At 42.5% G+C, this 64,271-nt stretch overlaps 4 protein-coding genes across 10 annotated transcripts in view; 3 read left to right on the forward strand and 1 right to left on the reverse strand.

Annotated features, from left to right (window-relative positions):
- Positions 1-7,048, forward strand: part of LOC115365144 (gastrula zinc finger protein XlCGF57.1-like) — a 21,538-nt gene extending 14,490 nt beyond the window's left edge. For 2 of the 6 annotated variants that reach the window (XM_030059965.1, XM_030059966.1), the window contains 2 exons: positions 1,579-1,746; positions 5,654-7,048. In XM_030059965.1, coding sequence (XP_029915825.1) covers positions 1,579-1,746; positions 5,654-5,935 — 450 coding nt within the window. In that variant the 3' untranslated portion in view covers positions 5,936-7,048. Of the gene's footprint in view, positions 1-1,574; positions 2,241-3,236; positions 3,497-4,982 lie in introns of those variants that run through there. The other 4 variants (XM_030059967.1, XM_030059971.1, XM_030059969.1 and 1 more) reach the window with 4 other exon arrangements.
- Positions 7,049-9,630: 2,582 nt separating this feature from the next.
- On the reverse strand, positions 9,631-14,407 carry LOC115365143 (zinc finger protein 2 homolog). The gene is made up of 3 exons (XM_030059963.1): positions 14,109-14,407; positions 12,842-13,534; positions 9,631-11,015 (listed from the first exon to the last, which is right to left on the reverse strand). The coding sequence occupies exons 1-3, from the start codon at positions 14,296-14,298 to the stop codon at positions 9,955-9,957; spliced, it is 1,944 nt and encodes a 647-aa protein (XP_029915823.1). The 5' UTR covers positions 14,299-14,407; the 3' UTR covers positions 9,631-9,954.
- Positions 14,408-15,075: 668 nt separating this feature from the next.
- cenatac (centrosomal AT-AC splicing factor) lies at positions 15,076-22,920 on the forward strand. Of its 2 annotated transcripts, none has more exons than XM_030060932.1 (11): positions 15,076-15,481; positions 16,518-16,684; positions 17,482-17,580; positions 17,676-17,742; positions 18,463-18,574; positions 18,917-18,941; positions 19,523-19,631; positions 19,718-19,748; positions 21,227-21,328; positions 22,020-22,152; positions 22,490-22,920. In XM_030060932.1, exons 1-11 carry the CDS (start codon positions 15,365-15,367, stop codon positions 22,581-22,583), a joined length of 1,056 nt encoding a protein of 351 aa, XP_029916792.1. In that variant the 5' UTR covers positions 15,076-15,364; the 3' UTR covers positions 22,584-22,920. The 2 variants fall into 2 exon arrangements, with proteins under 2 accessions (XP_029916792.1, XP_029916791.1); XM_030060931.1 differs by lacking the exon at positions 18,917-18,941 and adding an exon at positions 19,345-19,412 and having other exon boundaries at positions 15,081-15,481; positions 18,463-18,525.
- A 19,919-nt stretch (positions 22,921-42,839) lies between these two features.
- On the forward strand, positions 42,840-60,695 carry atosb (atos homolog b). Its single transcript, XM_030059426.1, has 10 exons — positions 42,840-43,296; positions 51,837-52,022; positions 52,411-52,615; positions 53,089-54,460; positions 56,278-56,336; positions 57,132-57,231; positions 58,085-58,243; positions 58,568-58,636; positions 58,779-58,984; positions 59,333-60,695. Exons 4-10 carry the CDS (start codon positions 53,276-53,278, stop codon positions 59,484-59,486), a joined length of 1,932 nt encoding a protein of 643 aa, XP_029915286.1. The 5' UTR covers positions 42,840-43,296; positions 51,837-52,022; positions 52,411-52,615; positions 53,089-53,275; the 3' UTR covers positions 59,487-60,695.
- Positions 60,696-64,271: the final 3,576 nt, after the last annotated feature.

The following is a 64,271-nucleotide window of genomic DNA, read 5'->3' on the forward strand; positions in this document are numbered from 1 at the left end:
TTCTGTGAAAACAAAATAAATGGCGGACATTCCTTTTATTCTCAGTGGAAAATGCAAGATTTTAAGATAGTTTATGCATTCAAATGCGTTTTGATGTGCATTTTATTCCCAAAATCTTCGTTCAGTTAATGTATATGATGTTTACTTTGTTAGTTATTCCGAAGATTCTTTCAGGTTTCTATCGTTGCTATGGTTGTTGTTATGGACGCTGTTATCGCTGTCGCTCATGTAGCTCCTGCTCGGAAGTATTTTCCTCTCTGTCACCGTGGAAATCTGGGGAGGGAAGTGTGGGCTTTTGGATGAAGGGCAGCGGATCTTGCAACCTGATCTCACAGAAATCCGTGAAATGAGCACGACCTCTTAATATCGCATTGCGTGTTCCTCGCACGGAACCTGTTTTAGTTACGTGCGGTCACCACGCAAACAGTGTCCACTGAAAGTCGATTAGGATCCCTGTCCTGGTGGACTCCCGGATTCTCGGCTTCAAAGACGTCACGCTGTGGGTGGTGGTTCATAGATCCCGGAAGTGCAAATTTAATCGATTTTCTGAAAAAAAGATCTGATTATTAGCCATAACGTTGTAACCATCCAAGGCAGACTTACCACGAGCAATGAGGTTGTGAAACGATGGCATGTGTCCACAAGTCCCGTATAACATCAACTTTATTTTAAGAAAACGCGTTTTATTTGCGATATCATATCACGGAGAAGCACTACATTACCCATAATCCCAATGTTTATCAGTGACGTGTCTGATTTGACAACTTTCAACTATGTTTCATGAGACTACGTTGCCCCAGAAAGGATTTATAACACAGAAATGCCGACCTTTCTGAAGAAATCTGTTCCTTTATGCACTCAATACATGGTTGGGGTTCCTCATGTTCCTTCACCTTTTTCTCTCCACAGATCATCCACAGCCACCTGTGTGTAAGCTGGAGCTTCTCCTTGACGAGCAGCACTGCAAGCTGGAGGACAACTCCAGTCTGAGTCTAGAGGTCCCACAGATTAAAGAGGAACAGGACGAACTCTGCACCAGTAGAGAAAGAGAGCAGCCTTTAGTGCAGGAGGAGGAGGATGTCTTCAGGTTGACTCCTGATGGAAGTGACCACAGTGACCATCAGTCTCAGCATTCAGAGCTTTGCCAGACTTGGAGTGCAGAAGAAGAAGAGCCTGTAGGCAATATCTCATTTAAATTGACTCAATCTGAAGCTGATGGAGAGGGCTCTGGAGTTTCAAACAGTGAGAGACGGTTTCGCTCTCACAGCCATCGTGTTGCTGAGAGTGAAGGTTCCAAACCATCCAGCTGTGGGAGCGCAGGATCAGCTCAGAGCACTGAGCCACAACAACAAAGCAGAGCTCCCGAGATTGATAGCTGCAGTAAAGAGTATTTTCTCGACATGAAGAAGTTGCAAACCGGGAAACCACACTGGCAAAAAGCTCCTCAGATGCAGAGTTTGTGGGAAAGGATTCAAAGTTCTTTCAGTGTTTAAAGAGCATGTTAGAACCCACACAAAGCCTTTTTCCTGTAGCACTTGTGAGAAGGTTTTCTCTTTCAAAGGCAACTTGAAAAGACACATGATGACGCATACAGGGGAGAGACCATACAGCTGCACCACCTGTGATAAAACATTTATCCGCCACTCACACCTGAAAGCACACATGATGACGCATACAGGAGAGAAACCATACAGCTGCACCACCTGTGATAAAACATTTATCCTCCACTCACTCCTGAAAAGACACATGTTGACACATAAAGGAGAGAGACCATAAAGATTTCTCTACAGCTCAAAACTAAAGAATCACATCGCTGTTTATAGTGGTGCTGCTAGTACCAGTATTTAAAAAAGTGTTTCAGTACTTTATATACGACGTGCTACTAAATTAGAGCTTTTCCAGGATCTCTACATGTGTACTGCTGTATGATATCTGATTGATTCATATTTCTATCACAAACTTATTCCACTGAGGAGCTTGTTTATTTGCATGCAGACGATTTTTTGCCTTAGTCCCATATTTTTTGTTTTTTTCACGTTTGTCACTCCAAAGTCAGAAATGCTGTATTACTGCAAAGTAGACCAGTGTTATTGTCATTTATCAACTTCTTTTTTTTTTTCTTTTTTTTTTTTAAGTGAAAAAACCAAGGCTGCAGTCCTTGGGAGATCTGGCCTTCACATGTTGTCAGTTCTTAATGAATTGTTGTCATGTTTTAACTGATGACCATTAAAAACATCTAGAAAAAACAAACTTTTTCTGTCTCATTCTCTCATCAGTGTATTTCAACATCTAGTAATGGTTAAAGAAAAGACGATGACTTGGATACAGAGAGGTTCCTATTTAACAAGTATGATGTGAAGCAGCCAAACCTAACCCTGTCAAAAATTGTTCAAATGTTTTGACATATTGTGAAGAAAATTTGACTGAGCCCATCTCCCCTCAGGAATCAATAAAGTTTATCTGACTGTGATTCTAATTTGCATGATGAAATATAAGTTACAGGAAAGACAATGAAGGGAAGAAGTTCCCTCCTAGTTCCCAGGAAACTTGGAACTGCAAAATTTCCTTTGAAATCAGAGCAGGATCTGTGCACTCCTGATCGTCTTTTAGTTATTGCATTCCATGGTTGTCTCTCTTTTTCCAGTCTACGAAAATATGCTCTCACCCTCTTCTATCCACTTCGCTCTCCATCTAATATATCCACCATTGGCTTTGGAAATGTAAATGTTATCTAATGAGGACTGCAAAATTAAAAGCTTTTGATGGTCATTCTCATTTAGAGAGGGTTTATTACATATACAGTTTATTTCTTTAATGATTTCCAGGCCAGTTTGGGGAACTGACAAAGTTAATTCACCAGTCGGAAAAACAGTCGGAGCGTTTGTGGGGAGAGGGAGACAGTAGATCATGTCATGATTCAGTGTGGGAAATATGAGGAAGAAAGAAGGAAAATGATGAGAGGCCTTCAAAAGATGGGAAGGTTGGAAATAAACATGAAGGATTTGATTGAAAGTATGGAAGGAGAAGAGGGTAGAGGGATGGTATTTGAGTTTCTAAAAGAGACCGGATTAATATGAAGATTGTGATGACGAAGAAATATTGAATAAGTACAGTAGGAGGCAGTAATGCAACATAAGGATACCAACTGCCGTTAAACACCAAAGAAGACGAAGAAGAGGAAGAAGAAGAAGTAGTCGGAGCGTTTCCTGTGCCTTCACATTGTAGATATTCCGGCGGAAGTACACAAACATTCGTGTCGTTGCAGGAGTTGGCTCGTTCTTCGCTTTCTGAAAAATAGCCTACCGCATGTCTAACTCAGCAGAAATGTCTTCAGTCCAAACTTTGAGGACGTTTGTGAACCAGCGACTGACTGCGGCTGCTGAGGAGATATGTGGAGTGTTTGAACAGACTTTACTTGTGTACGAGGAGGAGATCGAGCGGCAGCGCAGACTGCTGGACGTCGTCCTGAAACCGGAGATCAGACTACACAGAATAGGTCTGTAAAATGTTCTATTGTAAGAAATCACAACGGTCCCCTTTTCCTACGACAATATTAAGAGTATAGGTGAATCTAAAAAAAAAAAAAAAAATAGAATATCATGGAATGTTTTTTTTTTTTTTTTTTTTTTTTTTTTTTTTTTTTTTTAACCCTTTCCATGATATTCTAATTTCACAATTTATACTCTTTGTTCGAAGGGGGAGGGCGGAACAGCAGGGTCCAGACTCAGTGCTGCGGGGGCACTGGCCCCTGTTGGCCCCTCCCCAGACAGGCTGCTCTCATTCAATATTCGTACAAATTCCTACGAAAAGTATTGCACTATAATTCGTCTATAATCCACGTTGTGATCACGTGACCTATGCGCTGCAGGCTGGTCTTTCTGTGAAAACAAAATAAATGGCGGACATTCCTTTTATTCTCAGTGGAAAATGCAAGATTTTAAGATAGTTTATGCATTCAAATGCGTTTTGATAACATTTCTAGCGTGACATGTGCATTTTATTCCCAAAATCTTTGTTCAGTTAATGTATATGATGTTTACTTTGTTAGTTATTCCGAAGATTCTTTCAGGTTTCTATCGTTGCTATGGTTGTTGTTATGGACGCTGCTATCGCTGTCGCTCATGTAGCTTCCGCTCGGAAGTATTTTCCTCTCTGTCACCATGGAAATCTGGGGAGGGAAGTGTGGGCTTTTGGATGAAGGGCAGCGGATCTTGCAACCGGATCTCACAGAAATCCGTGAAATGAGCACGACCTCTTAATATCGCATTGCGTGCTCCTCGCACGGAACCTGTTTTAGTTACGTGCGGTCACCACGCAAACAGTGTCCACTGAAAGTCGATTAGGATCCCTGTCCTGGTGGACTCCCGGATTCTTGGCTTCAAAGATGTCACGCTGTGGGTGGTGGTTCATAGATCCCGGAAGTGCAAATTTAATCGATATTCTGAAAAAAAGATCTGATTATTAGCTATAACGTTGTAACCATCCAAGGCAGACTTACCACGAGCAATGAGGTTGTGAAACGATGGCATGTGTCCACAAGTCCCGTATAACATCAACTTTATTTTAAGAAAACACATTTTACTTGCGATATCATATCACGGAGAAGCACTACATTACCCATAATCCCAATGTTTATCAGCGATGTGTCTGATTTGACAACTTTCAACGACGTTTCATGAGACTACGTTGCCCCAGAACCGCCAGTGGTTTTTTCAACATGTGAAAATTCAAAATGTGAAACTTTGGTTTTAGTTTCATTAAAGTGAAATATTTCAAGCCTTTTTGTATTTATTTTGATGATTATGACTCACAGTTCATGAAAATAAAAAAATACAGTATCTCAAAATATTAGAATATTACATAAAACCAATCAAAAAAGGATTTATAACAGAAATGCCGACCTTTTTGAAGAAATCTGTTCCTTTATCCACTCAATACATGGTCGGGGTTCCTCATGTTCCTTCACCTTTTTCTCTCCACAGATCATCCACAGCCACCTGTGTGTAAGCAGGAGCCTCTCCTTGACAAGCAGCACTGCAAGCTGGAGGACAACTCCAGTCTGGGTCTAGAGGTCCCACAGATTAAAGAGGAACAGAAGGAACTCTGCACCGGTAGAGAAAGAGAGCAGCCTTTAGTGCAGGAGGAGGAGGATGTCTTCAGGTTGACTCCTGATGGAAGTGACCACAGTGACCATCAGTCTCAGCATTCAGAGCTTTGCCAGACTTGGAGTGCAGAAGAAGAAGAGCCTGTAGGCAATATCTCATTTAAAATGACTCAATCTGAAGCTGATGGAGAGGGCTCTGGAGTTTCAAACAGTGAGAGACGGCTTCGCTTTCACAGCCATCGCGTTGCTGAGAGTGAAGGTTCCAAACCATCCAGCTGTGGGAGTGCAGGATCAGCTCAGAGCACTGAGCCACAACAACAAAGCAGAGCTCCCGAACATGATAGCTGCAGTAAAGAGTTTTCCGACATGAAGAAGTTGCAAACTTACCCGGGAAACCACACTGGCAAAGAGTTCCTCAGATGCAGAGTTTGTGGGAAAGGATTCAAAGTTCTTTCAGTGTTTAAAGAGCATGTTAGAATCCACACAAAGCTTTTTTCCTGTAGCACTTGTGGGAAGGTTTTCTCTTTCAAAGGCAACTTGAAAAGACACATGATGATACATACAGGGGAGAGACCATACAGCTGCACCACCTGTGATAAAACATATACCTGTACCTCACACCTGAAAGCACATATGATGACGCATACAGGGGAGAGACCATACAGCTGCACCACCTGTGATAAAACATTTATCCGCCACTCACACCTGAAAACACACATGATGATCCATACAGGAGAGAAACCATACAGCTGCACCACCTGTGATAAAACATTTATCCTCCGCTCACTCCTGAAAAGACACATGTTGACACATAAAGGAGAGAGACCATAAAGATTTCTCTACAGCTCAAAACTAAAGAATCACATCGTTGTTTATAGTGGTGCTGCTAGTACCAGTATTTAAAAAAGTGTTTCAGTACTTTATATACGACGTGCTACTAAATTAGAGCTTTTCCAGGATCTGTACATGTGTACTGCTGTATGATATCTGGTTGATTCATATTTCTATCACAAACTTCACCCACTGAAAAGCTTGTTTATTTGCATACAGACGATTTTTTTGCCTTAGTCTCATAAACTTTTTCTCCATATGTGCATAAAATTATCTTTTTTATTCTTTTTCTCTCAGGCCATTTGGTTTTGGTTGTAGCATGAGAAACATGTCAAATTGTGTGTCCGGAAAGGCATTTGGCAACTTTGATTTTGATTTTGATTTTTTTTTTTTTTTTTTAAGCCTCCTCTCTCTCCCCTTCCCCAGAAATACACTTCACAGCAGTATGGTGGGCAGGATAGAACAAACGTTGCTTAGCTTTTTGCATGCAGCTAAATAATTAACTTAGACCAATGTGGTGGATTTTATTATGTTTCTTATCAAATTCTGTTTTTGTTTCAGAGCAAGTTAATTTTGGGTTTGTGCCATCACTTTTTTCCACAAATGTTGTGTTCACTCGCTTTATGGATTCCTTCATTGTGAATTTTCAGGAATTCAGGGGCAGAGGTCCTCTTATAGAAAGTCTGATAAACAGCAGGAGGAGCTTGAATCTAGCATGAATTTTCCAAACACAGTTTGGAAAAGAGCTGAAAACAGCAACGTGGCTTTTCTATATTCCAGTTTACGTTGGTTTATATCATTAAACCTTAAAAAGTGACCACAAAGCCCACATTTGTTTCAAAATTGTTCCCAGGTTGTCAAGTTGCACAGCATGTATTTATAATTTTTGATGGTTTTTCATGTTTGTCACACCAAAGTCAGAAATGCTGTGTCACTGTAAAGTAGACCAGTGTTATTGTCATTTATTAACTTTTTGTATTTTTATTTATTATTATTTTTTTTTTAATGTGACAAACCCAGGGCTGTAGTCCTGGGGAGATCTGGCCTTCACAAGTTGTCAGTTCTTAATGAATTGTCGTCATGTTTTAACTGATGACCATTAAAAACATCTTGGAAAAAAAAAAACTTTGCTGTGTCATTCTCTAATCAATGTATTTCAACACTTGGATACAGAGAGGTTCCTATTTAACAAGTATGACGTGAAGCAACCAACCCTAACCCTGTCCAACATTGTTCAAATGTTTTGACTTATAGCGAAAACCAAAACAGGAAAATGCAAACAAAAATGTGGGTAAAGCTTAGTTAAAACGGTATCATTATGGCCCAGGATGCAGCCTAACACAACCTTCTGATTTCACCGCTGAGCACAACTTCAGCTGGTGGAATCATCTGGTAAAGTGTTTAGTTGGAAAGAAAATGTGCTACTCTTGTGTCAGAATGGCATAGGATTGAGTTAACTATCAATGACTTTCATTCATAGTTTTGTTCTAAAGACAATAAAAAAATCCTTAAGATATACTGTTGTAGGTCAAAGAGATCTTTTTGCCATTGTTTAATCTCAAATCCTGAAATGAGTGTGTCATTTGTGGTGACATGTAGAGATGTAATGATATAAACCAATATTAATCAGCAGTGTTCATGTTGCATGTGTTCAGGTCTTTTCCCTTTTCCAAACTTTGTTGCCAAAGCCCATATTGGACTTCAGCTCCTCCTGCTTCTTGTCCTCAGAAGCACTCCGCCCCTGAATTCCTCGAGATTCACACTGGAGGAATCCATGAAGCAAGTGAACACAACAACTGAGGAAAGTGGTGGCACTAAATAAAAAATGCCCCAGTTTGAGTCAAAAAAGAGAACATGATAAAAAAAAAAAAAAAACAACACAGCAGAGTTGGTCCACCTGAAGTATTAAGCTGCAGGCAAGACAGCTAAGCAAAGTTTGTGCTTCACAAAATCTGCATCTGAGAGTTTTTTTTTTTTTTTTTTGGTCGATGTGGGCTCTCAGGAGAGTTTTAAACTCTTCCTGCAGCCGTCACACTAACAAGCTGTTTTGTTCTGTTGGCTCGGTACTCTGAGTTAAACCTGCACTCCCACAGCCTTCTCTCTCAGCTTCAGGATGGTTCCTCTTTAGTTTGTGGGACCTTGACCCAGAGTTGCTCTATTGGTTGCAGGGTTGCTGTGCAAGGAGAAGCCCCTCCTACACACAGATGGGTATGGGGTTGGACAAAGGAAGCACTCAAAATTGGTCTCTTTAACTTGAAATCACATGCATGATGCATTGTGGCTGAGTCACCATACTTGAAGGATGCTTTCATTGGACAGTCTTGACAGAATTTGTGAAAATGTGGGTCTGAGGTGTACTTACTGGAACAGTGGGACCATGTCAGCATGGTGTCCGGCATGGTGCTCTAGAAAGTTGTCAGCAGATGGGAATACATTTTATTGTTCACCTGCCTGCTTGTTTTGAATGCTTTTGTGTTGCTGTTCAGTTGCAGCCTGCACCACACTCCCTTTTTTTAAAAAAAAAAACAAAAAAAAACAGTCACACTGAAAATGGTGATTGTGTGGACCAGCATGAACTTTGACTTTGTTGTTTCCAGATGTGTGCTGAAAACACAGCGCACAGGAATATCCCAGCGTCAAACTCAACACATCTCATATGTGCCACTGCCATCTACAGGATTGTTGGTGCATAGCACAGAACCTTTGTCAAACAAAATAGTTTGTTTTCCTGCACAAACCTGGATCTGATTTCACTCATCTGTGTGAAAAATAACTGTCACAAAACAGTCAGTGCTACCTATTCATATGAATTAAATAATTCCTTAAGATGAAGATGAGCTCCTGAGGGTGCACGTTGCTTCTCTCCTTACCGGCCTTTGGCGTCGACATGTACAGCTTCTCATGGCACACCCTCCTCTATCTCTCTTTCCTTAACTGCGGTAAGAAATATGTTTGATATTCAGACTTCCCAAGGAAATCCATTTGGATGAGGATGATGCAGTATGAAAACAGGCAGCATATTTGAAATCAGCAGTTTTCTTGCAGTGCCAGTAACAGCTGATGACATGAGAGCCTATCGGTGCAGCTGCAACCAAGGGGCAGCGGCAGAGTGCAGGAAGGGTTTGGGCCACAGTAAGAAAACATTCAGGTGTCTAGACTTTTTAGCTGCATTTAAAGTAGATTTTGTGCACATGTTTTGCAGCAATCAACATGGAGCAACAGTACTTGTATAAACCTACCGCACTAAACCGTATAGTTGGTTTTTGGTAGATTAAAGTAAACACATCTGGGTGTAAATGTTGTTTTTAGTGGATTAATTAACAGATCATATATATAGCATTAAACAGTACATAAGTAGATTTTGGAGCAGCTCAAGACCCAGTGTATGAATTTTCAGGTATTAAGTTTTGGAGAACCCTTCCCCACAGGAACTACATCATCGTCTCTCCTGTGTGTGTGTCCTCAAGTGCCCCTTTGTCATTATGCTTTGAGCAAAAGCTTTCTCACAAATGCTGCACCTAAAATATCTTTTCACCTGCACCGAAAAGGCTTTTCCAGATCTGCTGCTGCCGCTTCTCACATACACTATTTCCTATTGTTGTAACAAAGTCCATGGTGCCACAGATCGTGAATTGCCCTGGAGGAGCCTCTTGCTCCTGTGAAACATTTTACAAATCTCCCATTTATCCCTCAAATGTATTCACCATGTTTTATTGTCTTGCTCATACACAAAGTTCAGACAGCTTAAACTTTCGTCATACCACAGTTTAAATAATCATCTGTTAACTCTTCACTAGCCTATTAGAGACTGAAGGTGTAGCTCACCTCGCAGCTTCACACAGTTGTATGGCAGCTCATAACAAAACAGTATGTACATGAGAACAGAGCTTGATTCTATATTCAAGATGTCAGGGTTAAATATGACATCTGACAAACACCGTGCATATGTACCATTTCAAACACGATTCAAGTGTAACATTCCTGGAAAAACGCCCTGTTCATGACACCTTTTTAAAAACTTAACTCTGCACTTCTGCATGTGAAGTCATGTGTGTCTTCAGCTTTGAGCGCCTGATAAAGCCTTTGCCACAGGTGTTGCATCTATACGGTCTTTCTCCTGTGTGTACCATCATGTGTCTTTTCAAGCTTATGTGTTCAATGAAAGCCTTCCCACAAGTGCCACACTTAAAAGGCTTTTCACCCGTGTGGATTCTGGTGTGCCTCTTCAAAGTGGAGCTGACGGCAAATTCTTTTCCACAAAAAAGACATTCATATGGCTTCTCTCCTGTATGCACTCGTAGATGTGTGTTGTAGTAAGTCCCGTCAGAAAACTCCTTCCCACAGTGGACACAGCTGTACGGCTTCTGCCCCGTGTGGATCCTAACATGCTTGGTAAGGTTCGACTGACAGCTGAATTCTTTTCCACAAGTTTTGCAACTGAAAGGCTTTTCCCCCGTGTGAGCTCTCATGTGTGTTTTCAAGTAGCACATCCGGTTAAACGCTTTCCCGCAAGTGCCACATCTGAAAGTCTGTTTGCCGCTGTGGGTTCTCAGGTGAGTTTTCAGCTTCTTCATGTCCGAAAACTCTTTGCTGCACCTGTCACACCTGTTAGCTCTGTTTTGCTGCTTAGGATCGGTGCCGTGAGTCGATCCTGCGCTCACACTGCCGGACATTTTGTAATCTTCACTCTCATCTACATGATGGTTGTGAGAGCAAAGCTGACTGTCACTGTTTGGTTCTGAAACTCCAGAGCTTTCACTCTCAGCTTCAGATTGAGTCAGTTTAAATGAGATGTTGGCTACAGGCTCTTCCTCTGCTGCACTCTGAGTCTGGTAAAGATCTGAGTGCAGACACTGATGGTCACTTCCCTCACTAGTAGGAGTCAATTTGAAGGCATCCTCCTCCTCCTCCTCCTGCACTAACGGCAGTTCTCCGTCCTGACTGCTGCAGAGTTCCTCCTCTTCTTCTTTAATCTGTGGAGGCTCTGGGACCTCCTGACCCAGACTGGAGTCAGTCTCTTTGCTGCAGTGCTGCTGGTCAAGAAGAAGATCCTCCTTACACCCAGGTGGCTGTGGAGGGTCTGTGGAAGGACAAAGGACATACTCATAAGAAAAAGGGACACTTGATCAGCTAAATAATAATGTATATTTAACTATTAGCTTAGTGGCTGATTCCTGGGAGCATGCAGTCAGCTTCACCAATGAAATTACACCAATTACATAGGCTGTACAGGGGCCAGTCACAAGGCAAAGACAGATAGCTCTGTCCTTTTGTTTACATTATTATTATTGTTAGTAGTAGTAGCAGCAGTAGTAGTAGTATATTGCTTATTTTTTTTAATCACTCGCTATTGTTTAACTCCTGCTGATTAAATGGCATCATACACACCCTCAGTCTATGTATGAAGTTATGCATTCATGGATCACAGTTGTGCCTTGTTTTGTACGACAGTAAAATTCAATTAAAAAAACAAAACGTGCTGTGTGTTTACCTCAGCCGGACGCTATCCACTGTCACACTGCTTTATATGTTCCGTTCTTTATACAAACGGCTAGGACTGCAACGAATCTTAGACACTATTTTTTCTTTAGACACGACCAGCTTGAAAAAGGAAAAAAAAAAAAAAATACATACTAGTTGGAGTGCCAGTATTTGTGTTAAATTGGGGACAGTGGAGATCCTTTTGCCCCCAATTTGAATGTGCAATGTTTACCTTTCCAAGATCACAATTAATCAGGGTCTGATGAGGGCTCCACGCTGAAATGTGTTGTGTTTTTAATGTTGTTTCTGCACTCGAAATGATAGATTTTATTTTATAACCCACAGCTGAGCCTGGACCTTGATTTTTGTACACTTAGCATTGCAGGAAAAACTGATTTGTTTTTAACTAAAACAAGAAATGACCAGACTCCCAGAAATCAAAAAAATGAAATCTCTCTCTCCCTCTCACACTCAGACACTCTCCCTCACACACACTCAGTGGCCACTTTATTAGGTCCACCTGCACAATCTAATACAATCCAATACAGCAGTTCTGCCATAAAGTTTACTTTTCTGGTGCCTATAATGCTCAGGTTTTCTTTTTGTCACAGTAACAGAGGTGTTCATTCATTTCTATGTTTGCCATTGAGATCATAGTTAGTGATGCTGTTGTACTGCACTGCATTTCATTGAGAGGTGTTTCCACTATTCTGTCCCCCTGATTGTATATAAAAAGAGAGGACAAAAAATCAGAAACACCTCTACAGAGGACAACCTCAATAATAAACATTGAATTAATTTTACACATTCACCACAATGTCAACAAAAACTGAACATTATAAACTCATGAAAAGTAGAATCTATGTCAGAGCTGTTGATCTGAACTGCATTAGCATTCGACTGTACAGGTGTACTTAAAGTAGCCACTGAGTGTCTATACATATATATATATATATATATATATATATAATGAGAGATTGTCAGTATCCTCATGTGTGTTTTCAAGCTTGTTCCTTGATTGAAAACCTCCCCACGTGTGCTGCACTTGTGATTCTTTTCTCTTGTGTGGTTTCTGGTGTGCTTCATCAAAGTGCTACTGTAAAAACATATTTGTAAGGCTTCTCACCTGTGTGCACTCGGTGATGATTTTCGAGAGCCGAGCCATCAACAAACTCCTTCTCACAGTGGACGCAACTGTCTCACCTGTATGTGCTCTTCTCATGTGTCTTTTTAAACTTAACTCTTTGACTGAAAACCTTCCTACAAGTGCTGCACTTGTAAGTTTTTTTTTTTTTTTCCTCACCTATGTGGGTTCTGGTGTGTATTTTCAAAGAGCAGCCCCTGTATGCACTTGGGGATGATCTGTGAGCAATGACCCATCGACAACCTCCTTCCCACAGCGGACACTTCTGTAAGGTTTCTCACCTGTGTGGATTTTAACATGCTTGCTGCGGTTTGAGTGACAGCTGAATCCTTTGCCGCAAAAGTCGCATTTGAAAGGCTTTTCCCCCGTGTGAGTCCTCATGTGGTTTCTCAGGTAGCACATGTAGATGTAAGCTTTCCCGCAAGTGTCACATCTGAACAGCCTTTTGTCTGTGTGGGTTCTCAGGTGAGTTTTCAGCTTCTTCATGTCTGAAAACTCTTTACTGCAGCAGTCACACTTGTGAGCTCTGTCTTGTTGTTTTGGATCAGGACTCTGACTTGATCCTTCACTCCCACTGCTGGATGTTTTGTAAGCTTCACTCTCATCTGCATGATGGTTGTGAGAGCAAAGCTGACTGTCACCGTTTGCTTCTGAAACTCCACAGGCCTCTCCGTCAGCTTCAGATTGAGTCGGTTTAAATGAGACGTTGCCTACAGGCTCTTCTTCTGCTGCACTTGATGTCTGGTAAAGATCTGAATGCAGAGACTGATGGTCACTTCCCTCACTAGTAGGAGTCAACTTGAGGACATCCTCCTCCTGCACTAACGGCTGCTCTCCCTCCTGACTGATGCACAGTTCCTCCTGCTCCTCTTTAATCTGTGGAGGCTCTTGACCCAGACTGGAGTCGCTCTCTTTGCTGCAGTGCCGCTGGTCAAGGAGAAGCTCCTCCTTACACACAGATGGCTGTGGAGGATCTGCAGGAAGGACAGATGAAGTACTCACACCTGCCCTGGTAGGAAAACATATACACTACATGCAACTACTGGGCATGCATAGCCATGTTGCTACCAAATCTGGAGCCCCATGCACAGATTAAGATTAGAGTAAAGCAGTGGTTCCCAAACTGGATCCATTTCATGCTGACTGGTTGAAACAGATCCACCTGAGCAAGGTGTGCATGAAGGTGCACGGGCTTTAACTGGGTCAGGTTTGCAAGAGGAGAGCTGGGACAAAAACCTGCAGGACATGGGGGGGCTTGAAGACCGGTTTGGGAACCACTGGAGGAAGGGCTGCTCAAGGTAAACAAATTAGCTACACAGCCAGTGAATAATTTCTAGTATTTTTTCTAGGATCTCCTGCAGGAAAGCTTGATCAACTAAATGTGAATCTGCATATCTAGTTTAGTAACAGATTCAGGGATTGGTAACAGTCATGTAGGCTACACAGTGGCGAGTAACAAGGCAACGCTAGAGAATTACTGCTCTTTATTTTTTTAAGGTGTTTAGAAGCAGAGTGCCATGGCTGTTTCACTGACAACATTTCACACACCTGCTCTGTGTAGTTTGATCTCAGGTTTCAAGACGATGTCCAGCAGTCTGCGCTGCCGCTCGATCTCCTCCTCGTACACAACTATAGTCTTTTCAAACACTCCTAATATTTCCTCGACAGCCGCAGTCAGTCGCTGGTTGACGAACGTCCTCAAAGTTTGGACTGTCGACATTTCTGCTGGATTAGACATGAGAGGTTTTTTTTATTATTATTTTTTTTTTTTTTACCCCCAAACACGGAGGTTATAAAGCGACTTCCCCAACTAGCCGAGCCAGCTGTCGTCTGTATTTTTGTCTTTAGTTCCGTCGGAATGCAAATAATGTGACACCGTTAGATAGGTTCCTTTTCCGGTTGTTGTGGCCGTTTAATTTTTAAAGAATTATATATTTTTCCATTAAAGTTTAGTAGACTGGAAGAAAGAAAATACTTCCTCCAGTTGTCTTCACCCGAGAGCACATATTGGAGGTTTTTTTTCAAGATGGTATGATGCCTCGTTGAGTTTTTAATTACACAATATATTTTTTTCCGACCTTTTTGAATCCTACAAGGAAAAACACCCGATATTACAAAAATACTACAACTGAAACTAATGAAAGCTAAACGAAAACGGCGCATTTCCATGCATAAAAATAACACTAAACTAACAAACTTGCTTAAAAAAAAAAAAAAAAAAAAAAAAAAAAAAAACAATTAATTCTAACCGACGTTGGGAAAAAAGTTAAAACAAAATAATAATAATAATAATAATAATAATAATAATAATAATAATAATAATAAAAAATTAAATAAAAATGCAAAACTACACTAACCTTCCTCTGCCCCTGTTCTACAATTTGGAACTGTAGCCGGAACCAGTGCGTTAGTTCCTGTCGGTCGGACTCTTTATAATGTTACACCGTGTATATTTATTTGTTGTGTGTCTTATATGTTTATGTATCGTGGCAGTGCGTTCATTACGACGTCTATGTAAGATTAGACCAAATAGTAAATAATAAAACAACACATTTTAAATTGTCTTTAGACGCGAACAACACAGCGGGGTCAAAAAAAAAAAAGTTCCTGGCTTCGGTGTTCCTATCGGGAGATAAACAGAGCTGGACCTAACTGCTTCCTGTAGCAGGCTAGCGTTAGCAGCTAGCTATCCGTAACTGACGGATTTAGAAGAAAATAACATCCAAAGATGACCAAAGCGTCTCCTTCTCACGTCGTCCGCTAGCTAATCTCACTGTAATCCCGTGTTTTGCAGGATTAGCTAGATGGGTGCGTTTTATTGCGCCGTATGCAGGCAAACATCTTTCTCTGGGAAAGGACACATTTTCGGGAAAAGTCACCAAAGCCGACTCAGAGTGGTTCTTCTGAAATTTCTAGAAAAAGTAAGTAACACTAACGTTGATTGACGACCATAACTTTAATCTACAGTCCTGAATGAGAGTCTGTGGCACCGATAGACTTCATTCAAGGCCTCACAGTCTCTGTTATCCCGCCTTGTGTCTTATTTCATGTTATTGTATTAATATATGTTAGACGTATCCCTGATTTCACCGTGACCACCGGCAAGTTAAAGCATCAAGAAAAATTAACTGAAATTAAATGATTAAAAAAAAAAAAAGTATTTATTGATTTATTTTCTCTCTTACTTTCTGGCTTACTTAATTACTTTATTTATTACTTTAATTATTATCATTTATTATCATTTATTATTATTATTATTAGTAGTAGTAGTACTGGTAGTATTTTCTCTTATTACTGCTAACTTGGTTGTTATTGTGGAGCTGAGCTTTCTATTTATGTATTATTGTTTCATTTTATGTATTGGAAAAAAAAAAAGAAAATGCTTGCAATGTATTTGAAAGAGTTTATGGTTGGGAGAGATTAACGCATGCTCATTGCAATAAAGTAATAAAAAAAAAAAATGAACCAATCAAGTGGCGTGTAAATGACAGCAGTTTGAGATAATTTGTGACAGTGATTTTCATCTATATAGTCTTAAAAGGTGGCATTTACATCCAGTCAGTGTGTGTGCATCGATATCACCTCATTCTGTCTCTATGATTAATTTAATTAGCTAAGTCTCAGGGATTTTCTGTATATGTATTATGTTTATATGTAGTGATGCCATCTTGTGGTAGGTGCATGAATTGATTAAAACCCACCGAGTCAATGGAAAGCTGGCGGGGTTAAATGCTGCCTGTTGTGGAATTATTAGTATTTTTCCAAGGATAGGATATATTTTGCTTTTCCTTCATGACAGTATAGGTGTGTGTATGTGTGTTTGAAGGGAAAGTTTGGGCGTGTTAGGTGGCTATCGTTGCACCGCTGATATTTAGTATTTGACTGAAAATGCAAAATTGCTCATGTCTTTGTGTTTGTGTTTTCTTTTTTTTTTTTTTTAATGCCATTATCTTCCAGGTGAAAGAAGCTCGCCGAACCATTAAAAAACCTCAGGTCGAGAAGTTCGATGGCCCTCAGCATGAGAATAAGTTCTGGTGCTACTGCTGTGGGCTTGAAATTGAACGAAATGTCACTGACGGCAACATGACTGTGCTACATGGGGGCTTATTGGAGCACATGGCCACGTAAGCTTCTTTTTTTTTTTTTTCGCTTCTATTCAACTTTTTTCAGTAGTTTGTCATGTTCAAGCCAAGGAGCAGTACAGTATAACCACAGTTTTTTTTTTTTTTTTTTTTTTAAAGTTAGCCATTGAGCAGCTGCACTACAGAGCAGCTGGTGATGATGGAATGGAAAGCATTTGTCATTCACTTTATCCAAGCAGATTTCCAAACTGCTCACCCTCTGGTCACATTCCACCTTGTTTTATGCATTTTATTTATTTATTTATTTATTTATAGAAAAAATAGCTTTGACCTCTCCTCCCAGTCCTCATTTTGTTCCTTTTCTCTTCCCATAAATTTCCAACAAAATTATTCCAGGTTCACGGAATTATTGTGTGCTTTGTTACATGGTGTTCAAATTATGCTATAAATGTGGAAACAATGCAAGTTTATGGGCGAATTTTAAACATAGATAGACATTTTCTTGAGTTTGGTGAGAAGGAAGCAGTAGTAGTGGTTATATATATATATATTTTTTTTTTTTTGTGTTTGTTTGTTTCATGTCACTTTTCTAACATGGTGGGTTGTTCCTCATAACCATCGGTAACAGCTGCACACTGTCTGTGATAAGATTGTAAACTGGGGGGGGAACAAAATCCTGATGACATCTTTTAAAATGTCCACAGTAAGAAAGTCAAAAGAGCTGAGAATGTTGAAAAAACACTGTTCTAATCATTCTGTTTTTATCCCAAATTACATTTATGTTGACCAAATCAATACTGCATTCTGTGAAATTTGAAAAATGTTGTCCATGATTTCAGCCCGGAGCATAAGAAGAACACGCACAAGTTCTGGTGGGAGAATAAGGCCGACCCAAAGCTTCGAGACAAGGTCATCATCACAGAGGAGGAAATTGAAAGGTAGGCTCACTGAACCAAACGGCTACAGGAAAGGTAGATTTTCCCAAGTGAGGGGCGAGTTTCTCCATGGGTTATTTTGTTTTTTAACGTTCCAGGTTCAAAGATGAGGTGACAAAAGTGTTGGACACCTGTGTGGAGAAAGAGGATGAATTCATTAAACAGGTAAAGCACGATTCAACTTTTCTGGTTCACTTTTTCCAGTCAGATGCATCTCGCTGGTGCAGAATCCAAACCATCAACTTTTTGTCTCAAGCCACCTTCTCTTATGTGTGGACAACCACAGGCATTATTGGTTTGACCTTGTTGTGAGATTAGAAATGCTCAGTTTGTCCAGTTTGTCAAGCCAATAATAAGTGTTTTCACACAGCTTGCCTCACACCTCCAGTTGTTTCACAGCCACCAGTTATACCACAGACAATACTTAGATGGACAAAAATCATAATTTGAGCATCATTTGATCATTCATTTTTCCTAAAGAAGTATGTTGTATGAAAGGTAAACAAACAACACTTTTTTTTATCTAACCATTTATTAGTTCAATGTTTAACTATTTTCCTGCTTTTAACAAAATACTGTATATAGAATTGAGTTACATGGATGTTTTTCCCCCAGAGGAAATGGCTATTAGTAGTATTGACACTAGTGGTGGTGGAATAGAAACATAGTAATTTCACATATTCAGTGGTAGTGACTATATGAATACAGATTAAATACTGAATTTAATTAAACTGACGACAGTTTGATCACTATCTATCCTGAGCCAAAGTTTATTCTCTTTGGAAATGTATCACTCTCATAAGACATAATCAAAACCAGAGAGTGCTATTCGGGCCAGGCCAAGCTAGTGATTATTTTTGTTTGTTTTGATTTTTGTGCCTCCAGCAAGCCGATCACATCCGGGCCCAGGAGAAGCAGCGTCAGGAGGTCCTCCAGTCCCTTATAGAGGTTTGTTTTCCCAGGATGCAATGGCAGTATCCCTCACTGTGGCCTCACTGTTTTCTTTTCATGGTTATTAGTTGTGTCTAATGTGGTAAATTACCAACAGTCAGATGTTGGTAAATGTTAAGCAGTAGCTGTCAGGTTTGTTATATCTACTAGGCAGTGAAACATGTAACTGTCATTTGAATTTCCTTTTGAATTGTACAAGTATTGTTGGCTGGTAAACTGATGAAAGAGGCTGGTGAGTTTTTCTTGTTTGGAAGGGAGACATAGGCTGAAGGATGGCTCATCATTTGATCAGTCACTCCTCCTAGCATCTAACACTTTTGATGTTCGCTAACATTATTGTATTCACAAATTCAAAGTTTGGCCTGATAGCAGTACCAGTAGAAAGGAGATGCCGTCAGCAAAATCAGTAGAGGGTCTTATAAAAGATTCAGATAAAAGCTTTTCAAGTTATTACGTTGACAGCCAGGATTTTTGTCCTGTTCAAGATGAATCCATAAAGTCCTTAACCTATCATCTCTGGGATTTAATTAAAACAGTATTACATTATTTGGTGAATTATCTTTATTTAGGAAAGTGTCATGAGAGGAGAGAGATGGAGAGGTAAAAAAGTAGAAATGGAGGAAAATAGAGTTCAGTGGAGACAGAGAGAAAAAAGAAGATGAAGAAAGAAAACAGTGAGATGGAGAGAGATTTGAGTAACATTTCGGAAAGAAAGTGTCAGTGTGTGAACTGTGATATTAAAAGCTGAGATGGGGCATGGGTAGTGGTCAGTCTTCCCCTGTGAACCACTGTTGGCTTTTCCTGAATCAACATCAGCCGGAGGCAGAGCAGGAGTTGCCCAATGGAAACCACGGCCCGGGCAACTCAGTGGACGAAGCTGCCAGGTAACGTGCCCACCAGAGACATTTTACATCCTCTGCATATCATCACCAGCTGCCACCTGAAATGACATTCATCGGTTTGAGGCTCTTGTCTGATGCTGTCTGTGTCATAGCTCTCACTTCAGGCCCCAAGACCAGCAGGCGGGGCCCAGCTGGGTCGACCCCATGGTTGATGTGCAGTGGGCTGGACTGGGACAAGCCCTGACCTTCATCGGATACCAGGTAGACTGGCGGTGCTCATGAATGTGTTTGAGTTATTTTTACAAAAGTAAATGCTTCACTTGACGCATATTTTCTTTCCTTCACAGGATTCAACGAATAGTGGAAATGTGCACACAGGTAAAGTCAAGCTGAAATGATTATTTTATTGTACTTCAGCACAGATATATTGGATGGTTGATGTGGGGGATTTGGCTTTTGTATGCATGTTAATGTGTGTCATTGAATACAATAGAAATTATGCGAAATTATGGGTTTTACATGGTTGCTTCTGAATGACAATTTCCATGACAACAGTTTGCACACAGCATGGCTTTTTTTTGTTAAGCTTGCAGATTTTTTCCCCCCACTGTTTCATGAACTAAGGATATTCAGTTAAGCACCTGGACAGGTTGCTGGTTGGATGTGCATTGACATTTTCATATTTATACTTCAAACATCTCTGACAAAAAAGTAATACTGAATGGATCGTGCTGCCTGCATACAGTAAACTCAGAAAGCAGCTGACTCTCATTTGTTGATAAATTGTGGACAAAGTAAGTTGCCCTCCCTGGATGTGTCGTGAAACTAAGGGTGCCTTCAGTGAGTGACATCAGGGTATATCTCCAAAGCCACATAAACCATTCAGTACTGGCCAAGGCCAAACAGCGTGCAGTTAAATCAGAAACTAGTGAGCCACCTTGTAATAAAAAAAAAAAAAAAAAAAAGTAAATAAATCTTATTTAGTCTGACAGGAAATTTTGTGTTTCAGTGTCTCATTGCAATAAATACTGTAATGGTTAAAAAAAACAAACAAACAAAAAAAAAAAAACAGGCTAATCTAATGTCACATTACTATGTTTTAGAGCAGGCCAATGTAACAGTACACATATCAACTGTGGGTGCAAGGCAAAAGTAGATCTATATTGAAGTAGAGCCTGCACCCCTTGTCATAAATCTGTAATAAATGAAGTCCTGTTATAAAAGAGTTAAAGGTATGCAGGTACTGCCATCTTGGACAAATCCCACTTGCTGGACACTGGCTCTTGTGTTAAATTGTTACTTCTGATTGGTTGAGCTGACTGGATTACCTGTGATTGGAAAATGTTTCTGCACTTTGGATTAACTGCAGACTGCAACATTATGAGATTTGTGCACCCAAAATGCCATCTAATGTGGCAGGAGAGAAAGCTGTAGAAGAATGGCTGTTAGGACATGGAAATTGTGAGGTTATGTTTTTATTGGAAGGAATAACGTAGGCTGTTACAGTGTCCTTTTTGCTATATGTGTCTGAAAACATCCCTTCTTATGCAAATTGAGATCCATAGCAGATTTTATGTCACATTTCTATTGTTTTTTTTTTTTTTTTTTTTTTTTTTTGTGGATTAAAGGGGTTTGTTGGTAGATTTTCAAAATGACAAACCTATAATACTTACAATTTTTATATTGTGTAAAATATAAAATCTGTGGTCAGAAGTCACATGCAATTACATTATCTACCTGCACTTGGACCTTACTATAAACCTTCCAAACCTGTATAAGAACCATTCAGAATTCTTATGAATTATGCACTCCTGCATGTTGTTGAAGAATGACCGTGCCGCTGTTGCATGTTGTAGGAGCCATCCCTCCCTGGCTGCAGGACGACCCTCTGGAGGGAAGCTCTGGAGCCGCTGCACAGCCAGAGATCGGCCCTTCACTTCAAGACTTCCTCAAACAGAGTGAGAATCACACTGGCAGCATACCACAAGCAAAAAGCGTTTCACCTCCACACCACACATCAACTGATACAGCATTTCATTTTTGTTAATAGCTGCTTACCTTGAGGTTCTGTTGATTACAATGTGTTAGAATTATAAATGTATAAAAGTTTAAGCTGAGCAATCTGTTTGGTCCAAGATATGTTCCTTCCAGCCATTATGAAAATTCATGATACCTAATTATGAGAGCTTAGTAATATTTTTATAATGATGGTTTTCTCCTGATTTTTAATTTGGAGTAGAAGCCATAATACCCTCAGAGGCATGTTTTTGTTAAGCTGTTATCTAAAACTAAAATAAGTTCAGTCCGGATGGTTTAGAAATAATTGTACTGTGATTAAACAGGTTCTTACACTACAGCCTCAACTTGAAACATAATTTGGTCCAAAACAACAACAGATATGGGACAAAACTAGAATTATCTCTCAAAGCAGCTACATAAAAATTACAGAGGGAACATTGCTTTATTCATCCTTAAGATGTCATCAAACTCTCATGAAGGTGAACAGCTTTTATTGTTTCCCAGCAACAAACATCAGCAACCACAAAAGTTGCGGACAAACACTGTCCAAAGGCATGTATGCAACACAGTAGAGTCAAAATCACAAAAGACGAGCACTGTAAAAATGTGCATCTTCTTTCGGTTTGCCAGAGGAGCAGGAGAAGCTGAGGAAGCTCCCTCCAAACAGAGTTGGGGCAAACTTCGACCACAGCTCCCACACCGACGCCAACTGGCTGCCTTCCTTCGGCAGAGTGTGGAACAGCGGCCGGCGCTGGCAGTCCAGGTGAAGTAACTCCTGTCTTTGAATGAGACTAACTGCCGATCCCTCCAAGACTCTTCTTCATAAATCTAATAAGGCTAAGTACCAGATAAACAAGATAAACACTGGTCTGGTGATCAGCCATATTTGGAATTTCTTTGCAATTTTAAAAATATTATTTTATTTGTGCTCATAGTCCACTTCAGGAGAATCATTCATCTGAACAGGACTGCTGCTAAATCTAGAATACATTGCTAAGACCTTTTTTTTGTTTGTTTGTTTAGTTTAACAGTACAACACATTAACTACTCATGGATCTCATCTCTACATTATGAATTCAATGGATTGTATTTGTCAACAGGCACCAGTTCAGACAGGAGGAGGGGCAGACAAACAGACACAAAAGAAAGCGGGAGCATGGCACAGATGGGTCCAAGAAAACAAAAACTGAATAGCTGACATGAAATTCTGTCAGTATTATGGAGTTTGTACAGAATTTATGTGTGAACAAATGTATGTACTTTGTAAAAATTGTAAAAGCTTTTGTACTATTTTTATTTCTATGGAGTTGTACCTTCTTAGATTTCCCAGGACAGTTGCAGATCATTTTATTGTTGGCCACAGAGGCGTGTCAATCTGGGAGAATCTAACCTTCTCTGACACAGCTTGGAAACTACCCTGGACATTGTTAAGGTTGTAATTTGGTAGATTAGTGTTGTGTCTATTGGACATGCTCATGTTACAAGTCTGCCTTTGATACCTGCACTTCTGAATAAAACATGTGTGATGGAACTTTTCTTTTTCTTCGATTAAGCATGTGTACTCGGTTACACACTGACTCATTCACATCTGGGAGCTGTCTAGTGCAACTAGTCTCCTACCGCTGACCACTGAGAGGTTCCACTCACACAACTTAGGATCAACAGCTTTGCTCTGCGGTGTCTCGGCAGCTGCTGTTGAAAGAGGGGAGAGCGTTACTCATTTCCTCTCCCTGCCCAGACTCTCCCAGCACGTCTAAGACTGAAACTGGCAAGCTGATAAATTCAAGCACAGCACTTCAAGATGTGAAGACAACAATGCAGTTCTGGCTCTGAAACAGCAGGGGGCGCCAGTCACTCAGCATGGGAGGGTTTACTGTGAACAGTTAGACATGACTATGAGGTGTTGAGATAATTAAACTAAAGTGTTGCAGTGTGTCCCTGAGATTACATTGTTTAGTGGTTAAACAAAGAACATAACATTTTTATACAGTGTGGGCAAGATTATAGTTTTTAGACAAACTGAATCCTAATTTCATGTATGAGGTTTGTATTGACAAAAAACATTGCTGAAATATATATATATATTTTTTTAGAAAAGAAATAGAGTTTTTCAGAGGACCCTTAATATTAACAAATGCGACTTTTGATTGGTGTTTCCTGAGATGCAGAAATATACAAACCTCAACTATTCTCCATTTAGAGCTGTGGTTTTCTGTTTTGGTTTAAAAATCCCAATGTTGTCTCTGTGGATGACACTGTTGCAGACAAATGTTTAAAAATTATAAACATTTACACAAAACCTTTTCCACTTTCTGGGTATGTTGCTTAATGAAACACTGGAAGAAAGTATTCATTTCATGTGACATTACTAGTCACAAAATACACACATACCTGCATATTCTTGGCCCTCCACGGCACACGGCTGGCCATTGCAGATTGTTAGGTTCTGCCTATTTTGTATTCCTCGTTTTTATGAACAGTGGAAAGTTTATTTAGCTATTCACAGACTTTGTAGCAGGCTCACTTCTTAATGTAGGGATTAAAACTAATTCTGGGCCCTGGCTCCACCCCTAAAGAGGAATTATACAGAAAATAAACTTGCTCTGTTTCCATTATGGGAAGATTTGGCTGATATCCACTATGGTGCTGAGTTATAATGAACACCACTAATTTTGTTCTGCTCATAGAAACTGAATGGGTCCGATTCAACTTCCAGGGTTCTGTTGTACAAGACATTTTTTTGCAAAGTCAGTGTGGGGGTCAAGGATAAATACACACAGGGGGAATTTTGCCAAGGTCACTATGATCATTGAAACAGTAAATTAAGGGACTTATTGCTCTTTCAGGCTGCTGTTCATGTATGGGAGGCCACTCTTTGAGCTCACAGTAGGCCGCTTTATCTGTTTCTCTGTATAAAAAGACGTAATCAGGCCCCAGTATGCTTTGGGCAGATGAGCATGGTGCTCATAATACTTATTCCATGGTGCAGCTCAAAGGGACTGGGGATGCAACGTGTAGCTGGGCTATTCTTAGCTCTCTGACGACATGGCCATGGCTGAATCTATAGGGATCACTGTGCAAAAGAGGGGGCGGAAAGAGGCTCATACCATCGATGTATTCTCACATGTAATATCTTGAGTAAATTAACCACATCGCATGTTGATTTTACCATATTGTTTGTATTTGAGGTATTATTTTTTTCCATTCAAAAGGCCTGTATGTTTCGGTGTTACAGTTTCCTGGTTTCCCTATTGACAGCTGGAGCTCCAGCACAGTAACCACCCCTGGTACTGAAGAATGGGAGGGGAGAAAAAAGCACGTGTACTGGGCGTGTCGCACGGTAATCCGCAAACCAATCGGGCGGCGCGATTTTTGAATAAATTTACTTAATTTGAGGAGGGCGTAAGCGCGAGTTCTGATTGGCTTGGCGCGGCAGAAGTGACCAATCGCCTAAATGACAGGCGCTCAGCTGTCCGGACAAGCCCCGCCTCCTATTTATAGTCCAGAAAACCCCGGAAACGTCGTCGTTTAAAGAGACAGCAGAAAATTTCAGGCAAAGGTTGAGACAACGAAAACAGCTGCGAGCACACACACACACACACATACACAAAAAAACCCACAGAGGAGGGACGTAGTCAGCCAGCAAGCGAGGTATGTGGCAAGAGTGAGGAAGACTGAAATTGTCCGATTATTTTACCATCCGCTGAAGACATTTCAAGCCAGCTAAAGTGGCTAAAGGCTGCTAGCCCGCTACGAAATCGCCTTTCTCCCTGTGGCTGTTTGAACCGAGTTAAGATCCTGACAACGCAGCAGTCAGCACGACAGATAAAAAAAGGCCAAACTCCCAGACGACGGGAACGCGATAGGGGTGCCAGTCTTTTTTTTTTTTTTTTTTTTTTTTTCTCATTCTTCACCCTTCTCAGTCCACGTCTTCTACAGTCATTTGCTCCGGTGAGTAAGCTTTTAAGCTTTTACAAACCAGCCAGCCAGCCAGCCAGCCAGCCAAGCTCCCAGTCTTATTGTATTGTTTGTTTGAGCTGGACAGTAAGCTATGGAAATTGTGCTAGGGCTCAGAAAACAACCATCAATTAAGAAATGTATTCCTAGTTTGGGGTATTTTATTTTTCTTTGATTTAAGTCGTTTCCCTCTTTGTATGTTGGAATCTGAGGGAAGGATTATTGGAATCCAGCCGAGGCCAGCTGATGACATGACAGCAGCTTTATAACACATCTTGCAGTGTATAGGGGGCGTTCCCCTGCTTTGTCTGCCTTCCTCACTCTCTCTTCCTCTGTGTGTGTGTGTGTGTGTGTGTGTGTGTGTGTGTGTGTGTGTGTGTGTGTGTGTGTGTGTACGCGCGTGCAGTCTGCGGTGGAAGGGACAAAGTGATAGAATCCCCCATGAATCGTCTTACCATGACGAATGGAGGTGTGCTTCATCTATGCGGACGTATTTTTTGCCATAATTGCACCACAGATGCATTCCTGGGATTGCACGGGCTGTGTGCAATAGAGGGAGGGAAGGATCAACCAGCACTGGCATAAATCTTTGAGATTATGACGGTATCTCAACGGGTGGAATGATGATCACTGTAAAGCTTGCAGGAGAGAGGATAGCCTGAATGCACTTGCTGTTATTGTTCCCTTTTGCACTTGAGAAATGTATTGCATCATACAGTGGAGGTTAAAAATTGAAATTGGGTACTAAATCTTTGTTGCATCACTCAGTGTATAAACTGGCTTTTTATGCACAGCTGCAATGCCTTGCCTCTCTTTGTCCTGACAAGCAGGGCATGATGGCATTGCATTGACATACACATTAGGCACACGTGTATGCACTCACACACACACACATACTCACCACCCATTCAGCACACGTGCACATTTTAAATCACCAATGGTCTGTAATGAATGTAAACAGAAGATTTTAAGATTTCATGCTCACAGAGCATAGACGGTCTACTGAAAACGTATATGCAAATCTTTATTCCCATCTCTCTGGCTTGCCCTTGTATTGCTCTGACAGCCCCCCTCCCTCACGTTCCCCCACCTCTCATTCTGTCTGTGAAAAACCAGTGGGCATTGTCCTCAGCTGAGTGTGACGTCATGCAGAACCATGCTGTAACCAGAGGAACAACCCTGAAGGCAAGGTGCTCGTCGTTCAGCACGCCTGGGTCCTAGGTCTGGGCTTGTCTGCTGTACAATCACTCGTTTACTTTAGTTTATTTTGCACAAATGCTTAAAACGTGCTGGGAAAATCCTAGATACTAAGATAAATACAAACGGTGCAGGTGAGACAAACCTCTCACCTCCAAAGAAAAGGGGGTATGTAGAGTGGCTGACAATGGTATGAATAACATCAGAAGTGATGCATATTTCAAAGTGTGTGTGTGTTCATGATGGAAAACTGACAAACCATATGTTGTGTTACTGACAGTGTGTTATTACAAGGTCTGTGGAGCCACCAAGATGATTTGGATAATGGGCAACATGAGGCTAATCCTTAGGATGTGCTTGTGATGTAGTGAGTGCACGGTTTCCCCTGATTCTGTCTGACTAGATTAGGCCTAGACTAACTACATTATATCTTATATCAAACGCTGGCCTCAAGTAGTTCTCTTAGAATTGCCTCTGGTTCTGTGTAGTTTATCTGCTATTGCAGTATTAGAGTATTGTTGCTCCATTCCAGTGTGATTCACTGGGTACAGATGATAGTTGTCCAAGAATAGGGACTGTCTTTGCAATGGGGTCACTCATGCTATTCATGTCTGCACCCAGCTCACTCTAAGGGCGTTTGGATATAGGAATTCATCAGCTTCCATAAGTTACATCCATTAAATGGCATATGCCCTCCATAATGCTGGCGACAAATTATGTGGCTGCAATTCACTGTCTCCCCATACCTGACAAGTTGCATGTGTGTGTGTGTGTGTCTGAGAGAGAATGTATGAATGTGTGTGTTGGCGGGTGGCAGCTATTAAATGCTTTGGGCCGATGAAGGCTTGTTGTCAGCCCTCTAATGTCTCTCTGCAGGATTTGATGTTAGAGATTATGTATGATTATGTGGGTTAGAGCCAGTACTCAGCACTGCTCTGGGGCTATATTGATCTCTGGTGTGTGTGTGTGTGTGTGTGTGTGTGTGTATGTGTGTTTCACACTTGCAGTTAGGTCCTTATTGCAAATTTCCTCACTTCAGTAAAGCGCTATCGTTGTGTTTGGTTTACACTAAGGTTATGCCTAAGGATAAGGTGTCAACTGTTGAGGGTTAAATTTACGTTTTTTCTACTTGAACCCATTATGAAAACTAACTTGGATGTGGAGGGGACTCAAACGGGGCACACTGGTTATGGGGTCTTCACCGGAGTATTAACAGTGCTGTGACACTTTCATAAACAATCATTAATGTTCATCACAGTTGTCATGATATGGTAATGACAGTGTTAGGCCAGTCTTGTGAGCACCCCTTCAAGGAGTGTGTTGCCAGGTTTTGGCATGAGGAATGCACTAACGGGAATGTCCTCACAAGTATAAAAGTGCAAATATGAATGTGCCTGTACCTGTGAATACCTTGCATTTTATCCCTAAGAACTGGTACTGAATAGTAGGTTAACATGAACAGTATCTCCTTCTCTCTCTCTTGCTACTGAATCACAACATTTCCCATGTCGTTGTCTTCTGTTTGTTCTCTCTGAAAGTACAAAAAAATCCCCTCGCTCTCCTCTCATTAGCTGCTCTTTACTTTAAGTTTCCTTTTTAACAAGCAGGAAGAGCCATTCTGCCATTGTCCCCTTACTATTTACCCCCCCACCCCCACCCCCCTTATGTGGATGTGTGTGCACAGAATGGTGAACAATAACACCAACCAATAACTTTTATTTTCACTTTTTAACCAATTTCACTTGGTTCATCATCTTTGGAAACCCATTTGGGCAGGAAACATCCATTATTTCCCAAAACTGTCACATTTATAACAAAGATTTTAAACATTTCATTACTAGATATTAGTTTTGCTACATTCCATACATCATCTTGTGGTCCCTTGGGGTTTCCCATCCCTGCTGTTCAGAGGCACTGCAGTAGAGAGCCCATCAGGTTTGTGCAGTTCACTGCATTCGGCCCAGGGAGAGGACGGAGACAGGTTGAGATGAAAGATAGAGCTAATAAGAGCGAGGGTCAGAGGGCAATGGAAGACATGTCCTCACATAGAAATGAGGAAAATCCTTTTTTCAGAATCTCACTTCTGCGAGGGGCTCATTCATAGAGATGAATGTCGGCAATGAAATGGTCCCACAAGTATTGACATTTAAACATGTCTGTACAGAAGTAACATCACAAAAATCACAGTTTTTATGCCGTGCTTGCTGAACTCTGTCTCTGTGTGTTTTTGTATTTTCTGTTATCTAAGTAACAGCTTGTTCCTGAGCTCTTAAAATAGCACCAGTGCTGCCTTGACTGGTACCACGGTAACCCTCAAACTTTCTTGCACACGCACACACACACACACACACACACACACACACACGCACACACTCACTAAAACATAGCTTAACAGTCAGGCTTACCCCAGAGGTCAGTTAGTCCAGTTAGTCCACTTAACAGACTGTCTATAAGTAGAATTGGACAGTCTTTTTATTGGCTGCACACTGACGAACCTACACCTATAGGCTTTTCAAGGAATGCAAATAAAGTCCCGCACGCTTGGAATTAGTGGACAGTGAGGGGTAGGACTCGCACTCTAACGCAAGTCCACAGCCAATTAAAGCCTGAATTATTCAGTCACCTCAGCTGTGGTATTTCAAATGTGGCTATGATGTATAGATTTGATGTTGTTGCTGTTTGAGGTTACATTTAAGTGTCTCCCTTAACTAATCTAAATGGCTCATAATTGAACAGTGCAGTGTAAAATCACTGGTTTTCCCCATCTTGAGTGGAGGTAGCTGAACTGGCATTGACTCTCAGCTCAGTACATCGCTTATGATTCCTGGAGCTGACTACCAGTGTTGTAAAAAGTACCCAAAAGTCATACTTAAGTAAAACTGAAAGTCGGAATATTGCTTACATAAACATATGTATATATTTCTATACCTACACACACATATATGTGTGTGTGTTTGTGTGATATATATATGTGTGTGTGTGTGTGTGTGTTTCTTCAGCATGGATTGCGAGTTAGAAATTCGCATTTGCCAGCATCTCTTTAATTGCCAGCATCTCTTTATTTTTTGTACACATAAGGGACATTAATCTGGTAAGACGAATCTTTTACTCCAGCAAAAGCAAACATTGTTTTTAGACATGACCACAGGTGCTCGTCTTCTTGGCCATCTGTAACAGGTGGGGCTGGGGCAGCATCCCTGCTGGAAGGCCGCCATCTCACTATCCCGGATCAATCGCTATTCACAGCTACTTAGCAGCACTGTTGTGTAATATCAGAGATCTTGGCAAGACCCCTCAGTGGCCCAAACGACTGCCTGATTACAATGCTGTCTGCTGGCCAAATGCATTAATGTGCCTCTCATTTACAAGATTTCAGTTTATAGGGAACGACAAAGATGTTCTGGGAAAATGTATCGGACGCGAAATACACATTTTATTCTGAAAAACGAGCAAAGTAAAAGTGAAAGTTGTTAGAAATATAAATAGTCCAGTAAAGTACAAAAACCCAGACGTAGCCTACTTTACAACTCTGCTCAGTGGAAACTTCAGTACCCAAAATACTGCCTCTGTAGAAACAGGCTGCAGCAGAGTGACTGTAGGAATATACAGAGAGTTACAAGAATAGGTGTTAGGTTGCACTTTTAGAAGAAATATAGAGGGTACCACTCACAGATGTAAGGTAGTGAATGTAAGTGGTTACTAGTGGAACTTAATTACTTTCACACTTGTAATTTGGGGTGTTTGGTGGCACCACCCAACAGGATACTGACCTTTTTTCAAGCACAGCTGATAGCAGAAATCCATAGAGAAGGAGAATGGCACGACAGCAGTACTACCGCCTGCTGAATAAATCAGCACGGTCTGACATTACACCCTGACAGGCAAAGCACTGTGATACCCTCCTCTGTATGTTTCTGTGTGTATGTCTGTGAGAGAGTTTTATCATCTGTGTCTTCATGAGAAAGTTAAGCTTTGAAGTTGCCAGAAACAGTGCTTGCGAATGCATCTGGAGATTGAGAGTAGGGCCGAGGGAATGCCATGCTTACCTGGAATTAGAGGCACTTTAGTTCCACCCACCTGCTCATACACAATTGTGAATTACACCTCAGACCTCATAGTATTCGCTCTCATGTTCGGTTGTGCTCTTCAAGCTGTGATGCATGGAGACACCTCAAAGCAGAGCAGTGCGATATGTGTGCGTATGTGTTTATGCGTGTGCCTTCCCCTGCCGTTGCCTCGGTAATTGAGTGCTGCTTAAATGGCAGGCACACAGAAGGGAATGGAGCTGTGCATGTTAAATAGCATAGCATAGCTGGAGGACATCATGAATAGAGCAGACAGAGCATGCTGCCCACCGCACTCTCACCCCTCTCCTCACTGCCTATTGTGGAAAGTCGAGTCTGATTAAGTTGCGTTCACTGTCGTCTTGGAGGGTTGTTGTGTGCTGAGGATCGCTCCAAGTAGCCGTTAAAAGCTTTGATGGCTGAACCGTTGTTATACAAGACTGCATGCCAGCAGCACTGATAAAACTCATAAGCCACAGTTAGCTGTGGGCTTTATTGTTTGTTAGGCCAAATTTATTTAAACAGGGCGCAAGTACGTGATCCTCATTGATTTATTTTTATTTACCAATACTGTAAATGCCCTGCAGGCAACATAATAAAAGCCAGAATGCCAATTAATGTAGTCTTTACTGTGACTATAGGTCTTGTGTTGTATTGCTGTAGTACTCCTATGATAACAATAAAGAACATCATTTATGATACAGAATTATGCTGCAGGGATAGGCTAGTTGCTTTTAGTCAAATATCTGAAGCAGTGGCCTAATGAACCAGTTTTATGTAGCCTGAGTGTCAAAGCCGAACAGATTAATGGCCCGTTTTGACTGTAAGGACTTATGGAGGTGTGCCATGTTGTGTGGGCTACTTCACGGCTTCTGAAAGTGTTTCTTTAGGCAATGACGCTGCCACAGGTTAAGTTCCATCAACCTGAATTAGTCCCTAAAATCTGAGTTCTGGGAACTTTTAGGAGGGGCAAGCAGGACCATTGTCTTGACTGGTCCAAGTCGTGACTTGGCAACACTTCCCTATGTGCTAACACAGGACTACAGCACAAAGCAGCCGGTGAAAACCAAACTGCAAAACAGTGCAAACTGCAAGTTGTACTAATGGGTGCATGCTGTGGTTAGAAATGAAAAAAAAAAAAAAAAAAGTATTTAAAAAAAATCACTTCATTTGTGAGAGCAGGGCATCTAATGCACAGCCAAACTATGGATAAAAGTAAAGTAAGACTATAAAAAAAAAAAAATTAGTTGAAGCACCTGCTACCCCTCATGGTTGGTTCTCCGTGCAGTGGATATGGGAATAAAAGGCCACCCCTGAACTTTAAAGGGTACAGCAAGTCCCAGGTTTAGGAAAATTCCATGTTCACCCTTGACGATCCAAAAGGGCCATTAATATAACCCTTTGTGTGTACCCTGTAAGCCATTTTGCCTGTCCATATGGAGGTTCAGTTGCTCAGGCTTCCATATAAGCCTCACTATCAATGAGTGGAGATTGGAAGGCAGATGTATTCTTATGCATTATATGGGTCAACGCAGAGCTTACCAAGCTAAGGCCTGTTCTCTCTTGTTCTTTCTTTCTCTCTCCTTGCTTGTTCCCTCCATCCAGTACTGTTGAGGACAGTCATTTGTCTCTTACTGTGTCGCTTCCCTTGCCTGGCATCCAGACCCTCTCTTCCTCACTCTCCCTGTCTCTCTGTTCCTTTCATTCCCATCTCCATCTTGTGGAGACTGAGTCTGGCTGACAGTAGCGGTGCTCCGTTTGGCTCAGGGCTTTGCATGCTACGTTTATTAGCGGAAATTGACGGTTGAACAAAGATGAGACCCACCATTTGGAAAGCTGTAACACCCGCTCTTAAAAAATCATTAGGATATCACTTAACAGGCTGGATTGGCTGTGAATGATGCACTTCAGGTAGTGATCCAAATGGGGATGTAAAGTGTTTTGTACAAGAGCCAAGTGCTTCACTGAACTGTCGCGATCATGTTTGCTGTGTGTGTACTTGAATTTAATGAAGAAAGGAATGAAGTATTTTGGCTTCAGGTGACACTTGACCAGTTGTGTGTTTACATAAGAAGTGTGTGTGTGTTTCCCAGTGCTCCAGCATGAGAGAAGTGGGTGCTGCTCATACAGTGTGACTATAAAAAGCGAGCCTCAAAGGTCTTTGATCATCATCAGTGCATTGTCTAAATCTTTAATTGTGCACTGGGGGTTGCAGCGTATGTGGATGTTGTGGTATAAGTGTGTGTGTGTGTGCGCTGTATGCTCAGCCCGTCTGTGCGTCTTACCGGAGCCAGGGAACAGCTGAGCCGGAGCATGTTTGTCCTGACCACAATGATCTGAGTCCTTGGCAGGATCCCTTTTGTTTGTGGCCCAAGGCAACAAGCAGAAGACAGCATCAATAAAACAGAAATACAACCACTTTTATGGCACAGTTGAGAAGAACCCATTATTTGCAATGAAAACGTCACCATTTACAAAATCTCTGTCCAGCGAGCGGCACTTTATTCAACTTAATGTCAACTTTTATAGCTGATTTACCCTATTCGCCACAACAGCGCCGCCAGAGGTGTGACTCGTGCTGTAGAATATCAGGGGATTAACTCACAGACTGTGACATAACCCTTTTAGAGGGGGGAGGGATCAGGGGGCCCTGGGTGATCTTCTTTTCCTTTTTTTTTTTTCTTTTACAAATACATCACTGTGAGATTGCATCAACAAAAACCTTCCTGGGGAAAATCTGAACAATTAAATGAAAAAGGTCATGTTCTTTCAGTTGCAGTTGAAGATGCTCTTCAGAATAACGTTTATGGGAGATGATTTACCCAATTTCCCCTCAGGGATCAATAAAGTAGGCTGCTTCTGATTCTGATTCTGATTCTGACTGTTAAGTGTGTGTGTGTGTGTGTATCACAGTGGTTGAAATTGCAGCATTGTTAGCCTCACTAGCCTGGAGAACTGCCTTTCAGAACAGGCTGCCTCATCTGATGGCTGATTCGAAGTGTCTGGTGTTGCCTAATGCAGAAAAGACCCCTTGCTCTAGTCCAGTAACCTGGGTCAAAGCCACGCGGGCTCACCACCGCCCCTCAAGCTGCATTTTGGTGACGGGCAAACAAAGGAGGAAGAGCTGAACCGATTATAAAAGTTCCAGTTTTGTTGAAGTGCGTTACAAAGAAGAATTCAGTCAAAAAAGTTGTGATAATGTCCATATCACCCAGACCTACAACTCTTAGTTAGGTAGGCTACGTACTTGTAATATGTGTATGTAATGTGTGCGTGTGTGTGTGTGAGGGTATATAAACATATGTGTGAATGTGGGCTGATCTAAGGATTAACCTTTGCTTGGCCTCCCCCTTCCCCTCACCCTGTCCCGCCCAAAACGGATAAGTAAATGTGTGGTGTGTGTGTGTGTGTGTGTGTAAGCATGCATATGTGCACGTTTCATCGGTGTAAGTTTATGTTAATCCATGTACTTAGCGTCGCTGTGAACCGTGCTCTGTTTATTCATACATGTGTGCACTGTGTCATGTCTGCTGGTTCTGCTGGTGCTCTGCATTAGCGTCCGGGTGGAAATGACCGCCGGCAGCCAGATGAACGCTTATAAAATTTGTCTCTGGCTGGTAACACAATGTACTCATCATCATTTGAAGGCCCTGATCTGCTTTAAAAATCGAATTGTCTGATTAAACACTGACAGAATTTTGAATTTAAGTTTTGGATGTCATCTCGATGAATAGATTCTGTATGTATGTATATATCTATATAGATATAATCTTTATATTTATAGATAAATAGATATGTAGATATAGTTTTATGCGGGTCAGGAGTCCATGTTGGGAACAAAAGAGGCGGTACACGTTTGCAGAAATGTCATCTGGACCTAACACACCTACAGTACTGATCAGTATCAAAAGTATTCGACCGGTGTAATAAAAGAAACGGTAGTGAAAACGGGAGCGAGCAGCCAGCCAGGAACACCGGAAACCGAAATATTGCTGTTGACCCTAGAGGATAAATCACTGTCAGACGACAGCTGATGGGTTCTGAGACTGGGGATGCCGCGCTGAGACATGAGTGATGACCAGATGATGGGCTGGACTACAGTCAATGTGGGTCAATGCCACCGTGCTGGCAGTGAGCACGAAAAGGAAGGAGAATCGATTGGGACACTGGAAAATGCGCAAAAACACGCGGATGTATAGAGGCAAATACAGGGGAAAAAGATGCAGAGGGAGAGAGGAGGGTGAGTCAGGGTCAAGGAGTGAGGACAGAGGAAGAAGGGAGGAGAGGTGGAAAGAGCGAGGGAGGTTTATTTCCTGTCCTCTATGAACAGGCAGCATATTTTTCTGGAACATTCCATCCTCTGAGCCAGCCCAGGCTGTCACCGGGACTCAGGGTGCCACACTCCTCCCCATCCCTCTCTCCCTTCCTGTTGCACTCTGTCCGTCTTTCTGTCTATCTCTATCTGCATCTGTCTCTCTATCTCCGTGTTCCTCCTCTCTTTCGGCCGTACCTTGCCTAGGCAAAAAGTAAGGTAATTGTAGACTTTCAGGAAAACACGGGCTGTCTGCATTTTGTCCAGACTTTCCTAACCAGACGCTGAAACACTGGACAGCTGGGGACGGGAAGATAAAGATAGATTAGAAGATGATAATTAACCCCCGCAGCTCTGGGTATATGGATGGATGGATAAAGGTATGAAAATAATAGTTAATCCTCAGCTGCAGTCGGATGGGTGGATGTGTACAGAAAGGGAGTAGTTTACAAACATTTATGTGGGTGAGTTTGATGGATGTAGACTGGAAAACATTAGTTAATACACAGCAGCGGGGTGATTATTAATAGGAATATGGTTAATTAGATTAGACAGAACTTTAATGATCTCTGTGGGGAAATTTAGTCCGAACAACAGCAGAAAAATGGGATACAACCCAGAAAATGTGATATAAATAACTAGAGACCAAATTACAGTATGTAACACAGCCAACAGTTTCAGCACTTGAAATACAGTCAAACCACGGTGATAGATGAATGGTGGAAGGAGAGAAATATGAGGAGGATGGAAAATAAACACAATATAGATTTTTTTTTCCCTATCAAAAATGTTTGTTTAGCTAATTTGCTTGGATGACTAGAGCATAAATTACACCCATACCCACTTACACACACATACACACACACGTTTTTTGGGACAGTTTAGTCAAATGCTAATGCTTGAAGAGGCTTGTCTCTTTTTTTTTGAGCTTTGTTAGCCTGTTAAACACCACACACAGCTGGTCAAACACACTCTCCTAAAGTTCATTCCACAGGATTATTATAGTCCCTCAGAACTGTAAAAGATACACTGGGAAACCTCCCACAGCCACCAGCTGAATGATGGTTAAATTTTGGTTGCGGCTGTTAAGGTTATACTCAGGGACGGACTTACCATTAGGCTAAACTAGGCGGTTGCTTAGGGCCCCAAGTTCCTGAGGGCCCCATAAAACTCCTCATACACTTATGGTTAGTACAGTTATTACTTATTTGCACACATTAATTATGTTTTTGATTAAAATCCTTTCGCTAAAATGCCAGCAGAATGCTTATCGTATTACGTGTGTCTCGGGGCCCCTGTTTTGTGTGTTGTCTTCTCATTTCAGAGGGCCCCATGCCTGGCTTTGCCTTGGGCCCCAAATTTCTTAAATCCGCCACTGGTTATACTTGTACCCCGATCACACTGATAGGTGCGGCAGCTAGATAGATAGATAGATAGATAGATAGATAGATAGATAGATAGATACTTTATTCATCCCAAAGGAAATTCACAGTTTTTCAGCAGTATCCACAGATTACAGATTAAATAAATAAAAAATAAAGAATAAGATCTAAGTACAACACACTAGAGATCTAGGTACAACAGTGTGCAAAAAACAATGTGTCAGTGCGTTTTAATAGCACTGACAATGGGTGGCGAGACATGTTTCTTCGAAAAATGTGTATTTATTACTTTGGTCGTTAAAAGGTATGGTTGGGGAGTAATTGTTGTGACACAGATTATGGATCAGCTCTGTTTGTGTATTCATCCATCCATAACCTACCGTATGGTGGAAGCATAGGCGGAAATCCCGGGGGGGTCGAGGGGGGACAAGACCCCTCCATCCATAAAGTTGCCCCCCCCCCCCAGAAAAAACACTGTTAACACTAATGAATAATTTTGAATAATATAGTAAAATTCAATGAAAGCACAATGCAAGCGGTGCTAATTATAAATGTAAAATAGTGTGTTTTTAAGTGTTAAAAAGTTATGACCTCCCCCATGCCTCACAGTGGTTTGGTCCGCATCCTGCTGCCGGCAGAGCGGCAGCTCGGTAACTTTCAGTCTGTCAGCCTGAGAGGCAGCAGTCCGATGACAACTAGCAAAACCTCCTCAAGTGAAAGCCAGTGAGTCATTTATCACACCACTTGTTCACCAAGCACAAGGTTGTAATATGAAAAGCGATATTTCCCCCTGCTTGGTTCAAAACCTGCCTCTTTCAGCTCTCTGTTTAAGCTAACAGCTAATGATTGTTTCCAAGCTGAAGCGAGTGCAGGACAGTGAGGGAGAGAGAGGACAGACCACAGGAGGAGCAAATACTGAGCTTTTTATTCTTTTAAAGAGTCTGTCAGGATATTAATGTCAGAAATAGTTCATATTTTACTGATATTTTGAGTTTGTCTCTAGATAGATATCTATTTTTTTGCATTTTAAGTTTCATTATTTTGTGGCATAGTTTCATTTCATTTTCTTATTTAATCTAAAAGGGAGAGTGTACAGCTTAAACATATACTGTATGTCACTATTTAACGCCATATCTTGCTTTGTTTTTTGTTGACACTACAGTAAATATGTTTTTTGAAGAATAGTTTGATGTAGTTGGATTATTCAAGGTATTTCCTCTAGTTTTAGAGCTTATTTTGAGTTTCTAGTTCCTGTAAAGCTACTTTGATGGACTGTAGTGGAAATAGAACAGTGAGCAAAGAAATTTGGTTAGAGGATTATTGCTTTTAATAGCATTATTTAAAACATATGAACGTGGTGAAGGCTCAACACTGTACGGCAAGTTTCAAAGGAGCGTGAGAGAGAAAGAGGGAGGTATAATCGTGCCAGACAGCAATTTTTTCATGTCCCCCCCAACAATTACTCTCTGAAATTTTGCTGTTTATTCATGAATGAATGAATGAGGATTTTCGCCCCTGGGTGGATGCTAGTTACGTGATTTAACAGAAACTTAAGGGAGAATTTCCGGGAATGATGCATGTCATTTCTTTATTTTTTTTCAAAATTGCACATATTAACCTTTCTCAAATGGGTCAAAATGTTAATTTTGGACACTGATTGTACTGTAGCATTTGTAGACGTCCCTTCTCGTGAATTTGTCTTGTCTTCACCCCATGTTTATATTGCAGAAACAAGTAGCTATTATAACACAAAACTCAAGTGTCTATCAAGTCAGGACGTCGTTCCTTGTAATTTCAAACATCTTGAGGACGGAGCCAAAGAGACTCTGAGCACGCGGTCAAGAGCGGGACACATGCAAAGGTCAGATCTCCATTCATCTGTTAGTTTTCACTGTGGATGTGAAAGTTCCTTCTAAATATCCAAGCTTTCAGCACCCGGGCCGGAAGTCAAATGTTTGGCTGCTGTCCCCTCTGGTTACACCTGCCAGAGAGAGGCAGCGCTGTTAAACAAACACACACACACACACACACACTTACACTTCTCTACACTTCTATACTAACACATACTTTCATGCTACCACAGACCAACACGCCCCTGGACATACCAACACGCATACAAACGCAACACACATGGGGGGGCCGTGCCTCTTTAAACACACCCGCCCCCTCCCCAACACACACACACACATGCACACTTTCCGTTCCCACCCTTCCTCCACCTTCCCCTCCCCTTCTTTTGTTCCCTCTCTCTCTTGAGGAGAGTGAATCGAAGCGTGTTGGCGGTGTTCAAAACCGGCCTTTTGACAGGTGTGAATAACTGAGTTCCGAATTGAGTTTCTGGGGCTGGCGGATTCGAATCAGAGCTCCTCAGTTTTGAAAGGGTGTGGATACGCAGAGCGGGTGGGTTAAAAACTCCCGAAGCGTAGCTGGTGTCACGTTCAGAGGCCTAGAAAAACAAGGGGTGTGTGCCTGTTTGTGTGCATGTGTGTGTGTGTGTGTGTGTGTGTGCAGGACAGAGCTTGACATACCATTGCTGACAATCCAACCAAACCCTAGAAATATGGATATCAAAACAAACACTGCCATGCTCTCAAGCAGGATTGCCACAATGCGTGTGTTGGATGGAATGTGAGTGTGTGTGTGTGTGTGTGTGTGTGTGTGTGTGTGTGTGTGTGTGTGTGTGTGTGTGTCTTTTCAATGCTTCTTGCTCTTCAGCTGCACTCGGAGCGTCCTTGAATAAAGGAGGGCCTTCAAGGGGAAGACACACCCCTTTTCTTCCAAATATGGGAAAGGAACATGGGCTCTTAAAGAGACACGGGGCGTGTGTCTGTGTGTGCATGTGTGCATGTGTGCATATGTGTGTATGTGTGTGTATGCGTGTGTTGGAATGCAAGAACCTACATAGCAGTGCTGCTGGCGAGCGAAAAAAACGTGCCCTGTGCTATAGATTTACCCACTGGAGCTTTGCTGTAGAGGCTTTTTGAAGAGGATGGACATTTTTTCTTCTCCATCAGAGCAGAAACTGTCTGTTCGTCTTTCCTTCTACTTGTTTACGGTTCTCTTCCTCTCTTTCGATGGCACTTTCTCTCAACTCTGCCTTGTTCATTCTCGCTCTCATGAATTCTTTATTCCATCTGTTTCTCTCTCATGTTCTTTGCCCCTCGTGATCTTTCTCTCTTTCTTCTTCTCTCTTCCATACCCCTCACTCCCCTGCAAACCCCCTCTCCACTCACTATTTTTATAGACACACACACACATGCACATACATACACACCAAAGCAAGTGTGACATCCTCCCAGATGCAAAACCACACACTATATGTTTGTCTCTACATACACACATGCTTGCGCACAGGTTAAGTGTCAATCTAACAGCATCACAACAAGAGCTGGAAACCTTTTTTTCGTGCACCGACTGCAGTGGCTAATAAATCCTGAATGCTTTCAGCTACTTATACTTATACCTGCTTGTGTGGTTAGTCAAGTAGACAAACTTAAAAGCCGTAGCCAAACACTTTGCCTCCTGGCGGCCTGGTTGCAATGCCTGATCTTGTCTAAAACCCAGCAGGCTGAGTGCTACTGTGTACATGCATAAGTGAGCCTTCAGAATGCTGTTGGGAACCCATTTGACAGGTGTAAGTCGGCTTTTCTAAATTTTTGCCATGCAAGAGAGACAAAGAATGTTGTGAACATCTGCTTTCCTAAGTTTTCCGCCTTGTTTTACAGCAGTGCTTCTCACTTTTCTCGTGTTATGACCAGTGTTTGGGATGTTACTCTTAAAATGTAATACATTACCTATTACTCCTTATTTAAAGTATCATTACTTTGGAAATGTGTTCTGTACAAAGCAACTTGTTGTGTTACTCGCTATATTACAATAACAATTTTACTCAAACTAAATTTAAACTAATGTTGAGTTATGCTGATAAGTCCAAATGATAAAGTCTAAAATGATAAACAATCCACTGACATTGTTATTGTTGTAGTGGAGCAAAAGAGGAAAAACATGCACCCAAAGCAACAAGAAGAGATGTAGAGAAGCTGACATTTTTTTCCGTGCTCTCTTTAAATCATTCAGGCTTTGAATTCAGATAGGGAAATTGTGACTATTAATGCCAGTATTGCAGTAACTGTAGAGATAATACTCCATTTTATACAGTAACTTGTTACATTATAAGTAATACTGTTACTGCTGCTAATACTATTAACGCTGCTTATGACCATTTAAAACAAAGCCATGCTTTACATCTTGTCTTGGAGGTGAGCAATTCAACAGTCCTCAGGTTGTTTCATTTGATTACAAGAAAGAACGGAAAAAGAGAGAGAAAAAAAACTTTTTTCCAATCCCATAAATAATCTTGTAATCTCGCCAAAGTATCCTGCAGCCTCCAGGTTGAGGGCTGTATTTTTAGAGGCAGCGAGACAGACAGACAGACAGAAACACAGAGCTGGAAATCCAGAAGGCCAGTTCACACGTCATAAGACAAATCTCGTCCCACAGTGTCGTACGACATCTGATAGTCCTGGATGTTTATACTCAGTACACACTGGTGTATTGTGCCGGTGTATTGTACCAGTGTGACATTACATGTTTGAAGTGGGATTTGTCTGGAGCCACCGCACCACGGCCCAGGAGCTGAGACATTTCTCCTCAACTTGAATCATAGAGGTCAGGGTATTTCCACACCTCCTCTGCCAGCCTCTTCTCAAAACCAGCCATGACTACAGTTACAGTAGCAACAATAACACACATACACACACACACAAAAAAAAACTTTTACAGAAATTACAGAAGTGTAGACTATTAGTTTGCTTCTCCATGGCAGCAAGAATAGTCGGTGCTCCCGGGCCAAAGTCAACCAGTCAAATCTATGTGACAAATCATGACACGTGTCTGTGCTGTTTAAGTTGCCAGAAAGTGCATGATGTGCGTTTTATGTCTTGCAAGATGTTTGAAATTACATCCGAATGGCAAAATGGTACTGTAGTTGTAGTTGCCTTCCAGGGTAATGAATTAACTCGGAGGGAGACGGTGCTTGAGATGTAAAAAGACAGATAGACTGACGAGGAGGGGAGCGATCAATGGTTTGGCCTGACATGTCTCAACCTGCACAGATCTGATAACAGGTCAGCTGCGGTTCCATAAACAAGGGAAATGCACAGGCAGAAGGGCGTGTGTGTGTGTGTGTGTGTCAACTTTGTGTCCTTGCAGTATGTTTTGCATACAGTGTTTAACTTGTGTAATCTCCGCCGACAATGTATATGTGACACACACAGAGAGAGAGAGAGAGAGAGAGAGAGAGAAAGATGCACTTGCAAGCACTGTGTGTACTTTAACCGCACCACACTGTCTGAAATAGCTCCTGCCTAGTCAACATGCTGTTCCTTTTTAGCTCACAGATGGTAAAATACACACACAGATACATGCATACACACACACACACACACACACACACAGGAAGTGCAGCATGCTCCTGGTGCTCAGCTGATAAAGTTTTTCACTTGCACTTCATTCTCTGCACCGCAACCTCAGATAAGCCCTCTGCCCCTAGAAAAAAAAAAAAAAAAAAAACCTTGTGAGTGTATGTGTGGGTGTGGGTGTGTGTAGACACTGTGTAGTGTTTATGCTACACGTGCAGTGCCTGTGTGTATGTGTGTGTGTGTGTGTGTGTGTGTGTGTGTGTGTGTGTGTGTGAGGGAGGGAGGGATTACAGAGGTCTGAGGTGTGTATTTGCATTTTCACTCTCCCAGAGATCAACTCCTTCACTGCCAGTGTTCTTTAACTTACACACACACACAAGCATTATGGGAAGAGATTACACATGTTTAGCACTGTACACAACACACACTTGAAGTTGTCAAGGACACACACACACATACACACACACACACACTCACACACCCACACTCACACACACACTGTTTTGGAAAGTGCTCTTTGGTCTTTTTCTCTGTCTCTAGTACTTCTGCAAAAACAGGCCTAACAGGAGCAGGTGGGCGGGGTTTCCGCTTCCCCCTCCCTCTTCCCTTGCACTCCCTCCCCCCCGCCAATCGGTGTCTCAGCCACTACAGCTGACCCCCCCCTCCGTCCAATCAGCTGGCAGCGCCCCTCCTCCCCTCGCTCCCTGCTCCCCCCCCCCTCCCGTGTATGCCTTCACTGCTGAGTGAGCAAAGCACGCCTCGCTCTATCAGCTGAGAGGAAACCGACTGAAAAAAACACACAGAGAGACAGAGAGAGAGAGAGCGAGAGAGAGAGAGAGAGAAAGAGAGAGAGGGTAGGACAAGGGTTGAAAGACGTGAGGAGAGGCCTGGGGATAGACTAGGAGAGAGACAGAGAGGAGAGGGTGAGGGAGAGGAGCGACAGGAAGGGGAGGAAAGGAGAAAACCTCGCATGTGAACTGCCTTTTGTATTCAAGAAATTTTGGAGGGGAGCGAATGAGAGCGAGAAAGAGGGGAGGGGGAAGCTTGCAAGCCACAGAGAGAGAGAGAGAGAGAGAGAGAGAGAGGGGTTGGGGGGTGGTTGAGAGTTGTTGATGGCTTTTTTATGTGCATGTTAAAGAGAGACTGAGGGTGGAGAGAGGTGGAGAGGAAGAGAGCAAGACAGAGAGAGAGAGTGAGAGAAGTGTATTGGGCCTCTACCCTGACAAACAAGCAGAAGCAAGGCACAACAACCCAACTAGCTTTTGGCAAGGCATGCTCACTGAGTAGCCTCTCTCTTCTTTCTCTCTCTCTATCTCTCTCTTTCTCTCTCTCTCTCGACACCACCTATTCAGGAGGAAGGAAGCAAAGAGAGACGCACACACACACTCAGCCGGAGAGAGAGAGAGACAACAAGAGAAGGCAGCCTGCCCCAACGGAAAAACAGACACATACAGAGAGAGAGAGAGAGAGAGAGAGAGAGAGGGAGAAAAGGAGAGCAGAGGTACCCACCCGGCTGCAAGAAGGAGTAGAGGAAGGAAGAAGAGAGAGGAAGATAAATCGTATCTTTCTGGGAGGGTGAGTGGCACCGGTTCTCACTGTTGTTAAGCCTGCGAATGTTGCTGCTCTTGTTTGCTGTCATTGTCAGCTGGGCCTTGGGTGACTCAACGTCTCCTAAAATGGCCACATGAAAGACAGACAGATAGACAGAGAGAGAGGGAGGGGAGGGGAGGGGAGGGGAAGGGAGGGACAGAAAGGGACCCCGTGTCAAACAGCATTCTCAGCAACTATGTCACTGAGCCAGCTTAGTTTAGACTACCGTGACTCTCCAGGCTGTGTGTGTGTGTGTGTGTGTGTGTGTGTGTGTTTTGGGTGTAACACTATCTTGCAACAACTTTTATCTCTCTCATTCTGTCTTCTCTCGCTCTCATTCCTGCTGCCTTTCTCTCTTATCTCTCTTGTCTTCTCTCTCCTCATCTCTCGCTCTCTCTCACACACACACACACACACACACGCTCACCTGTCATTCCACCCCCACCCCACCGCCGCACACAGTGACATCAGATTTCAAAACACTGCATGGCGCCTGTAATCCAATCAACAGGTGATGGCCACAGATGCACTTCTCAACTTATTTGTGTGCACGTCTTTCTGATCATCTGTTTTTGCTGAATTTCAAGTAATGTGCAATATCATAAAGACAGTGTGTGTGTGTGTGTGTGTGTGTGTGTGTGTGTGTGTGTGCGTGTGCGTGCGCCTTTATCAGCCTCCAGCCACAGTGCTGGCCTAGGAGTTGCTTCGGGTGGGGTCGCGTTTATGTTGATGAGACAATTGAGGCATTTGGGAGGCCACTCGCCTCACGCTGATGCTATCACCCCTCTATCAGGCTGAGTTAAAGGCCTCGACCAAAGGGTGGAATAAGGAAACGGAGAGGCCAGAGTGCATCTGAGCAGCCAAAGACAGTGCGGCTGTGTTGCAATGCTGCCAGTCCCCACAAAAGGCCCATTCAACAGGATAGCTAATGTCAGCGATTGAAAATTAACCCAAGTCATTTAAGATAGAGTGTGTGTGTGACACCTACCAGCCAAATGCTGACAGATATATCTGAAAATGTCACGATTAAAAACTACAGAAATGTGTATTCCCGCCTGTCAACTTGGTTCTGATTCACATCCTAAAGACTTACTCATGGATGCCAGCACACATACGTTTGGCCTGTCAGGGGGTAGGCAGGGCAAACGCTGGAAAATTTTGGCTGTCAAGTTTGCCAGACACTTTTTGGCAGGAAACCAGCCAGCATTGGAGGTGGTATTTGTTTTGAAAAATTGGGTTACATGGGTGGCAAAATGTCTTCACTGGCTCATAGAGTTGCCAGCAGTCCCTTAATAAGGACTACCATTGTAACAAAAAGGAAAATATCACGCTTTTTTAATAAACTGTTGAGGCTGTGTGCTTGTGTGGGTGTTTAGTATCCGTGTTTTAAGAATAGGATTGCAGAATCGGCTATTGCTATTGTTACAACCTTTATTTAATGTCTAGGAGAACACAGGGAGTAACATAACAAGTTTACTCAAAATCATTGCAAAAATGGAATGGAAATGGCAAGAAAAGGCTGCTGAAACACTTTAAGTGTAACAATGAATAACATTTATTTACAGATGTGTCTGGGTCTCCAAGGCTAAAATAATAAAACAAAGAAAAAAAACCCCACAGTGACTAGAAAATAGCAAAATATCTGGCAGAGAACCCCTAAAAGGCTTCCTTAAAATGACCAAGATGAGTTCAACAAGGCACTTTGACCAGCTAGTCAGCAAATACAAAGGACAGGATAAACAGAGCTATATCAAGGTGCCATCAAAAACACAGAGTTTCAGCAACAGCGACAAGCTCGACAAACAAGTTCAGTGGCCATATGGCAAGGAGCGCTCGTTTGGGTGGTTGATATGAAGCTCCACTGATGATCAAATGAAGTTCAGGGGTGGGTGGTCCAAACACTCAGAGAGGGGCATGGCAGACCTGAAACACTGAGAGAGAGGGAGAGAGAGAGAGAGAGAGCTTTCTTCCAAAAAGAGGCCAGGAGAATGGCAGAGGATGTAACACTATGTTTAAAATACTTAATAAAATGCATTAAAAAGGCAAAGAGTAGTTTGAAAAATTGAGAAGGACGGGCACAAATAACAGGCAAGTTGTCTCCCAGTCTTTGGCATTGTTTTGGTGCGCAGTGTGCTCACTGAAGGCCTATCTGCCCCCGTTCCCAACCTTACAATTTAATTAACAGGGAATGCTGCCACTTTTCAGTAGAGAAATACTGTTTGTCTTTCTCTACCCTTCAGGGAGTACTGTGATCATAGGCAAAACGTTTTAATCGGCTCTAGAGGCCCAGCTGGGTCAGGCCACACATGACCTGGGTCAGGTCACATTATCTCAGTGACAGCAAGTGACACACACACACACACACTTGCACGGCTGCTCCTCTCTGCACATGCATTGTAGCATTGAAACGCTCGCAAAGCTAGAAAACATTGGTAGATCTTCATGAGGCGGAGCTGCTTTATCTACTGCAAAACAAACAGCACAACAGAATCAGTTGGCACGTGGATGGAGACAGGCAAATAAGCTCTCAGTTTGCTTTTAAACCCCCAGGTTGCAAACTTCCATTGACACTGCACTGTAATGAAGAGGGGGTGTGCAAAATTAGCACCCAAGGTATGCAAGCTGCTCATGTGACCTGACACAGCTGGTCATGGCACTGTCAGCTCTAGAAGTGATTCAAACTTTTTTTTTTTTTTTTTTGCCATCATCGCAGTACTCCCAAAAGTGTAGAATAAAACATATTTTACTATTGCAAACCGCTACCTACACAAGGTTGCTGGTCCGCTCTAAAATGACTTGGAAATTCTGTTGCTTTGTGTCTCAGTGGCTCAGAACGTGAAGGCGTGCACTGTGTGTTTGCACATTGTTCAATATTTTATGTAGTATAAACCAAATGAGTGTATTGTAGCAAGAGAACTCAAGTGTCTCTCAGCCAGCTTGTGAACTGGCCACTCCTTGTAACTTCGACAGCTGAAAAGAGAGGAACCTTTTCCCCCATAAACAATTCCTCTGAGGTGGAGTGCAGCAACAGTTCAGAGAGCATGCAGTAAATAGTGTGACTTATACAGCGACTTATACTGGCTGCTCTGTGCGGCGTTTTGTTTAAATATTTGGTCTTGGGGTTTGCTATATTCCTCAGTTTTTACATGTTTCATCTGTTAAGGTTTCTGCACCCATCGACATTATCTTTAACGGCTTACAGAAAGACAGTGACAGTGGCTTCTTGAATGCTGACTGGTTTTTGTGTGTGTGTGCTGTGATGAGCGCACACAAGCCAAAAACCAAGCCGTTTTTCGGAGGGTTTTTGCTTGTCGTGAACTCTGCCTCTTTCACCCTGATGGATTTCACTTGGAGCTCGTTTCTAGGTCAGAGCTGTCAACGTGTCTCTTAATGACAAATTTATGTGTGTGGTACTGTGAGTGTCAATGAGTGTCGTGGTCAAAAGAGCTCCCTAAAGCCCCAGTGGAACCACCCGGGGTGTGTGTTTGTGTTTGTGTGCGTGTATGTGCAATCTGAGAGAAATGGCTCCGTATAGTTTAGTCTTTAGCTTTTGTGTGAGTTGGCCTCTATTTAGCCAACAACTCCCATTTCTTTGTCTCTCTCATGATGATGAAACTGAATGCCTCTGGCCCTCCTGACATGCTGTAATTCATGTGACCCAAGGCTGCTGGCTTTTGACCTCATGTCCATAGCCTTCCTTGGCCTAAAGGATGGTCACACACATGCGTGCACTCCGACACACACACGTTGACCCCTATGTGCAGAATGGCATGCATTCTCAACAACACGCAGAAGCACAGATCCACACACACATACGTACATGGGTGCACATTAAGCAGTTAAATGTCCTTGAGGCAGGGTGTTGCATGTGACACCAGTGACTTTCCCCCAAACAAAAGGTCATATCTCCACAAAAGCTATGTCCTGTCAAAGAGAGACTCTTACAGCTCATTTATTATACCTCACTCTGTATAAGGGCATTAGCATTGCTGTTTCCTGATGCTGCTCAGGGTGGGTTGGCCTCATGAGCTTTGACTGTAGATAACTGACATGGAGGTCAAATTTTGCATCATTTTGTATGCTTAGCATCTCCGCCATAGTCCAGAATACCAATGCAAAATGTGAATGCATTAATTTTTCAGAAAACATAAGGGCTGTGATGAATGCATCGCTATACTATGTTTTATTCCAGGGGTTAAATACTTCCAACATTGCCTCTCTGAGTTACTTAGCTATAGTTAACTAAATGCAATTGGAGATTGATCAGTGAAATATATGTCAGTCTGTCTATCTGTCATGTCTATAAATAAATACTTTTGCAGACTAAAGGTTAATTATTGGATAACAATAAGAAGAGCTAATATGATAATCCTGATTAGTTTCCTAGATACTGTTATCCACATACAATCATTTATATTTCACTTGTGCAACCCTTCTTTACACCTTGATCATTTAAAAAATGAACAGTGGGCTATAGTGGTGGTGGTCACGAGAATTTTGGGGGCTTGCAAGATTTTTTCTCATGGAATCGTGCAAACTATTCATCACACAAATCAATGTTGCAGAATTTATAAAAACAGCCTGGAAGTGGAAAATAAGCTCACCTTTTTGCACTTTTACCTCTGCAACAGTGGGACACCAGTTGGCATCGCTTTCAGGGGTCTTAAGCTAAAAAGGACTTTTGCGTTTTACTGCCCAGCATCCTCCTTTGGCTCTGGCTGTGTTAAGCCCCACCTGCCCCTGCCATGGTTTTAAGCTTCCTCACGGTCTTTTGTTGGGCAGTCATCTCTATATCTGTTCCTACCCCAACCTCTCGTTTTCTGTCTGTCTGTCAGATTCTTCCTGTCAGGCATTTCTCACTCCTCTCATCTTTCATCTTGACTTCTTTCTCTTTCTGTAAGCTTGTGCCTCCATTTCTAAAGAGCTTGCAGATGTTACTGAGATTGCACCTGGCCTGCCAGTGATGTGTAACCTCTTCAAACTGAATGTCAGCTATTCTCAGTCAGAGAATTGTGAGATGACTTTAGAGGGATTATATTTTAAATTATATTCATTATAATATAATTTATTGTAAAAAAAAATATATATATATTTTTGATCTTTCTAGTGAATGGCTGAAATAGTTTCCAGCCTTTAGAATTCTTCCAGTAATTTGACCTCTTCCAATGAAAAGATTTAAATAATAATACAGTAGCATAAAACATATTTAAAATACTGTGTCTTAATGGTAGTAAAAGTTCCACAATTAAGAATAATTTTTGCTATACCAACTATGCACATACACGTCTGCTGTGTACAGATACAAATAATAAATATGCAAATGTCAGTAGACTGTTAGGTTTAGTAGATTTACAGATGTCTACTTATATTTCTGTATGCGTATGTAGCATATGTACAGTCCATGTGCATAGATGCAGAACAGATTGTGCAAATAGGGCAGATGTACAGAATAGTCCCGAGCAGAGCACGGACATGGGATACTTGAGGTTTTGAACCACTGCTATATGCAGCGGTACAATGGAGCCAGAGAGGGGAAGGGTGAGTTTGAGTTGGCGCACACACACTGACTTTGCGCCAGAGCTTCCCCTTCCTCTATAGGCTCCTGGATCAAGCCTGAAAAGGCCTTCTGCCAGCTTCAAACTCAAACAGTTCAAAATAAGGTCAGAAATCAAATGGGACCTGCGGCTGAGCCCTTGGGTGCTTCCAATGAGCTCTGTCTTGGTTAACAGCTATAAATACTCATTGCTGTATTCCCATTTTTTCCCCCATCCCCCATTCCCTGTGCCTGCCCCTGGGTGCATGCCCGAGAGACCCCTGTCCACCTGTTCTCTATTGGGGGACAGTAAAAGATGGTGATAGCTTGTTTTGTGTAGACTTAACACAAATAAGGCACTAACATCCTAATCTGACTTTGTAGTGAAATGATAGTACTCCTGATTTTCTTTGTGTGTTGCAATTGTAAAGGCGCATGTTTTGAGGTTGGTGGGGTGGGTGGGGGCTGCACTTGTTTGTGTGCATTGTGTTGATTTGTGCACATCCTCCCAAAGGTGGTGTCGTATGGGGAACATATGTCATGAGAGTAATTACAGGTGAAGTGACAAAAGCTTTGGTTTTCACATCCTCTCCGTCTGAGTCTTTGTGCGCAACGTCAGGAAATCATGGTTGCATGATGATAAGCTATTGTCTTGCACTCACATTAACAGGTTGTGTGGTGTACTCTTTGTGTGTGTGTGTGTGTGTGTGTGTGTGTGTCGTGTAGGGTAGCCTCATTCTGTCTTACTCTGTTTTTCTCTTTTTATGTCTCTTTCTTCATCTTGCTACCTCTTGTCTAGTTTGACAGATAATCCCTTCTTCCCTGTTGAAGCTCAAGACTTGATTGTCCCAAATGTATGGAGAATTTGATTTGAGACAAGACATGAAATACAATACATGCTCGCAATGAGCTTTCTTTCTTTCTTTTTTTTTTTTTTGCAGCCATACAATACAAACACCTGCTGCAAGTTACCAAGTGTGCAGCACTCCCTGCCCCACACCATATTTCTTACTTCATTTTGATCATTATATACCTGTATAAGCTTTGGTGAATTTTGTCTTAAGTGACACCCAGCTCAGTCACTACACACATTTCAGGCATGAGTGACCTCACAACAAATTGAACCCAATCAGCCAATCTTACTCTTTTCTTCAGTCTTTTCTTTCCACTTGATCTCAACTGGCCTTTCATGTGATCATCATGATGGAGTCTCGTAGATTTTAACTATAAAACTTGTTTTTTTTTTTTTTACGCCCCTAGACTGTTGCGCCTTCCTCCCCTCCTCCTCTTGATCTCTAGGCCCATGTCGTGTCCATATGGATTTCTGCATACGTCACCGCTGTTGCATCATATCAGCATTAGCCTGTGACTCAGAAGGAATTACGAGAAAATGAAGTAACTGAAGGTTGTTGTAATGACTAGATATGAACCAATTTCAGTTCCTTCATTGTTAAATAAATGAAAGAGATTTGGTAGGTGCCAGAAGCCCTCTTGTCTTTTTAGTGGGAAGACACAAGTTGATTTATGATGACTCTGAAAAGATGCTTTTTTACAAAATGTAATTTAATTTAATTTTTTTTATATAAATGTAATCTTTTTAATATTTTTTACAAATGCATTGCTTGTTAGCCAGGAATGGAGTCTCCTCTCTCTGTGGTCCCTCTCAAGATTTCATCCATTTTTCCCTGTTCAGCTGGGTTTTTTGGGAGTTTTGTCTTGACCACTATGAGTAACTTGGTGGGTTTCGTCCTGTTTGTTGTAAACACGTGGGCATTTAAAGCCCTTTGAATGTGTAGACAGTGATATTGGGCTCTAAATAAACCTGAACTTCAATTTTTAGCAATATTTGCAAGCCTTTAGGCCTCCAATCATTATGTACACCAAGTAAACAACAAGTAAAACAAGTAGTCAAGTAAAAGAATTACAAATTATCACTCAGTGTGACCACAAGTTCATCATCTTCGATGCCTGCATGTGTAAGGTGGAGTTGCAAAATGCCATTGCTTCATTTTTGTGGGCTTCTGTCTGAAAAGGCTGGGAACCACTGCTTTATTAAAATTGCTGCTGCAGCGCCAGGATGAAATGTGTAACAGGTTGCCATTCAGAGACAGTGTTTTAATTAAATTCCTGGGCCTGTGTTAAACTAGCAGTGTTTTGGCAGGGATTTCAGCTGCCTGTGTGTAGACCTTAAGGGGGGAAAGCTATTTTGTTGTGATTGCCGATGTTTTCTTGGAAGAGCATTTTTGCCGCCCTCCCCTGCTCCCCAGCACCCTCTCTCGCTCTCTCTTTCTCTTTCTTTGTGGCCAAGTACAAAGGAGCTGTTATCCTTGGGCTGCTAGTTGCCATGGTGGCAGCTCACTGTGACTTCCCCCCTCTGCATTCCCAAGTTCTGGTCCAAGTGGGTCGGGAAGCAGCCCGCTACTCTTGACCTAGCGCCACTTAGTGCCATGTTACCATTTGAAATATTAATTATTTTGCTCTTGAAGCGAATCCTTCAGGGTTTGTTTATGCATTCCAAATGGGACAGTGGGTTGTGGAGGATTCAGGATAATAAGTGAATAGGGCTTAGCTGTCCCGTTTAATATTTAAATAAAAAATATATTGATCATTTGATTGATTTTTCTTGTGTGTTGTGTTTCTCAAGTTCTCTAATGGACTTAAATATTGACTTTCTGACTCACTGTGTGTTTGTGCACTGTGTGTCTATGCATGTTTGTGAATGTGCATGTCTGTGTGTGTGTGTGTGGGTGGGTCTACATAAAGTGTATGTTTATATGCATAAGTGTGGACAAACGAGTATTTCTGTGGCTGTGTTTTTGTGTGTCCATCTTTGAATCTGTGTCAGTGTGTGTGTGTGTGTGTGTGTGTGTGTGTGTGTCTTCGGGCCTCTCCTGGGAAGAGTAATCTTATTTTCCAGTGACTGATACAGTGAAGTCAAAGGTGCCGATCGACCATTGAATTGAGTTGTTGTCGTGTTTCTCTGACTCTCCAGGGATTTTGGTGGAATGTCCTTGTCATGATGTCATCACAGTGTCGCACCCCACGCCCAGGTGACCAGGGAGGGCGTGTCTGGCTGTCAGCCAATCACAGAGGGAGTCCCAGTAGAGTTATTTCCCGTTGCTGTTCAGAAGCATTTCCTCTCAGGAGTCTCCCACGTTACTGACACTCCGCATATTTGGTAAGAATGAGAATAGGCTCAGTTTTAGCCTTCAGGATGATATGGTGATGCCAGTTGAACCTTTGAATGGACGTTAGCCTGTTGTAGAGGTGTGCATTTATACTGCATCTACGCTACATTAATATTTCAGGCAGTTCTCTCTTAAACATAACATTCACTTTCTCGACCATTATTTGTCAGACCATTCCTCATAACGTGTAATAATTGCTTTTGTTGCTCTAATTGCTGTAATTTATCAAACATGCAGTTAAAAGTGCAACATTTTCAGTTATCTTTCAATAGTACTAACTTCACCATCTGTAAACTTTATTTACCATGTTGTCAATTAAATTTTATTTCCTTGTATTTTCTCACACATCACCCGATGTCTTTCTTCTTCCCTCTCAAGTTATAGTTCCTGTGCACACCTCCACCTCTGGAGTCCTCACAAGACCAATTCCTATTTACCATCTGGGGATGCTGGTGCCATCCCATGGCAGTTGCCATGGAGACAGAGGGATTCCTGTAGCAGGCCTTTTTGGACACAACTTCCAGATGTTGTGCCAAATGTGGAGTGGCCAGACCGGCAGAATTAGACAAGGACGGGCACAGAGGTGAGATACTGTTCTTGGATATATTCTGTTAAAGTTTCCTGGGCATCCACACAGGTGTTTTCAGTTATATTAGCTGATTAGCCCTCTACTCAGGTTGATGAACAAAGCTTGATCTAAGCTTTGACCAAGGTCAACTAAATATCTTATGATCCTATGATAAAGAAAGGGATAGGTTGTCCTGCCCAAACAAACACAACAAAACTATCATAGGAGAGCCAGTAAAAAGTCAGACAGGTACAGGTTTCTCATGAGATATAAGGCCATTTATTCAATAATGCAATGCACAATCCCTGAACCTATGAATCAAAATTAGATTTTATTACACTGGTAATAGTATATTATTGTTTTGGCTCAATGCCTTCCTATTATTTGACTCATGGATGCCATTTCATAAGTCTGTCATTATTGTACAGTCTACCAACATGAAGTGTTTCTAATGCAGTCTTTGATTAATCATATGTTGTTCCTCTCAGGTGCTGTGCCACTCAGCTTCCTGACTCACACTGTATGAAAACATCACTGTAGGGCCATTAGAGGGACAATAGGATTTCCTATTCCGCTGGAACGTCTTGCTCTGCGTCCTGGCACTTTCGAGGACCTACTCTAGGACCCTGTTGCACAGAAGTTAGTTAGACTGTTTTGCTCCAACTGATAGAAACCATGCGGCACATTCATGTGGAGTTAGCCCGCAAAGAGGCTCCGCTAGAGCTTCCAGCCCAAGAGGGGGACCTGCCTCCTCCTACAGCCCCTACACAGGGCCTCGACCCTGGTGTCAGACCAGGGGCCCCCAGGCCCTTTGGCCAGGAGGAGTTGCGGCTTCAAAAAGTCTATCAGCTCTCCATCTTCTCTCAGTTGGGGGGTTTCTCTACCTCCACTGACCCCCACACTGAAGCCCAACCGAGGCCTGTCCGGATGGGTGTGAAGAGGGGGCTAGAGGAACCCCAGTTGACTCACAAGCGCCCCCACCTGGGGGACTCCTCAGACAAGGAGGTGCTGGAGGGAGGGGTGTTATGTGGGCCAGGCCCTGCACCAGGAGTTGGGGTGGGGTCAGGGCCAGGCCCTGGTGGACCAGGTCCTGTATACTCTTGCACTCTGATGGAGCACAGAGACTCTGAAGGAGGGCTGTCACCCAGGTCTCCACCCCTCTCCCCTAGCCACACTCCATCCCGACGCCCCACCCAGTATAACCATGACAGGCCCATTCCTGATGTGTTTGCACCACTCTCTCCCAAATCATCCCCACTGTGTGACCCACATGGGCATCCCTGTGACCAGAGCCACTCTGTGGGCACATCACCCAGGATTGAGCCATCCAATGGGGGGCGCACACCCACCCACTCACTAGGCAGCCCTGGTCATGAGAGCTGTGGTAATGGCTCATCTGCCGGTCAGCCTGGCTCTTACACCTATGAGACGTCCACATATGAGAGTCCCAGCCCTGCCAGCCCCACCAGCCCCCCGGGCCCTTTCTCCCCCCCACACCACTCAGAGCTGCAGGAGCCAGGAGAGGCCACCGAATGGGGAGCTGGGCTAGAATCCTCTCCTCCTGAGCGAAGTGCCACACAGGTTGCATCCTCCTCCAACGGGTTGGCCTCCTGGGAGAAGACCCCCAGCAGTAATGGCCACCGCTCATCTTTTGGAGGCCACTGCCCAGCCAAAAAGAAGCTGCTCTCCCCAAGCGATACTGGGGAGTCTTGTTCAGAGGACGAGGGACCTTCCACCTCCAAGAGGAGCCGGCTGGCATTGCTGGCCCCAGGACTGGGCCTGGCGTCCTGTCGCAGCACTGACGCTAAGGCTGCCCCTTATTGGAACCACCTGCTGCCCTCAGCACGGGACCGGCCTAAGGTCAGTATACAATCACATATGCACACACACATGCTCACACATGTTTTATGAATTTAGGTAATATAGGCTGATTGTTCTCCAGAGTAACTCACAGTGAGAGCCACAGAACAAAATAATCTTCAATTCCTAGTTCACTTAAATTATAAGAAGTCAGAAAAGGCTTTGCAGTTGTATCATAAATCTTCTTTCCTTACAAACCACAGCTGGTGCCATAATGGAGGTCCTGAGGAGAACTAGGTCCATTCAATAGCAATAAAAGTCTATTGTCTGGTTAAAGTATATTTGTCACGAGAAGTAGAAACTGCCTTGTCTTTAGCCCATGTCTCTTTGGTTTCTGTTCCTGTTATACTTTAGAAGAGTCAGATCACTCAACTGAAACAGACTTGGCTTCATCGCTGTTAGCTTGCTAACTAGCCAACAAGAACATTTAGCAAAGTAACAGATTGTTGGTTCAGTAGTTTTTATACAGCCAAGTCCTCAGTTTGGCAATGCCATCAGCTGAGGATCCAATATGGCTGCCAGAAGCTGAAAACCTTCTATGGCAACAAAGCAAGGGGTCTTAATAATATATTTTATAAAATATCTCTTTGACCCTAGTATGATCATGTGTGATAAAGTGTCAAAGAAATGAGGGCTGAGAAGAGCTGTGTACATGTATATGCAAAAACATCCTTTCTAGGCTAAAACACAATAACTGCTCCAGCTTTAGCTCCCCTGCTGTCTCTCATATGCATATGACATAAATTCTCTGAATGTGGAATGAGTCCGTGGTTGACGGCGAGCTATCTGGGAGCCTTGACAGCCTTCAAAATGCAGCGGAGGGACAGATAAATATGAGGGAGAGAGAGTGAGAGAGTGATGGTGCACTCATTATCACACCATGCTGGAACAGGCTGAGTAGCTCCAGAATAAAGCCCATTGAGGGAGCTGTCATTGTTCCCCCCCATGAGTGCACTGTCTCTCCCTCCCATCTCTCTCTCTCTCTCTCTCTCTCTCTCTCTCTCTCTCTCCCACACACACACACACACACACACACATGCACACACCTAACCCAGGCCTACACCCCCTTGCGTAAAAATGGTTCTGGAAGTGAATTGGTCGTATCGGAACACAGAGAGGCCTGAAAGAGCTCACTAATAGTGACAAAGGGGCTCACTAGTTCCATAGGTTTCATACAGTGTAGGGGTCATTGTGGCAGTTTGTGTGAGGGAGGCAGAGACAAACAGGTGGAGGTAAGGAAAAGAGGAGGACAGAGACGTCAGCGAGTCGAAGAGGTGGTGAAAAGGAGAAGGGACCAGTGAATCAAGACGATACGAGGAGAAAGGTTTCAGAGGTGTTGACAAAGAGAGACAGGAGGATAGCCTAAAATGCCCTCTGTGGTTCTGAGTGACAGTGATGACAGCGAGGCTAGGCCTAGCTGACAAAGAGCTCCATGCTCTGTGGAGGGCCCACTTAGCCCAAGGTCAGCTTGTGCCAAAGAGCTAACCATTAGGGACAAGTTAGCTGTGACCAAGCATCTAGCGAGTAGCACCAGCTACTGTGAGCCAGCTGGGAGTGGGCTAGCCGACAGTTGGGTGGGCTTTACTATGAGCGGCGGCCTGGAAATGGGGAATGTGTGTATGCGCGAGTCACCATCCAGCACTCAGTGCCCAGTAAGTAAGAGGATATACCTCACATACAGACACATGCACACAAACACACACACAAACACACACTCATCATCACATGTCTTTATTTCCTAAGTACAACAGAGTTCTATTTGAGGTTTGTAGGATTTCTATTGAGAATGTATATGTTTTATTTGTCTGTGTCCTCAGTGTGCTGCAGACTGTGGCAGATCAGGGAGGAGGCTAAAAAATGGGCTGCGGTTAAAAAGGTGAGTCCGCCATTACAAATCTATTAAGTCAGTGTCTAAGGAGTTTTCTCAGTTTGATCAAGTACATTAAAAAGTCCTGCATGTGGGTGGGGCCAGAAATTATTTGGGTGCATGAGAATACATGTGTGTGACCATCTGCACGCACATGTGCGGATGGACATGAGCACATCACGCAATACGCAGACAGACTGCAGAGAAGTAAACAAAGGGAAAGGAGCTGGTAGTGAAGTGGGAATTAAGGCGGGTTGTATTTTTATACTCAATTAAGGGCCTTGTAAAAATGTAAATAACAAGACAGTGGCATGTAGCATATCGGCAAATAGTCCAGTCATTTTATGAAAACACCTAGGACAAATTGCAAGAGAAGCAAACTCAACTGATTTTGTATCCTCAGTTTGTCCTGAGTGAGGGAAAAAAGTCCCAAGAAATCCCATTGGTGGAAAGTTTTGAAAATCACCTATTTATGGCCACATATGACCAAAATACACTGTTTTTAACAAACAGGGGAAAGGGGTTCAAAATTTTACTTTCAGATATCCCCTGTGTGTTAAAAACAGTGTTTTTTGGTAATATGTGGTCATAAATAGGTGATTTTCAAAACTTTCCACCAATGGGATTTCTTGGGACTTTTTTCCCCTCACTCAGGACAAACTGAGGATACAAAATCAGTTGAGTTTGCTTCTCTTGCAATTTGTCCTAGGTTGACCCCAATTTTGGCCTAAAATTACTGGACTAAAACTGGCTAAGTCATAATAAGACTAATTTTGCTGTGCCTGTGTGTTTTTGGTTTTGTAGCCGCCAGCTGCGCAGTGGGAGGCACACAGACACCAGCCGCTCCACGCGGTCCAGCTGGCCCTCATCTTCCATCAGCAGGTCACTGCTGGGCAATTTTGAGGTAGGAAAGTAAAATCCAGTAAATTTAGGTTAACTAACTATTCACCGGGGGCATTCCTTAAGTGTTGGCTTCTTTTTCTACATATCCTTAATGAAAAGGTCACAGATTGATGGGCCCTGCCAGCACTTAGAGCTTTTCTAACAATGTCTAAACTTTAATGCACATAGCGGTACAAGCTTTTCAAAGTTTAATAAAAGAGCATGCTGCTTCCAATAAAAATTCAATCATAATAGGCACTATGACCACTGCCAAAATCAGCTTTTTACCAGTATTAGCTAAGAAAAAAAAAAAAGAAGTGCCAGTGGACATAGTGGGTGCCAGTGGAAACCAACTATGAAGAGGCGTTTGTGAAATATAGTGACAAGTCTTTAGCTTTAGGTCAGCTGAGATCTGGTGTATTCATATATAGCATTAGATTTGTTTCCCTTCATTGTTATTGGAGGGCCTCAACATGGTGCAAGAAGAAGCCCATTATTCTTCACTCTTTTGTCGTCTCTGGGTAACACTTTACTTTACAATGGCCATAGTCCAGTGCATTAAACTGTATTTTAATCTATGGAAAAGCTTCCAAAATATACTTCCTATTGTTTGCAGAGTCACTTTTGGCCAGCAGATGCACATTTGTGTGCCACACTGCTTTGTTTTCAGTGAAAATAAATGCATGTAGTAGGGAATCTGAGGCTCTTTTTGGGATTTTCCAGTCAAGGCGGAGTGCTCTTCTGCCAAATTTTTACTCCAAAGTGCTACAGGAAACCCTGTGAACCCTTCGTGAACCCTGGGTTAAAAGTGTTTCGGCTCTGGTTCATGGCTCTGTGCTCTCTCTCCTCTGGCCTGTGTGTGGATTGTGTCTCAGGAGTCCATCCTGAAAGGCCGTTTCTCCCCGTCGGGCCGGATCGAGGGCTTCACAGCAGAGATCGGTGCCAGTGGCTCCTACTGCCCGCAGCACGCCACCCTGCCTGTGCAGGTTACCTACTACGACATCTCAGAGCACAGCGCACCCTCACCCTTCCTGGTTAGTTTGTGTGTGCGTGTGTGTGTGTGATTTTCTGAGTGTGTTCTATAGCACATTCATTTACTGCTGCATTATGGGCAAGTTTCGAATTACTTGCATTTTTTATACTTACTGTTTGTGGTGGTTTTAGAAATCAGAAATACTTTATTGATCCCCAAGTGTTTCAGTTTTAAAGTGAAAATATTCATAATATTATAATACTATAATTAATAGCCCACCTGAGCCTTATCTCAGTACATTTGAGTGTTTTAAAGAATAAGTGTGCTTTAAGTATTACAGTAATTTTGGTATGTTTAATCAGAGTTTTGTATCTTTCCGTCACAGGGGGTGATATCACTCGAGCCTCTTGGAAAGAAAGGATACAGCATACCCAAAGCAGGGACCATTCAAGTGGTGAGCTTGTGTTTTCTCTCTGCATTTCCATCTCATCCTCTGTATTTCTATCCCTTTTGATAGTGGGCCATATGCACACTCTAGTCTCATTTTGACATTTAATTGGCTGAGCTGAACTCTTGGATTGGATTTCTGTCTCCAGACCTTATTTAATCCCAACAAAACTGTGGTGAAGATGTTCCTGGTGACCTACAACTTTGGCGACATGCCCGTCAATCACATGACCTTCCTGCGCCACCGTATCTTCCTGGTGCCCGTGGAGGAGGGCGTGGAGGGGAAGGGCGAGGGGCCTCCAGGGGGCGGAGTAATAGACAGGAAGAAGATTCTCTGCTACCTGATACACCTCAGGTATGGTTTGTATTTGCTTTCATAACACAAAAGACCTTACTGTACATTTGCCTTATCACTTCACTAATTAAGTGTTGTAGGACTGCTTTAATATTGTTTAAGCAGTACATGGAAATTTTCCTAAAACATAAGTTACTCAACAACGGTGTTACAATACAGTTGAAGTACAAAGTGTACAAATGTAACCCTTGTAAAGACATTATTGATTTGTGTTGATTTTTGAGACTTTTTTTACAGATTAATGCACTGCTTGTAAAGTGAATTTTTCTGAATCATCACACCGGTATAGATTCATAGTTGCTGTTAAAATATCTCAAAATATCTTTTTTTTTTGCCTCACTCTTTCAGATTCCAGAGCTCCAAATCTGGGAAGATCTACTTGCACAATGATATCCGGCTGCTATTCTCCCGCAAATCCATCGAAGTGGACACAGGGATCCCTTATGAGCTGAAATCTTTCACCGAGGTGCCAAGAAACCCTAAATACTCCCCCCGCGTATAACGCCCTTACTTCACCCTTTGACCCCAAGGCCAACGCAGCCCCTCTCCTCGTTTCCCAGGGAGGAGGGAGGGGCACAGACAGACTGCTAGAATGATGGACACAAAACTTGAAAAAAGACTTGACACATGTCACATGCACACAAGACACATGTACACACATGTTGCAGCGGAAGTCATTGTGGAAGTTCCACTTTGTGCGTTTGTCCCTCATACATTATACAGTGAAACCAAATTAGTCTAATATAAAAGAAATCCTTTCATGTCTCCCAGTCACCAAGTCAGCAGGTCATTCCTTTCAGCCTCCAAGCTGAAAAGCAACAAAACTTGACTTTTTTTTTTTTTTTTTTTAAATTTCACTCTCCAAAAATATCCCACATGAGATGGAATATAAGTGCAGCACAGGGACTTTTACAATGACTTCGTCTGTACCAGCAAAGAAGTGCACAAACATCGACACACTCACCCAAACGACAACAGACTGACATGATTCATGCACAGCAAACACATGTGACACAACTGAACACTTCTGGTGGTGATTCTGTAAGTTCAGTGATAACATGCATGCCTTGTGACTAAAACAACCTGAATTTTCCTCTAGTGCCGTATCACACTGTCCTTCACTCTGCCTGCAAACACGCCCACCCCCCCACTCCCGCCCCCCCCAAACCACCACTCACCTCCAGTGCCGGACCAATCAACGACTCCAGAGCCTGTGATTCGATGAACAGCCGCAAACTGTGTGAACACGTTGGAGAACAGTAAGCGTATACCAGAATGTGGGGTGAATAAAGGAATGGATTGACTGACCCCCACCCCTCTCCCCCTCCCCACAGTCACACAAACACAACCACACACACACTCTCTGACCAGCGGAGAGGAGACACGCAGAGACACAGGAACACTAGTGAAGCGAGGGCTGGAAGGGAATCAGTCATCTTTTGCGGATGCCTGCTGTTTGATGCGTCCGACAACGCCCGTCCCGCCCCGCCCCGACTGAGCAAACTCAGGATATATTCTACTGAAACCTACAGATGAATAAATCTCCCTCCTTCCCATCTCAAAACACCATGGTACGGAACGCTGCTTATAAAAATACCAAGCCAGGAGGGCCATACCGTGTCATTAACAGCAGGGGAATCCAGTTTATTTTATGTAGCCAGACTGAGGGACACTGTGCTTTTTCTTTTTTCTTTTTTTTCTTTTTTTTTTTTTTTTTCAAGATTCTGTTCATAACAGGCTGATATGGGAGCAGAAAATGAAAAAAAAAAAAAAAAAAAACAAGCTGTAGTATTTTTTAATTTATGTTTTCGCAAATGTCTTAATAAGCAATATGCTGCACAAAGTAGAGTGTGTTTTATCAGCCAGACGAGCTTTCTCTCTGGAAGGGAGAGTGGGGGACGGAGAAAGCAGGGGGGTGCAGAGAGGGGGGGAATGAGGTAAGGAAGGGGAGGAGGGTGGGGGGGTGGGCAAGGGCGGGGTATTTAATATGATGGGGATAAAGTCTATGTATATTTAAAATAATAAACTCTGCGACTGGCGAGTAGAACCTGTGTTTGTTGTCGGTGATTAACATGTGGCCATTTGTAGAGGTCATACTTTTTACTACATCCTCACTGAGTGTTTATTGCACTTTGGCTTTACTTACCTTTAGTACCAATGCAAGGTAGACATGGAAGGATAAATGCAGGAAGGAGGACTTCTTCGGTAACTAATTGTCTATAAAGCTTTATTTACAGCTAGCATAAACTCTCCAAATTTTGTGTGTGTGTGTGCGTGCGTGTGTGTGTGTGTGTGTGTGTGTGTGTGTGTGTGTTTGGGTGAAAGCAAGTAAGAGCCCTTGTGCATTGTCTGTGTTCAGCACTAAAAATAGATCTAGGCTTGTGACACAGTGGTTCCTCACACACAATGGAGGCAGCGATAAGACAAGCAGGCCCTGAGCCCTGTGAGACACTGGTTCAATGCCCGGCAGAAATGAAATGAGAGAGACATACACTGGGAAAAAAAAAAAATCAATCTTAACAAGTCATTGAAGTCACATCTTGAGTCTTAAAGTGAAAAAATCTGCCAGCGGGATGAGATAATGATATTTTTACTTAAATGCTAATCAACTTGTTTTCAGACTTTTACTGAGTCAAGTGTCTGTTGATCCTCGTGGCCTCGTGTGCATCACTCTGGCTTGTTTCAACATATTTATACTTGTTCCCAGAAAAAAATCCTGACACAAGTGAAACTCCAGAAATAAGTTGGATTATATCATCTCACTGGCAGTTTTTTTCACCTGAGGAGCAAGACCTGAAGACTGAATGTGTCACCAAATGACTTAGACGGAGATTTTATGCAGTGATCTCCTTCAAGGTATCCTTGAGCACACGCTTGCCTTCCTATTGCACCAGTAGATCTGCTCAGTGGCCAACAATAGTTGACTGTGGTTATACTGGGCAGCTCTCCACGTGTGTGAAAGTGAAGCAGGGTGTTGCTGAAAAGAGCAGCATAACCACTGTGAATTTTCCCCAGGTAAATAAAATACCCACTAAGCTTTAAAAATACCACTTAGCTCAGAAATATTTGACCGACAAAACGAGCACTCATTCCTTCTAATGCCTTAATCATAATGTCAACGGAATTTGCTGCCAGCAAGATATCATCCATATATAATCCAAAAGTATGGATTATAGATTATGTGTGATAATCCTGACCTCATCAAAAGATTTATTTACATCTACTAACAAGGTCTATATTTAGGTCTTCTGCCACCCAAGTGCTCAAGTGTTTTATAACCTGTTCAGTTGCCAACATGGGGAAACTGTGGTTGTGCCCGGGCGGCTCCCAGGTGTGAATTTCTAACTAAATAAGTGCGAGTGAGGGTGGGACTGAAAAGAGTAAGTCTTCCCGGGGAAAATAAAGGTTAAAAATAAATAAAAAATAAAAGCCTCAGTTGTTCGGCTGTGCCCCAGTCTGACCATCAAGTTGTGTTTGTGTTCAGTGGCGGCTCTAAGGGCTCAGATGGGTGTGATGAATCCTGTAAACTTTCACCAGAGGAGAGGAGGACTGGATAACACCGGCAGACCCTGAGAGACCTGCCAGCGCTGTGTTTACATGAGAGCCAGAATAGGAAGGAAAGTGGAGGACAAGCGCACAGGGGGTCCAGAGATCTAGAGACAAACAAGAGGAAGAGCAGTGCTGGTGATGGTGTTTTCAATCTCTCTCCCTCTCTCTCTCTCTCTCTCTCTCTCTCTCTCTCTCTCTCCCTCTCTCTCTCTCTTTAACATTTTCCACTTATCTCCAATTTAATTTCCTTGGACCTGCACCTTTCTCCATAATATGTGGTCATTATTTACCGTGTGGGCACTACGGCTCTGACCCCTGCACTCCTAATGCTGTGAGCCAGGAATATAAGATAATCATTGTGCTCTGGATAAAAGCATCAGTGAAATTCTCCAAAGAAGGAAATCTGAACTTTCAGTCTTATGAAAAATGTATGGAAACAGACAATTGGTTGGTCTCATAGTGCATCTTTACCGCTGCCCTTTACTGGCTCCGGGACAGAAACACATGCAACCTCCAGCACTGGATAAGCTGGTTATGTCTCAATGTGCTCTCTGCCCCCTAGTGATTAATATAGGTACTGCAGACTCATATGCAAGCTGTACCACCTGTGCTCTGAACTGCACTACCTAAAGCTTTGGCACTATGCAGCTTTTACTCTAACCAGTGCCTTGCTGAAGGGCACTTTCTGCAGGGTTTCTCTATGATATCATGGGCAGTTACAGTCACTACTAGCTGATATGTGTCCCTGCTGACCAAAATAATTAGAAAAGGATCGATTTGATCCATTGACCTCAGAGTTATGAGCTTGCATACTTACACTAGGCCAAATTTATATATCTACCATATAGTGCCGTAGCTGCTGGTTCGATCACTGGGTCTTCCAGAGAGCGTGTTGAAGTGTCCTTGAGCAAGACACTGAAAGCCTAACTGCTCCTGATGGGCAGCTTGGCACCTTGCACAGTAGCCCCTGCCAGACTAGAAAAGCCAGTAGACTAGAAAAGCGTTACAGAAATGCAGTCATTTTTTATATCTGTCTAAGGCCTCCTGACCTCCTGGCACAGGCAGTCAGGTAGTCAGAAATACAATTGCTTAGTATTCTTGCCCTTTCTTGCTCTAGCATTGATTATATGATTAGATGCAAGTCTTTGGCAAGACCACATCAGAACAAACTGACATCTTTGTTATTGGCACAGATCTCATTTCAGCTGTATTTTAGTCCTTTACCTCTTAACACCAAGTCTGAATCCAAAATTCAAGAAATGAACTCACTTTCATGTTTAAATCTTTAATAGCATGCATCAAGTAAGAAGCTGGTTTAGGCATGGCTTTACAAAGGAAGGACAGTACGATGATTAAATTAGTTTTATTGATTTGGATTGTGCAGGCAGCTGAGTGAAAAAAAATTCCCCCAGCATTTTTAATACAAAGCCTTCTGTACCCAGGTTCCTGTCTAAACCAGAAGGCTTATGGCTTGTAATTGACACAGCTCTGCTATTTCTTGCATTATGGCTTATCTTTCAAGACTGCAGCGAGTTATACTGAAAGGACAGGTTTTATTTTGACATAACTGTAACCAACCCCAGGGCAGTTTTATCTCCCTTTTTTATCTACACTGTATCCAACTGACTGCAGGCACTGTCAACCTTTCTTTGACCTACGAAAAGAAGACAGCCCTGCCCAGGTTGGTTGCTTTTAATGTGGAAATGGCTCGGTTTATAGAGGGGAGCTTAAGAGATGC

This window comes from Myripristis murdjan, chromosome 9, assembly GCF_902150065.1.
Source record: "Myripristis murdjan chromosome 9, fMyrMur1.1, whole genome shotgun sequence".
NCBI classification, from domain to species: domain Eukaryota; kingdom Metazoa; phylum Chordata; class Actinopteri; order Holocentriformes; family Holocentridae; genus Myripristis; species Myripristis murdjan.

Excerpts from the sequence above, each read along its gene's own strand:
- LOC115365143 (XM_030059963.1), bottom strand. The coding sequence starts at position 14,298 with ATGTCTAATCCAGCAGAAATGTCGACAGTCCAAACTTTGAGGACGTTC. Across the intron at positions 13,535-14,108 it reads GATCAAACTACACAGAGCAG|ATCCTCCACAGCCATCTGTG; the intron begins GTGTGTGAAATG and ends TCCTTCCTGCAG. Across the intron at positions 11,016-12,841 it reads GCATGTTAAAATCCACACAG|ACCCTCCACAGCCACCTGGG; the intron begins GTGAGAAACCTT and ends GTCCTTCCACAG.
- cenatac (XM_030060932.1), top strand. The coding sequence starts at position 15,365 with ATGGGTGCGTTTTATTGCGCCGTATGCAGGCAAACATCTTTCTCTGGG. Across the intron at positions 17,743-18,462 it reads AGGATGAATTCATTAAACAG|CAAGCCGATCACATCCGGGC; the intron begins GTAAAGCACGAT and ends TTGTGCCTCCAG. Across the intron at positions 19,749-21,226 it reads TAGTGGAAATGTGCACACAG|GAGCCATCCCTCCCTGGCTG; the intron begins GTAAAGTCAAGC and ends TGCATGTTGTAG.
- atosb (XM_030059426.1), top strand. The coding sequence starts at position 53,276 with ATGCGGCACATTCATGTGGAGTTAGCCCGCAAAGAGGCTCCGCTAGAG. Across the intron at positions 54,461-56,277 it reads CAGCACGGGACCGGCCTAAG|TGTGCTGCAGACTGTGGCAG; the intron begins GTCAGTATACAA and ends CTGTGTCCTCAG. Across the intron at positions 58,637-58,778 it reads AAGCAGGGACCATTCAAGTG|ACCTTATTTAATCCCAACAA; the intron begins GTGAGCTTGTGT and ends TTCTGTCTCCAG.